A 72,089-nucleotide genomic window follows, 5' to 3' on the forward strand; every position below is an offset into this window, starting at 1 on the left:
AATATTTTTAAAAAAGTTATTTAGAAAAAACCAATTCTTTTAATATACATAAAAATAGATAATTTTACAAAGATGATAAAAAAAACTATTTCATCTAAAAGATTGTTTATTTATAATAAAATTCTCAAAAAATTTCCTCAAATGCAAAGAAAATTTAAAATTCTTATCAAATGTTCAAAAATCTTTTTCAAAAGATTTTTTTTTGCTTAAATTTTGGGCATGATATAAAAATTACTAATAAATTGTAACAAAAATAATATTACAATAGCAGCATAACATTTTTTTTATTAAAAAAAACATAAAATAAATAAATCTATTTTCATAATAAAATATAAATTATGTTTAAAAAAAATTTTAAAACAAAAAAATATTTATTTATATTCTTTTAAGATATTTAAATAAATTTTTAGCTCAAAGTTAGACTCGAGCCAACTCCTGAGCCGGCTTGAGCCAAATTTTGAGCCGGCTTGAGCCTAAGCCAATTTTTCGACTCCGACACTCGACTTTTTAGCAACACTACAATCTCAAGTGCTCAAAATTTTTTTTAAATTAAACTGTTTTTAGCCTTCATTATTCAAAATTAGCTTTTTTAGCTAACATTATTCTAAATTACCTTCATTTTTATTTAGCTAACTTACCCTTTATTTTTAGTTGTATAAAAAAAATTCAAAATTTTGATAGAATTCTTCAAATTTTTCAGGAGACTCGAATCCCTGCCCCCCCCTCGCCTCCTCCCCCATCCCACTGACGCTAATGGTTGTTACCATCCCACAAAAGTAGGTTCAACGATTAAGCTACCCTTATAAATGATGTATGTGGTGCTAATAAAAAAGCGCTGTTGCATAATTAAAAATAAGAATAAATTTAACTCAAAAAATGCAATAAGAAATTTTATTGTTTCCTCTGTAAAACATAAAATAAAAAGGCAGTATATAAATTATAACAGAAGCTTATTAGAATAAAGTAACAATCAGAGATGATCAATTATGCATATGATAATATTAATCATATTCACCATTATTTGCATTTCCTTGTTTTATCTATTAATTTTATATGCAAAACGAATGTCTCTAAGGGAGTGGAATTGTAATGAATAAATATTTATTTGTTTATTGGATGCTGCATATTGATTTCAAATGATGGATCTTAATTTTTTAGGCAATTAGTATTAAAAATTTGGAAATATATATTTTAATGAATAAATATTTATTTGTTTATTATATGCTGTATATTGTGTTCAAATGATGGATCGTGAAAGATATAGGATTACTTCATTTTCGAGGTAATTAGTATTGAAAATTTGCAGAGAGATTGAATGAAACACGACTAGAAAGTTAATATGTAAATGGAAAGTGATGATTAACCATAAAATCTACATCACCTCAAGAACTATTCAATAATGATTGACATTTCCTCGATATAACTTACGACTCTTCAAAATTACATAAAATTCTTTTTAGACTCCAACCATTAGTATAATCAAAGTGGGATATGTCTTTTTATTAGAAGACTATGCGCCAATATAAGCATCGTAAGAATTACTGCATTCTACAAACTAGCCTTTGTTGCTAAAGAATGTTATTTCATTATAATCCATTCCCTTAAAATCTAAATTCTAGTAAAGAGGATAAGGTAATCTGCAAGCTGTATTTTAAAATCAATAACATCAGGCCTGACGTTTTAATTTCTGCAGGAATTAATTTAATTTATAATTTATTGAGACTCACAATTTTTTGATAGTTAGCAGTAGAGTATTAATAATTAAGTTATTCATTTCAAAATATATGAAGGGATTATCATTTCAATCAAAAATTTGTAATTAATTTAGTGCGAACATCGCCTGCGAAGGCGCTGAATTTTTTAGTGGGGTTAATGTAGGGTTTAAAGGTGGAGGGGGGGGGGGGTTATGCTTCCAATGAATAATCTTCAATGTAGGTACTACTTATGTGTGACGTTTTACTTTGCAGTTCCTTTTATAATATTTTAGGTGCCATCACGCTCATTGTGAAATAATCCATAAGTTTATGCCTTCATCTGAATAGAGCCAAATCCAAACTATTCTTTCCTTCTCCCAAACACTCTTTCCACAACTTCTAATTAAAATAACTACGATCCAGGACCTAATACATTTAACTTCTTCTACCGAAGGCTTTTATTCAGCAGTGGTTTCCCTTATGGCCAAACTAATGCCCAATTTTACTAATATTCTGGCCAAGAGTCTTTTTTTCAAAAAAAGATACCAATTTAATCTTTTCAGAGAGAAATTGGTTGTTGGCCTCGCTACCCAGAAAGATCGAAGGCATCCTCTTCCGCTTTCCCTGATCGCCCTTTCAAGCTTCAATTTCTCCCGATTATTTTATTCTTAGAAAATTCTAATATTAATTAAATTTCCAGATTGAATATTAGAATTGGTTATCAAATCATGAACATTGAACATCTGACTTAGTCTGCTGGTAAAACTGATTTTAAACTACTAAAAGATTCTCAATTTTGAAAAAAGCCATGGCTCAATGCCTTTCCCAGTAGTAGCTTGATCTTTCGTTCTTGGACAGAGAATGCCATCCTCCTAAGGTAGTAAATATCTATTAAAAATATTTAAGTCTATGGCTAGTGATAATAAATCCTCTACCAAAGCTACCTTAGCATCGTGGCTAGGATTAGGGACGCTGGGCTTCCAATTTGAATTTCTTCTGGTACTCTAATAGGCATGTATGCAAATTTTGTGCTGAAATATGTACATTATTTGTAAATATTCTATATAGTGCATAGAATATTAGAGTATACTTTATTTCAAAATATATATTTAATGGCCCTGAACTAAGTGAGTAATATATTAATGACAGGTTTTATTTCTATGGCTATAATTTTTCTTAATTCCTGAATTATTGATATATTATAAAATATAAAAGTCATAATTTATCTATTTAAAGGAATACAATTGTCCTTCATTTGTGCAAAGAATATTCCTGGCATCATTTTACAAGACTACATTAAAAACGAAGTTCGATATAGAGTTCAACTTAAATACAAAATCACGCAAACAGAAACGAAGATATTAAATTTTTAAAAAATGTTACCCTATAATAAATGCTATAAACTAAGTAGGAAGATGTCTTGTTTAATTCTTTATATTTACTATTTAAATTATCATAGTATAAAAAATATCCAGTTATAATTGAATTTAAAAGATTTTATGATAAGCCAGTCAAAAATGACGGGGAATGAGATTTTTATTCATTTTTTTACTATGTTTATTAGGAAGCATATAATTATTAAAAAGTTTATCCAGCCCAGTCAACCCTTAATAATTTGTTAAAGATAATATCATGTCAGGTGCAAGCTAATGTAAATTTTGAGGTTCCAAGCCCAGTCGTATCCAATATAATTTTGAAAATTTTTTCCCACCTCGGTTTTAAAACTCAAAATTACAATAATTTCTAGGGTACTTTAGTTAAATTCGTATTGTCCAAATGTAAATGAGGAGGAAAAGAGTCAAAATTTTAAAAGGTCAGTTAGAACATATTTATTTATTAAATTGTGATTATTTAGAGGGAAAACATATATATGATTTTAAACGATAATAATAATAAAATATAAATGTCTAATCCTTATTTTTGACAATCATGAAGTTTTGAATCAATATTTTCAACGAATGAAATATGTAGAAATATTTATCATTTAAATCTGATATAGTATTTATAATTTTATCATGATATATAGCATTATGGCTACAACGTCAACGCTAACGCTATTCCCCAATAGCGAGTATATTTGTCTTCTTGTTAATCCTTCGGGAATGGCTATAAAATAGTTAATTTAAAATAATTATTTAAAATGCAGGCGAAATTTTAATGTATTGTTATATTTATATACTATATTATAACTCAAAAGTTTCCTAAGATATAACTTTAGTTTTTGACGATTTACGATAAAGAAACCCTAGAGATGTACCGATATCTCTTATCGGATAGGGACGATATTTCATTTCTTTCAAAATATCGGCTATCGGCAAATATTATAAAATTTTCCGATCCGATAAAATGGCGTCTTAATTTTTAAATTTTTTTTAGATAATTATATATTATAAAAAAATTTTAAAAGGTGATATCTAAAAAAAATATTTATTTTTATTAATAAAATTGTAATCTATTTTTATGTTATTTTACTAATATGATAATAATTAATTAATAAACATACGGTCATATTGTTATTTTTTTCGCATTCTGTTTATAAAAGTCCTCATTATGTAGCAACATCTGCCACAAGTATTTCATCAAAATCTGATTTTAGTGAATGTTGGTGATATTGACAGTTCTTATCGAAGTAGACCCTCTTATAAACTAAAAATTTTGGTATTTCTGAAAAGAAATCCTTATACTAATTTTTTTATTTATTCCAAATTTCATAATATGTTTGTTTATTACTTATTATGCAAATAGATTAATGTTATTATATAAATAAGTGATATATCAAAATAAAAAATATTTTACATACTTTTAGATTCATGAATATAAATGATAACTGATCATTGTAATATATATTTTGACTTATGTTATGATAAAGTAATTATAGATGTTATACTATTAAAGTACATGAGTAAATGTATTGTGCATTAAAAATTAAAAAACTTAGTATGTTTACAGAATAGAATCAGATATAATATCGGATCGGTAATCGGCCGCTATCAATTTAATATCGTCGACTCCAAAAAGTGGTATCGGTACACCTCTATATCATGCTATTACATATAACATATTAATAATACCTATAGTGAATATTTATTAAATGAGTATCAATACAAATCAGCTGGTGGGATGCCATTTTTTTCTCATATGAGCAATTTCCATCAATAGGAAACTAAAATGGCGTGTCATTAGCTTATTTATTCAACAACCGCTTTAAAATGCTTTTTTTAAAATGAATAAATGGTGTATCTTAAGTATTGTTATAGCATAAGATTTAATTAGCAACTGTGATGCGTATTTCTTCGATCCTAGGATGATTAGATATATGGGTATAAGATACAAAATAAACAGATCCCCACCCACCCACCCCATCTAACCAATTAATAAATAAAATAATTATACTAAAATCAGATGGAAATCCCATCAATCGCGCAATCTCCATGGGCTTAAAATATCTGATACGATAATCGACCCCATATATGTCCATCTTATCTTTACCATTTTTCAAATTTTCTTTAATCTAATATTTAACAAAAAAAACAGTGCCTATATATTATAGTTTATAGAGAAGGCATATAAAAATCTGTCCCGCCTTATATTTTCATAACTGGATTATCCTAAGTTTTCGTTTTATTTCAAAAATATTTATTTTATATCTAACGGCAAATAATATAAACTTATTTTTGTTTCTTAACTTAAAAATAAGTTTATATTATAGTTTTATTTTATCGTTGTAATTTACATTTTTTTTTATTATTTGTCACTTAAGTTAAATTCAATTTTTATTTTGCTTAACTTAATAATTGATTATTTTTTTTCGTAGATATATAAAGAACATTTTGTTAAACTTAAAAGAACTATGTATTGTATATTATGAATATTTTATCATGTATTATATCTATCATTTACTTCCTATGATTATTGATTACTATTATGTCCTATGATTCGCTAATAAATAAAATACAGAAAACTATTTTAGACCACAACTTTGATATTAATTCAGCATGGTGGCAGCTAAGACATGTTTTAACATCAGCTTACCACCAACAATCTAATGTTTAATGTTCTCTCGGTGGTTATAGATTTTACCGGGGTGATGATAGGATATTTGCTGTACGTCCACTACTATTAGCTAATATTTTTGATAGAACGGACCTGCGTAATCAACATGTAATCTTTGGAAAGGTTTAGATGTTGGAGCCTATAAATGTTGTATGGTTTTCGGGTTATCTGGCCACATATTGCATAATTTGCAGTTTTTAATATTTAAATTTATTTTAGCGTTCATGTAAGGCCACCATATGTAATCCCTTGCCAGTGCTTTAGTTTTACCTGCTCCCAAGTGTACAGAAATTAAATCCTGTGGCATGGTTTTTCTCATGTGGTTTGGAACTCCTATTTTATAAGCTTTGTGGAGAAATTATTTACTATACTAGTATCTATCTCGATATCTTCTAATTTACTACCTATGTTTATTAATTTATCTATTGTTCTCACTATGGAATGGTTTTGGAATAAGATGAGACTATAATCTTTTCGATCGATTTATCAAAATTACATTCGCTTTTTAATTTACAAATCCTTGCCACCCAGTCGGCAAACTTTCCCCCCTTAGCTTGTGTAGTATTAGAGAATTCAATAATTTTTTTAATCCTAATTTTAAATGGAAATAAAAGCTTGAGCTTATTTATAAAAAATGTCTGGAGACTTAAAGTCCACATCTGTTAAATGGCCCTAACCTTTTAATACTTTAAGGTAAATGCTAAGCTTACTAGTTTCGAATAAATCCTTAACCTTAGCAATATAAGAGTACAGATATATTTCGGAAAAGACAAGGAGGCCTCTGTCTAGTCCTTAGGTGAACTGATGGTTATTTCAGTGCCACCTTTAGTGGACTTGGACATCAAAAAAAATTTTTATAAAAAAAATTATTTTTTATTATATTTTATTATTTGATCTAATCTTTTTATTAATTTTTATTTTATAAATATTTTTTTACTATCCGATATTAAATATCGAATCGGATAGGCACTGATATCTCGAGTTTTCCAAAAATATCGGATCGGGCAGATACCTGTAAAAACCGATCCGATCTTTTTACTTTTCTTTTTTTGTTATTTTATGTATATTTATTTTACATTAATAATATTTTCTAAATAATTTTTTAAACAATGCAAATGCACACCACCACCTCTTAAATTTTATTTATTATTTAAAATAGATTTATAGTATTTTAAAAGTATTTTTATAAAAATAAAAAAATTATTTCTTTTAAATCTTTTTAAATAATGCCAATTTTATATTTATACTTTATTTTTTTTAAATATGTTATCTGAACCAATTTCCTATTTCAATTGAAAAATTTTTTTTTACCTTACTAAATATAAAATATAAAATTTATAATATATTTTATAATATTTATTATAATTGCACCAAAAAATAGGAGTTCATGCTTTATCCTTTTCCCCCCTTAACCATGAGATTGACATTAACCTAAAAAATGGTTTCTAATTTTAAAATAAAATCAATTATTTTTATATTCCTTCAGATCATATTTTTTTTCCAATTAATTAGCACAAGTCTGGGTGGTGTCCTTCATGAATCTTTGAAAATCAATGGATGTATTTTTCACAATAGGGGTAGCTGCTGAGAGCTTCTATATTCGGCAAAAAATCGGAATAGAAGTGTCGGGATAATGTAATTTCTATAAACAACATGGGTGCATGGCATTAGACGATTTGTATATATATATATATATATATATTATATTTTTTAGTGCATAAACAATTAACTATAGACTTTATATATATTTTATTAATGTTTTGATTTTTGTGAATAAACTATTTTTTTTAAAAAAAATATATTTTGATTTATAATTTAGTAAGTGAAATTTATAAACTAAAAATATTCATTTTAAATCATTGATTTCAAAAATCGGGCTGATTTAAATCTCGATTTAAAACTATTTGATTTATATCTGTGTTGTACCTATGAAAAAGGGTTCCTGTCCTGCTTTGAATATTTTTTAAAAACCCATCCTGAAAATAAAATACGGGACAGATGGTTACATTCCTCGATAGTTTGTATTTTCATGTATTTTTTTTAAAAAAATCATAATGTAATAATTTACATCATTTTGGGATGTATTGTCAATAATCAGAAATGAGCCTGAATATTTGAAGAGTCTACCATAGCTTCAAAATAAATATATAAAAAATAATATAAAAATATTCTTTTAATATCGTGATAAGAAAATGTTTTATATATTACCATACATCTTTGATATCCGCCTATTACCCGCCCATATTTTATTTTCTTGCCAATATTATAAAATAAATATATACCAATTTAACATAAATATCAATAATTAAAATATATGATTCGAAGTGCGATGTGTAAATTATCGCCTCATTATTCAAAAAGTTCGCCCGGCTATTTTATTCATATATTTAAGATAAGTTTTAAACCTGGACTGGAAGCGGATTCCAAAAAATTGGCATTATGATCTTAGAAGAATTATTATTGACCTGTGCCATTTAACACAATGCTCAAATGTGAAGAGCATTACTTTAAAAAAAATATGTTTAAATACAGGAATAAATTATTTATTAGTTTATAATGTTTCACTCAAGTAATTCATACCATTACCTTATTATGTAAACTCTACCTTTCTTGTAAACTGATGATAGGTGTTTTCTGAGTCTATATTGGTTATCTTGATAAATTCGCATGGTTATATCCAGGTTAACTTCAGTAAGGACTAACTTTCAATTATAACAAAATCAATAGGAAATTGGGCTATAAATTCTCGCAGTCTTTCGCCTTAATAATATCCCTGGTATAGCTAAACCGAATCTTTCTATTTTTAATAAATGCTATCGTTGTATTTGTTGCTAAAAATTGTAAGTTACGATTGGCATTGAAATCACCATCTGTAATCTAAATAGTTCTTTTCTCTCATTTTAATGACCTTATTTCGGCCAATCAATTATTATGACCAGGGTCGGATGATGGTAGATAAATAAAATTTCCAAAAGGAAAATAAATAAAGATTTTCCTCCCCCCCCCACCGCTTCGGCCAACCCTTCCAAAACAACTACAATTAACTACCTATCGACTTCCTCTCTACTGTAAAATCTTCGAATATTTTTCACAAATTATATGTTAGCGGCTAAAAAAAAGTAGGTTATAGATGATATATCATAGGCATTAAGATTAAGGCTGACAGAATGCACAGCCATTAGTTGACATAGCACAAAATAATTTAGCTCAATGAAGAAATTTGCAAGACTGGTTTAAAATACAACATAACTTATTTTAAAACCTTTAATAATGCATATTAATGATTTTTTCTTCAGAAAATTAATTACGGGCCAGGATAAAAAATAAGAAAGAAGAATTAAAACCAGAATGAGCTAAAAAAATCAAGCCAAATAATTATAAAATATTTTTTGATTGGCCAAAAAAAAAATGCGTGATACAACTTTTCCTTAGCTGATACCAAGACCATTATTAACCTGGTATTGGCCAGTACCAGGATGTATAAATAATATTGTAGTATATTTAAGAAACAAAGAGGATAATTTAGGGCTGCATGTAATTTACTTTTTTGGCCAATATCAATCCAATATTTGTTGATAAGACTTCAAATTCCAATACCAATTTTACATTGATTTATAATTTTTGTCTTAATTATATTCTTATCTTACTTATTAAAAATTTGAATATAGCGTTTGATATAAATATATCTGATGAACTCAATATTTATAATAACAAGTTTATTGAATTAATCAGAGATAACATACACAATAAATGTTTTATAAATAATTTGTTTAATCAATTATCCAGGCTAGTTTGTAAATCCCTTTCTTTATATAATTATTTACTTCCACTCAGCCATACATGGGGGATATTTTTTTATTAAGTTTAATCATTTCTACTAAGAAGCCTGCCCCTATTAAGCTAATAAGTTTTTTGAATCCCTCGAAAACCAATAGGGATATGATTCTACCTTAAGTATAGTGCAAATGGCGAAACTAGAAAAAATACTTCTAGTTTGATGCAATAAACCGTTAATATTCGTATCATTATTTAATCATTATCATTTAGTGTGAGCGAGTAAGTGAGTGGATTATATCATAAATAACTTGTTTAATTTTTTGTTAATATTATATTACTTTAGTTAGACGTCCTTTAAAATACAAATAAATAAATATATTGTATTTTATTTTTAAATATTAAATCAAAATATTGGCTTGAAATTCAAAATAATATATCACAATTTTAATGCCCTAGCTGGACTATTAAAATTTTATATAAATTCAGAGATTTAAAATAATGCCATATATAAATAAATTGGCATGTTCAGCTCGAATTTTTTTTATCTAATTATCTGAACTGCATATTTTTTATGCATGACCTAATCTGCCGAGTCCAATAACGACTTTCCTGGGCCATCCCAGTATTTTTAAACATTAATTAGCTGGATACTAATTATATAATTGTTTTCGGGAAAATCCTGATTTGTAAAATCTCCTTTTTTTTGAATAAAAATAAGTAAAAATGCTCAAAGATTGAACAGAAATGTTTAGTGATGTTTTTCCTATAAAAGTCAAATTTAATTCCTGATACTTGAGGTAAACTTCTTTCAAAATTATGTAGAGATCTCGATTTTAGAATTGATAAATATTTCTTTCCTGATCTCATATATATCTACAATCATAGCTCTCCTTACAACTTTTGGTCGAAAATTGATTTTTTCGTTTGTCCCAAAAATATTCACCGGCTTGATAGACAATAACATGGTCCTATACAAAGTTGCTTTTAGCTTGGATCATAAAGTAATCATTTATAATTTGAGCATAGATCCCAAGTTGTGGCATAAAAGGGAAAAAAACTGTAAAATATATTTGAAATACCTGAATGAACATGTTATTAAGGAAAATTTTTCTAAACAAATTTTTTCCTGAATGTTATATTACCTTTTAGCATCCTATTCCTATCAAGGTTTCATCATAAAGTATGTGTTATCATCAAAATATGATTAAAATAAACTTGTATTTTTATTATGATCATAACTTTTGTCTTATTTTTGAGAATACCCAGATGCGATAAGTTGGTTATTGTTTTTTTAATATATTGGACAAAATTTTTATGCTAGTAAAAAAAATGGGATATACTTATTTTAGATTCAACTTAATTTGATCATATAATTTCTGTTACGATTCCTTATTTGAATTGTGATCTATTGTCGAAGACTTGTGGTAGAGACTTTAATAAACTTAATGGAACCTGGTATTAATAAAAAAGAATATATAAAAAATTAAATAATTTTGTTAATAAATCTTACAACTCCTGTTTTTCACTAAACCAAATTTTAAATTGAATTTTGCACAACCACTAAGTTTCTTCAAATTATAAAACCAGATTACTGACTTTTATTTTAAAATTTTTTCATTTGTATACATTTTTTTAATATGCAAAAAAAATTACTAGTATATTAAAAATTCATAAAAAATAATAAAAATTACAAGTATTCATAAAAATAATAAAAATTACAAATATATTTAAGTTCATAAAAATAATAAATTCCTAGACTGCATATTCAAATTAATACTTAACAATCGTCGATAACATATTCACAACTAACTAATTATATAAAAATAAAATTTATGCAAATGATTTACGCGAATATAACACCCCCACCCTTAAGACTAACCTTCCACTGCATCTTTCGTTGGTTCCCCATTCTCCCGCACCAAAAACGCTGTACTGTTACTTGAGGTCTCTACTGCTATTGGACAACATTCTAGAGGGTTTTTCTTCACCCAATATGGTTCAATTCTTCGTTCGAATCGTTGTCTCTTGGGTACTTTCTGCAGGAGTCCCTCATATCTCTGTTGCGCTTCCGTTCTCGAAGCTTCTATCCATCTGTTAGATTCTACTGATCCATCCACCTCTCTAATTTCCATCTTTATAATCTTATTTCCTAAGCGGAAGTATGACGCCATCTACAAAAATTACTATAAAAATATATACATATTCCATAATCTTCTAATGATCTACAATACATTGTATTCTATCCACATGATAATTCTTTTAACCGTTTTAACCCTTATAAATTATGATTCTCATGATTAGGTCTATCATCAAGAGGGAAGGGTATAGTAAGTAAGAATATAGGAAGAAAAAAAGTAGAAGTAGAAATTGAAGGGAAAGAAGGAACCTTTACTAGACACCTGAAACAAGCAAGACTTAGAAGCTTAGGGCAAGAAAGATTGGATATAATTAGAAGAAATAAATTGATGATAGACATAATTATGAGAATCATATTTTCAGATAGAATAAAATTGATGATAGACATAGTTATGAGAATCATAATTTATAAAGAGATAAATTGATGATAGACATTATTATAATCATATTGATGATAGACATAATTATGAAAATCATAATTTATAAAGAGATAAATTGATGATAGACATAATGATGATAATCATAATTTATAAAGAGATAAATTGATGATAGACATAATTATGAGAATCATATTGATGATAGACATGATTAGAATCATAATTTATAAAGAGATAAATTGATGATAGACCTAATATGAGGATCATATTTTCGGATGAAATGGAATTGATAATAGACACTATAGGAGAATCATAATTTATAAAGGCATAAATTGATAATAGACTTAATTAGGAGAATCATAATTCTTGATGAAATAAAATTGATGATAGACCTAATCATAAGAATCATAATTTATAAGGGTTAAAACGGTTAAAAGAATTATCATGTAGACAGAATACAATGTATTGTAGATCATTAGAAGATTATGGAATATGTATATATTTTTATAGTAATTTTTGTAGAAGGCGTCATACTTCCGCTTATAATAAGATTATAAAGATGGAAATTAGAGAGGTGGATGGATCTAGAATCTAACAGATGGATGGAAGCTACGAGAACGGAAGCGCAACAGAGATATAAACTACTCCTGCAGGAAGTACCCAAGAGACAACGATTCGAACGAAGAATTGAACCATATTAGGTGAAGAAAAACCGTCTAGAATGTTGGTCGTGCGGAGGGATGCATAAGTTGAGGTTATGTCCAATAGCAGTAGAGACCTCAAGTAACAATACAGCGTTTTCGGTGCGGGAGAATGGGGAACTAACGAAAGATGCAGTGGAAGGTTAGACTTAAGGGTGGGGGTGTTATATTCGCGTAAATCATTTGAATATAAATTATATTTTTATATAATTAGTTAGTTGTGAATATGTTATCGACGATTGTTAAGTATTAATTTGAATATGCAGTCTAGGAATTTAATTTTTTTATGAACTTTAATATACTTGTAATTTTTATTATTTTTATGAATACTTGTAATTTTTATTATTTTTAATGTACTTGTAATTTTTTTTGCATATTAAAAAAATGTATATAAATGAAAAAAATTTAAAATAAAAGTCAGTTATCTGGTTTTATAATTTGAAGAAACTTAGTGGTTGTGCAAAATTCAAGATATAAAATTTGGTTTAGTGAAAAACAGGAGTTGTAAGACTTATTAACAAAATTATTTAATTATTTATATATTCTTTCAACCTCCGAAAGTAACCCTAATAGGTTGTGTGATATTTACCAAAACGGGTATCATTCGTAATTGTCCAATCATATCTCTCTTAACCAATTACCTAGTTCCCTTGTCCTCATCCCCAAAATGCCCAGACCATCAACTATTGACGATCCCAACCTCGCCGCATGGTTCGTGAAGCCTGCTTATTTGGCCCCGAACTTAACAAGTATATACTTTTTGAATCCCGGAAAAAAAACCCCGGAAAAACCCCCTGGAAAAAAAAACCCTTAATTTTTTTTCGGAATCAGGAAATAAATCTCGTTCTTTACATTTAGATATTATTACTTCGAATATTTTTTCGTAAGTATATTGTGTTTTTTTGGTGTTTAATAGCTGTTAATGATTGTGGCATTCGCTTATAAAATTATTTATCAATATTAATTATTACTAGGTTATACTAAAAATATTAAGTGAAAATTGAGAAGGAAAAATTGAGAAAAGATCAGAAAAATAAAGATTTACAATGACTTAAAGCAATGAGAAGAAAAATATAAATTGGGAAGAAAAGTATAAATTGAGAAAAAAATTTAAGAAAAATTGACAAGAAAAAAATTATAACGATTTTCTTTGTTTTTGAATTTTTTTTATTGGGCTCATCATTAATATTAGTGATAATAATGATTAATTCAAATAGTTATTATACAACAATAATTGTTACAAAAAAAAATATATATAAAGAAAAATTTAACCTTATATAAATTCAAAAACCTATTAAATACAATATTGAATCAGTTTTAGAAAACATCAACCAATCTGATTTTTTTTAGAGTGGATATAGGCACTGATCCAAAATCGATATTAATATCTTAATATAATTGATTAATCAATCATAATTGATTAATCAATCATAATTAATTAATTAATTATAATTAACTAATAAAAGTATTAAAAAATAAGGAAAAAATTAACAGCCATTTTTTTCTAATAGTGCTTTCAAAATGAAGCATTTGTGCTTTACTTTAAATTTCTAATAATGCATTTCAAGTGGTAACATGCAAATTGTAAACTCTTTTTTTTTTGGTTTAAAAAAAAAGTAAAATAGTGTTTTAATTCTTCTATACTAATTTTTTTACATATTTTTAAAAAAAACAAGGAAATATTTTTAAAAACAAACAGTATTTAGTAAATACTATCATGCATCTCTGCCAAAAATAAAGGGTCAGCTGTTATCAATGAAGAGTGGTAATATATTAATAGTTGATAAAATAACATATATTTACCCTTTAGTAAAACAGCAGCTATGATTATCAGATGGATACACAAGGTCTATCACATTGATGTATTTAGCTAAAGTCTCTGCTTCCAAATTATAAGTTTCATCAATATTCAATGATATATTATTCAAGGTATTATCTCTTATTTTGTTTGTTGACTTTCTTTGGGATTTATCTAAGTTTAAATAATAGGCCAAACTACTGGGAACTTTATAGATGACTAGACCATTTCCATAATTCAAACTACCACTAAAGTTATCTGGAAATTTGTTAAGTAATTGTTCCAATATCATATTTGGAAATTCTTTAAAAATAGTACACTAAAGCTAGTAAATATAATATGACTTTAAAAAAATACTGGTTTGTTAATGCCCTCTTGGTCCTCTTTAGGTTCAAATGTATTTGAAAATTTAAAGGGATAATTCCTGGCTATCAAATAGTACCTTAATCTAGAATTAGGGATACCAAATTGTTTAGGCGATAATAAATATTCCTAATTTGATATGAAAAAGATTACTAAATATTGTTAACATTAACTTGATAATGATAATTAAGTGAATTCAACATTGAAATTAACTTTTGATGGGTTTTAGATTGCTCAAAGCCTTTAACATTTTCTAAAAGAATATATTTTGGAATAATTTTTAATCTAAATAATAATTGGATTTATAATTATAATAATTACTGTGGAATGATATCTATTATAAAATGCAATGATTTGCACCTTAAATCTGCATCATCCTTGTAATTACCTAATCTATTTATTGAATGAGAATATTTTATTAAATTACATCAATCATCACCTAGTAAAAGGCTGACATGGGGGACTTAAAGTAAGGGTATCAAAATCTAGCTTATTAAGCTGATCTACAGTAAAGGTCTATAAAGATATATTATATTACATAAGAAACTATATATAACTATACCTCAATGAGTTTTGATTTAATATTTGTTTGATTAAAATTTGCACTATAAGTCATATTTGCTTTGGAATTAATATCAATTGCAAAAACTATTTCATATTTCAATTGAGCTTCTGCAATAATATAATGAGAATTTTGTTACATTAAATTACTATTAAATGCGAAATGAACCCCGCCAATTCCGCTATAGAGCTCTAAAACTTTACTACACATCTGTTTAGTTTTTTAAATTCTATAAAAATAGTAAATTTTTGATAAAATTAAGCAATTGATACCTATCACTTTTCTATTCTAGTGATCTATCAAAGTTGACAGAAATACGATATTTCACATGTACGAGATGTGAATAGATATTTAACAAAAATATATACGAAACATATACATTATTCACTATCAAATAATTGTAGAAATATTTTTATTCCCTTTTGGATTCATTCATCCTTCATCATCTTAGCCGATGGTTACTTTATTCTAGCAAACATCAACGTGCAGTCGCAAATCTTGAGTAATTAAATAGCGCTTAACATTAAACGGTCCTCAAGTATCCGTTATTACTTGCACAGCCACAGGTTTGTCATATTTAATTCAGCACCAATCATTTCATCAATTATTGCGGAAAGTACGCGTGGTGAAAAACGTTAAACGGTAATTAAAAAATTCGTTATCACTTGAACCAGCATAAAGTCAATGTAAAACCATGGGCCTCACCAATGGACTGTTATTTTAACTTGAATTGACTAGATAACTACCTGGATATCTGATGGACAATGTCGAATACAATCTTGACCAATCTTTTATCTGGACGCTTATCCTAAGACATTTTTGATGGACCGCATCGAATCAATTTTTAATCGATTAAAAGGTGGTAACTATAGTTGCTAATTTATAGCTCCACTTTATCCTCATTTTCTCAATTTGACATCTATGGTGACTATGGTTACTAACTAGCCCATAGCCCTATGGCAACTTTATAGTTATGTGTAAAGATATATTATTATATTACAAATGGGCGTCGCTAGGCTTCACAATTCCAGGGGACTTAACTAAAAAAATCTTCTGGGGGCATGGGGGCAAAGCCCCTTTGGCTGGGTTTTATTTTAATATATTATTCTTTAATACAAAATCTATTTATTACAGTATAAGATATTTTCAATTGCTGATATAAAAAATTTTGCGTCTAAAGAATTACAAGTTATAAAAAAGGTTAATTAATTCATACATATGCTTCAATTGATAATGGTTTTAAAAAACAAATTAATATAATATAATTCTTAGCAACTTACATTGACAAAAGGTCATGAAACTCTGTTATTAGACAATGTTTTATAGAATGGACTAGTAAGGAAAAATATATAGGCCTAACCAAATCAATAATTCTAGAAGAATAGAATATAAACAACCGATCCAAAACTATAGTGTGGCTAGAGCTTCCTCTTAGATTACATGATGGAAACTTAAGTAATAAAGAAGATTATTGTGATATATTAAATTTCTAAAAGATTATCTTCTATTTTTAATGATATACTAGTAGAAAGTTCGTCAAAAATGACGGGGAATGATAATTTTATTCGTTTACGATGTTACCTTTTATTTAAAAACCTTATCCAATTTATATTTTTAACCCACCCCCCCCCCTTCCCTTCAGGCAAAGTTCAACCAATATCATTAATTCAACCCATTATGACTAAGAGTGGGAAAAATTTTTTAGTCAAAATATTTTTAAATGAGCTTTTACCCCATATCAAAATTTTTTGTAAAAATATTACGGATTAGGATTACATAAGACCAACATTTAACATTTAAATATTTCAAGCCAGGTCCAAGCTTACAATATTTGGAAAAAATTTTCAAGCACCCAAGACCTTATAATTTTAAAAAAATTTCTCAAGCCTAGCTCAACCCATAATAATTTTAAAAAATTTTTCCTACCCCGATCCATAATAATTTGTAAAAGATATTTTCAAGTCAGGTGCAAGCCAATATTAATTTTGTTGAATATTTTCTAAACCTTCCCAAGCCCTGAGAAAAATTTCTAACTAATGCAGGGGAAATCTCCGATTTACCAGTTAGTCTACAAGTTAACTCACAGTTATATATGCAAAAAAACAGGTGTTTCGTAATAAGGGAAACTGGGAAAGTCTGGACGAACCATCTATTAGAGAATCATGACAAAATCAGGTCTGCCCTAATATTATTATAAGAAATATCAATCTTGGTCTGCCCTAATATTATTATAAGAAATATCAATCTTACTTCGTTTTATTGGAGGTAACCCCAAAAATTAAGTTATGGAGAAAAATATGCAATGAAATTATGTCCACTGCAACAATTCTAACAAAATTTATTTTTTATAATGCTTAATGATTTATGTTTGTATCATTATTTGTTATCCATGAAATAAAAATAAATGATTCTTATACTTTTTTGTACTATGATCAATGATATATATAACTATAGATTGACGATTCATTCATTCAATGCATTATAAAAGTGTCCACACATTGTAATCAGCTGTAGCGCCATTTTGTAGTTTGGTTATCCATTATTTGTCAGCAAGAAATATTAATATATAGAAAACAAGTCTACTACGATAATTTAGTTTTAAAGGTTTCGATTTATGATATAATATTTTATAGTATCTTTTATTCTTAAATTTTCATAAGACTTTTTTTATGAATGTGGACTAGGTGATTATATTTAAAAAATGAATCTAAGACTAACCCACCTTTTAATTTTTTAAAATATAGTTTAACTTAATTCTGCACGGATTTATAAATCTTATGTTAATGCATCTTAGGATACATGCAAAACAGATCTTTTAATATCACTATCATTTATTATTTTATTTAGATAATGGGAGTGTGCTGTGTTCATAATTGTAATAAAACAAATAAAATGGAATCTAATACACATATTTCTTATCATAAGTATATATATTATTTTTTATATGCAACATATTTATTACATAAAGCATTAATAAGCTACAAACATTGAAAAAAAATCCTTATTTAGTAAAAATATAAAGTTTTCTCATTTTTACTGCTAGGACAAATAATGCTTCTTCCTCTTGAGTTTATAAGATTTCTATTTTGAACTTTGCCTAAATATTTTTCTGGATAAAATATTAAGTTAGCCATTTTTAAAATACATATTTACTATGATACAGTTTCATTTTTAAATATTTGTAAGAAATATTTAAACCATATATATATTAATAGAGGCTCTGCCAATCAACAAATTTTCACTGATTCAATACTATATTACTAATAACTGATCTGATATTAATATTGATTGTTATATACTATCTATCTTTGTATCAATGTCATAAATATATCTTATATTTTACTCATTATTATTCACCTATTTTTAAATATAGATTTCCATTAAAATCCAAAGAATTATTGGAAAATACAAAATTTACACAAATTGCAGGAGTGCGAAGGTTTACGTGCTGCAAATAAATTGCGCAAAGCACATATTGCTTTCCAAAAACAAAAAATGAAAGTTTGATAATAAATATATAATTATTAAATATTTTTTAAGGTAAAACTTGCTGTTCAAGTTTTTAGTGCATCTGTTGCAAATAGCCTTCTTTTTGCCCAGCATCAGGAGATTCCTGGATTTGAAAATTGTGATGGTACAATTAATTTTATATTGATGATAGATCAGTAAAATAAAAATTATGGTATAAATTTATGAATAACTTATAGAATGTTTGATTATCTTAATACAAGAAATTGTCTTGGTAAAGGATATAAAGCCCCTTTATATAATAATACAATTGCAGATTATGAAAATCATTTTGACAAGTGCATTAAAACTTTAAAATCACTCAAGTTAACAAATGGAACTTATGTCTATAAGTCTAATAAAAAAACATGTGTAGAAGGGTTAATTCTTTCTATGAAAAGCATCCTGGAAATGGGGAAGGAATTATTAACTGGGGAAACCCCAAAAATGAAGTATTATATTTAATTTATAACAAGAGTTATTCATAAAGCTATAATATAACAATTTTTTAAGGTTCTTTTTAACATATAAAACCTCTCAAGACCACCTAGAATTATATTTTTGTAGTATTTGTAGCAGAGGTGGATTTAATGATAATCCATCAGCATATCAGGTTCGATCTGCTGTTCGCATTTCCTTAATGGCAAAATTGGATGCTACAATTACAGGAAATTGCATTTCCTTAGATAATACTCAATTAATATGTTCAAATTTTCAAAATAATCATGACGATGATTTTAATTCTATCAAAACTATTTCAAATCCAATAATACCCCAGGCATTATCTTATTATTTTAGCCAAACAAATCCTCATATCCCAAAATTATCATTATATTTAGATAATGTAACAACTTATATTTCGGGATATATAGTACAACAACTTATTAAAGAAAAAAAGGTACGATGTGATGTTTGCATTAATGCAATGGTCAGTGATTCATATATTGATAATAATATAAATAATATGCTCATAAATTTTAAAAATAATGGGGGGTTAGTGATTCCTTCATCTAGTATGTCTATATTATGCCGAATTTGTGAAAGTTCATTTAGAACTTATCAAAATGATATTAAACGTAAAAATATTATTAAAAAAATGGAAGTGTTGGTTTTTTCCACAATAATTGGTACAAATATTTTTATTGATCTTACTGAACATATTAATGAACATGAGATTGGTTACAGCCATTTTCAAATTCTTGTAAAATTAATTGTTCAAAGGTAATCATTTATTAGTTTTATACTATTTTTTTAAAGATATTTAAATATTAGATTTTTTCATTTTGCTGACTTGAGAAACCAGGAATTGAGAACTGGTATGAGGCAAAATCTTACAAAAGCAATACAATTTAATAATCAATAAGTCATGTAAATTAATATTTATATCTTCTTTTATTTTTTAAAAATTATATTGTATAAAGAACAGGCCTTATATAAGACATATTATAAAAATTATGATATTATATATAATCTATGCTAATGTAAATATATTTTATTTTTTATAGGTGATGATAGAATCAAAAAGGATGAATGTTTATAATCAAAGATAATATGAATGTGAATCATCACATTGTTAAAAATACATTTTGTTTTTTAAAGTGTACTCTATATTTTTATATATTTATTGTATAAACCTTATTTAAATGATTTATATAATAATTTAAACTCATGCAAAAAATGTTATTATTACACTATGTTTTTATTGAAAAAAAAATAAAAGATGTTTTCATTTGTCATTTATAATTAAGATGAAATAATTAAAACAAAAAAAATTATAAATGATTATTACAATAAAAATTAAGTAAGATGAGCTCTCAACCCATCTTTTAAGATAGTTTAACTTATTTCATCTAGAACACATAATCCAAAATAATTTTTAATTGACAGGATATTTTTTTATAAAATCTTATTTTCTTAACATAATTAATTAATCCTCATCTACTTTTAGAGTATTGTAGATTTTATTTAATTATATCTATACAGATCTCTTTTTTTGTATAAATTTTGATTATTATTTTAAGGTATAAATTACTTACCTAAAATTAAAAGTACCAGCAACTACAATAAATATAAGTACATCATTTTTATTTATTAATAAGATATGAATCATAAAATATTATTATATTTAATAATAAGGATTCCATAAATGAACAATAAGTGGATAATAAGATTTTTAATGAAACATCAAGTGAATTTGATAAAATTATAAAAACTAATTTTATTAAAAAAATTAACAAATATATATAAAAATATAAATGATTTTGATATTTGCAATTAATATGTATAAAATAAATTAGATATTCTAATAAATGATTGGGGGTTAAATAATTGAGGAATGTTTAAAAATAAATTTATTTTTATAATAATATTAATCAAATAGATAAATTAACTTAAAACTATGATTGAAAGATGTATTTTCTTGACTGAGTCAAAGGAATCTGTGTGATAAGTTTTTTTGGCAATTATATATAGGCAGTGGACCTTATTTGGTTGAATATTTGAGGGTGTATTAGATATAAGTATGGAATATTTTGTATGGGTATAATTTTGATGATTTTTGTTTCAGTGATGTTGTAGCAATCTATGTTTCTGAATAATTTCTGGGTGAAAGTAATTTAATGATATTATGTACTACTATTGGATTAAATGTTGAGTTTTTTTATTTTAGAGAATACCCATGTAATTTAATTGAAGATCAGTTGAGGTTAGGAAAATAAATTGTTGTCTATTATATTGTGTTATTGTTGTTTTTCAGATAAATTTAGCGTATGTCTTGCATTTCCGAAATTATTTATCAAAGAATTTTATAAAAGCTATCTATATCTATATGTTAAGTAAAAAAAATGCTATCTATTTAAATTACAAAAATGTCATTCAATACTAATGAAACTTATATGCAATTTATTTATATATTTTTTAATAAATTTGTTGTTCCGCCATATAAATCTAGGCTGATTTTTTGTTAAAAAAATGATGTCTACATTTTGTAGATAACTGAAAACTATTTTTTGAATCAAAATATATTTCTTTATAAAAATATTACTGTACATATGACTAACATTTAATATTAAAAATCCCTAGCTAGGTTCAAGCCCATAATATTTGAAAAAATTTCCAAGCATTCAAGACCTTAATAATTGTAAAAAAATTTTTTCAAACCCAGCTCAATCCTTAATAATTTTGAAAACCAAGCCAATATTAATTTTGAGGAATATTTTCTAAATCCAGTCCAACCCATAATAATTTTAAAAATATTTCCCAAGTCCGGAGAAATTACTCTAGTTAATGAAGGGGAAATCTCCGATTTACCAATTAGTCTACGGGTTAACTCCTAGTATACATATAAAAAACACGTGAATTCATAATAAGGGAAACTTGGAAAGCCTGGGCAAACCACTTATCAGAGAATCATTACAAAAACAGGTCTGCCTAAATATTATTATAAGAAGTAACAAATCTTACTTCGTTTTATTGGAGATAACTCCAAAAATTAAATTATGGAGAGAAATTGTGTTCACTGCAACAATTCTAACAATTTATTTTTTATAGTTCTTAAATGTTTGCATCATTATTTGTTATCCATGAAATAAAAATAAATAATTCTTTTACTTTTTTGTATTATGATTAAGTTAATTATTATATTTTGATTTTATAAATTAATAAAAATCTTTTAAAAAAAATAAATCTTGAAATTTAAATGACGATTGATCTATTTAAAAATAAATTAAATAAGAAAATTAACTTTGAATATTGTAATATAATTGATATAATGAAAATAGTATATATAATATTACTAATTAGTATATTGAAAAAGGGAAGGAAGGGGGGTAGGAGACATCGTTGTGCTAAATCCCTAACACATTGAAAAAAATGAAAATAGCTACCCTTTGTAAATGATATTTATAACATATAGCTTTATGATTAATGTATAAATATTCACAGAGTATAAAAGGTTATTATTATATTTTGATTTTATAATTAATAAAATGTTTTTTTTAAAAAACAAATAAATCTTGAAATATTTATTAGAGTATAAAAGGTTATTTTTATATTTTGATTTTAATAATATAATAATTTTTTTTAAAAACTAAATCTTGAAATTTATATATTTAAAAATAAAATTAATTTTGAATAATAAAAATATTATGTATCATTTTATATTTTACATTTATAATTATTTTCACTAATAGCAGCTTCTTGAGTAATAATAGTTTTGACTGTTGATATTTTATTGAATAAATGTATTTGTTTGAATGGTAGCTTTATAAAATATTAATGATAATATGAATAATTTGAAATAAGGTATATTTAATGCATTACTTTGACATCCAATACTTGCATAAGTTGTAAAATTTTGAGATAAATTAAAAGAATATTTAAGGTTTTATTTTGGCATCCTACAGTTGCATAGTTAACAGAATTATAGGCTCATCTGTTTGTATAGATATTGAAGAAAAAAAAAGTCAACAAATAAAGCGATAACATGATGTAGAGATGACATGGTCACGATGACGTAGTGAGGACAGAAATTATAATATAGATAAACTACTACACAATTGACTTACAATCATATGCTCTCAGCAGCTGTATAATCATAAATTACATAGACACACAAATAATAGATTCTGGGTGATTTGCAGTCATAGCCATGAAACTCACGATGTTAAATTATATCAGAATTTTTATGTTAGATAAATTGATAAAACAAAAACCAATGTTATATATATCATTGACAAAAACACTAAAAATCTTTAGAAGAAATTATGCAAATATATTGAAGCCTAGAGTATTTTACACGGCAAGGATGCCATATTAGAAATGAAACATTTTGCAAATTAAAATAAGAACTAGAGTGATATGATGAAAGCAATTAAGATTTTATATATTATTGTCTCACCAGTCACCACCTATAGTTAGTATATTATAACTTATAATAATGGTAGTTTGTAATAATATCAAAAATATACTCGTATTAAAAGTTTAACTCAAAATTGTTATTCAAAGAAGAAAAAATTAGCTTTCCTGAAAACAGGCAAAGAAAGGAAGATATCTAATATATTACATTACATCCATTGCTGGATGAATAATAAGATATTTTATTTTTAATAATATATTTTAATAAATAGATGGTGTTAAAGAATTAAATGCCAATTCTTACTTATATTTATTACCAAAAGAATATATTAGTAAAATTTATTATTATATTAACTATGATATATTATATAACTGTCAAATGCGTTTGTAAAAGTGGCATTTTACCTAATATTTTATAAACCACTAAATAGAGGATTATAAACTTTATGTCTACTTTCTTTTATAAAGACTCTTATACTTATTTGGACCTTGAAAATATTTTTAAGAAGAGGCATAGTAATTAAATTTAAAAATGATTAATATAGTTGATTAGCGATTTTGAACTCGGTTAATTACAATATTAAATTTGTTAATTTTTAATTAATAAATGATTACATTTATTTAATTAGGGTTATATAATAATTTAAATAATAAAAGTCAATTAAGCTTCAACTGTTAATGCTAAATATATATTTAGTTAATGATATTTATATTCTATTTTTAATACAGAATTTGATTGAAAAGCAGACATAGTGAAAATATAATTTATATGTATTAATCTAATCTAATAATTAAAATAGTATACATTTAATAAAAATTTAGATAGTCTTATTAATTTTTAATTAATAAAATTAAATCTATATATTACTTAATAGAATTATAAAAGAAATCGCTCAGTGGACAATCAAAAAAAAATTATTTTTAGTTCAAGGGGATATTAAAGAGTCATTAAAAAAATATTTTTTTCTTCAGGAGGCTATTCAAATTTTTTAGAGGAGAGCCCCAGCTAGCCCTCCCCTAGTGACGCCACTGATATTACATAAAACCTATCTCCATTTAAGTGTCGCTTTTATTATTGGTGTCCAATGATTTTACACTCTTTCATAATTTTTATTTTTTACCAATTAAGATTGCACAATCGCCCCACAAAACAAAAGTTAATTGGTTCATTTATTTATCATCAATGAGTCCATTAATATTGTAATATCATATAATACAAATAAATATATGTATACAATACAAAACATTTATATAAAATCAGAACAAATAATGCACAAAATAATAGAACAACAGTTATTAAAAAGATAAAAAAGTTTTTTTAACTTAATTAAATAAGTGATATTAACTTTTGTTAAAAATCGGTATCTTTTAAGTTTATGATAAATAATTAAAATTGCATTTCAGTAAATAATTTTGCAATTAAAACAAGAAACCACTTTAAAAGTATAAATAAGAAGTTGAAGCAAGGGGATGAATATTTTAAGGGCAAGAATTAAAATAAACAAATGTGTTATTAAAATTCAAATAAAATAATGGAGTATGAATAATAGAACGTTGTTAGTAGTGTTGTTAAACGGCTCGTTTTGAGCCTATTTTAAAAACGGCGAACTCAATATTTTATTAAGAATAATATTTTGGAAGCCTGAAGCTTTTGTCTTTATGAGGAACAAAGTGATATCTATTAGGTAAATCTCGATGGGCAATATTTTTCTGGCTAAAATAATGAGTTAACCATTTTAAAAATCGGCTCAAAATGAGCAGTTTAATAACACTAGTCGTTAGCTTACAAATTTTATATCAGAAAATTTACCAAAATTTTATTTAACATATAATAAATACTCTTAGTATTAGGAAAAATTATCGTGTAAAATATCGATTGTATGCATGTACCGATAAATTACTGAGATACTAATCAGATCGAATAAACTATTGTACAGCACCATAATGAAGACTAAATTGTGTTTTTTTTTGTTGGCATATAAAATTCCTGAAACAATCGAATCACTATTTCTTGCCTAACTCGCTCGTGTTATCGGTCATCAACATCCATCCACAAATATTTATCTAAAAAATCAAACATTGTATGAGTTCAGATAATAAACTAATTTAATATTCTATAAATTAATGGTTTTATCTATTCGACAAAAAGAAGAATTGTAAGATATACCTTTTTTATATATCGTAAATATAAAACATTTAGAAATTTATCTATAGCAGAATACCTAAATTCCAATGGGTTTTTTAACACACTTGCCGAATTTTGTAAAGAGGCTCAAGTATAATTTTGGATCCTAAATTTAAAATTTTTTTTTATTAGATTAATGATGGGGAGTCTAATAAAAAATTTAATGGGTTATTAGAAAAGAAATGGTCATCTGTTGTCAGATTACAGAAGAAAGTTATGGATTTAGAGTTAAAATTAAATGAAGCAGAAAAGGAATATATAATAGGTGCACCAACAAGAGATAAAAGAAGTCCATTAGAATGGATTCCTAGGCCACCAGAAAAATATGTATTATCAGGCCATAGGGCACCTGTGACTAAAGTACAGTTATACTATTTGACAATCTTCAAAAGGATACATTTTTTAAAATATGCAGGTTCTGTTTCATCCACTATATAGCTACATTGTCTCATCCAGTGAGGATGCTACAATTAAAATATGGGACTTTGAAAGTGGGGAATTTGAAAAATCCCTTAAAGGACATACTGATTCTGTTCAAGATATTGCATTTGACAGTTTAGGAAAGCTCCTAGGTAAAATTTATTGTTATATATAATTGATAATTATGAAGAAAAAATTAATATCTATGAAAATATGTTTACTAAAGTGGCTGGGCAGAAATTAAGGAGTCAGAAAAATAGTATAATATTAATTCTTTATGATAAATTTTTTTTGTCTATAATATCTTTTTCCATACTCCAGAGTTGTATCCTCTAAACCTTTAAATAATAATTTTAATTTGGAAAGTATTTTTTTATAGCTATAATATTTTAACTGAAGTTAAGTTTACAAATATGATTATAAATTTGGTTAAGTAAAATATGAATTAATTTAATTTTGAAAAGTATTTTTTATTACTAAATTAATCTTTAATATTTTAACTGAAGTTAAATTTAAATGTATGATTATGGTTGTCATATATGAATTATTATTTATAATGACCTATATTATTATCAAGAGATTGGCAAATCCCAGCCCAAGTTGGCCCCATAAAAATATTTTGTGCAAGTTGCCTGGCTCATAATTTTTTTGTAAAATTTCTCCAACCTGGCCTATTTCAGGCCTGGCCCTTTAAAATTTTGCTAAAAGTCCAACCCAGCCTGTTAAAAGATTTTTGTACAAATTTTTTGGCCATTACACTTTTAATTTCTATATCTAATTTCTCCCCTATATCAATTAAAACTTATATCTCTCCTCTATGGCTACTTATTTTACAACCATTTTATAAATCAATTGTTAACTTGTTTAATTTTTTGTAAATTATTATATTTATAGAATCAATATTTAGTTAGACAGGTTATAAAATATAAAGAAATAAGAATAATGTAATTTATTTTAAACAGTATAATCAAAATACTAGATTTAATATTAATTATTAGTTTGAAATATATATCAAGATTTTAATGCCCAGGGTAGCCTATTAAAATTTTACATAAAATCAGATTTGTGAAGACCTGCCCTATTTTTTATGTATATCTAGCCCAGCCAAAAAAATTTATGTATGAATTGCCTGGCTCATTATATTTAGCCACCATTTTAGTCCAAGATGCATCTATACCACTCTTTAGCATACCAAAAAAATATATCATAATTCCCCCAATATTTTTTATTATTAAATATCATAAAATTATCTTTATGAAACTTATATTTATTTTCTTATATATGGTTGGCCTTCATAATAAAGTATAAATCTCAACAAAATTTAAAAGTAAAAATAAATATGGAGAAAAAATTAACAAACTTTGGAAAATGTTAAATCAATTCATGGCTCAATGTACGACAATTTATTTTTTCAATCTTTGAGGGATATTAATAAAAAATTTAAACAGTTAAAAATTAAATTTATGATAATGAAAACGTTGCAAGAAAAATATTTATGGGTTAATAACATTTATATTTTCTCCACAAAATACTTTTTTTCACCCCTAGTTAATTATCATTGGGTATTGACCATTGGTATTGAGCCAGTATCATGATCAGTATTAGTGTATCTTTTATTATTTGATTTCTTTTTTTTTATTTATAACTTTTTCAAATTTAAATAAATTATTTTATTCAAAATCGTTTGGTGAGTTGGTGATTGTTTGTGTGGGCCTTCTTTATAAAAAAAATTATTAAAAATTACAATTCATTTCAACAAGTATATGAAATTTTATATTTAAAATAAAGATAATAAGACCCAAAAGCTGTCCCACTTTCTTTACCCCTTCTAAAACGAATATTTAAAATTTGACTATTTTATCATTTTAAAATAAAAAAAATTAAGATTAGATTGCAAGAGTGGGTGATAATTTTTATACAGTGCTAAACAACGTTTAGGTTTGCACCGAACCAGGATGGCTTGGTCTTTAGAATATTAATGGCTTTTACTCTTAGGTTTAGGTTTTGTGAACCAAAAGAAAAATTACATATTTTTTTTATTATATAATTATATTATCTTTTAAATAATTATCAAATTTAATATAAGCAATTCAATCAATATCCGTTCCTTGTGAACGATTATTTCCCAAATATGTGACTTAGTGGCAAAGAAGTAAAATAAATTATCAAGAAACAATTTCTTAAGTTACGTTAATGCGTAAAAATGGAATTTATAAATAAAAAAAATTCCCATTTATTAAAACCAAGATATCATTAGGGGTTATAAGCTTAGTCTTTTTAATTTTAGGGTGATAAAAAGCATAAATTTTTTGTTTATTTAAAATAATGGTAATTAATTTTTGAGCAATTATAAATTCACTTAAAAATAAATTTTTTAAATAATATTAGGGATACTCAAAAATGAAGAATTTATGTGGGGTGCTAATATTTATTCTAGGGGAAATGATTGTTAATTTTGTTGTGTTTATTATCATATTTAATTAATTTTAATATTTGCAAAATAAATAAAAAATTTCGATTTTTGTAATAATGACTTTGTTTTATTTTAGTTATTAGAACCCATAGTAAAAAACCGGGTCCAAATTACCGTTCAGATTTTTATTTATATCATGATTATCGGTCGGGTTCGATAATTTAATCTTCACCCTAATCTTTCAGAGATACAAAAAATGATCCTTTCTTACCGAAAATCGAATTACCGATCTACCATGCTTCACTTGATATCGTCCATTTCATATATCTTAACCCTCCGAGTCACAGCTGCCATTTTTACCAAGCGATACGTATTTTTTTTATGAATATCATTTTTCTTGCAAGTGGGTAAGTTACTTTTTTTAGAAAACAGTATTTAATTCGGATCGCATTAAAACAAATGTATCTTTGATTCCTGTATATTTATTCGTTTATATGATTGTTTCCAAATTTATTTTTCATATAAAATTAAAAGAACAGGTCATGATTGTTTCCAAATTTATTTTTCATATAAAATTAAAATAGCAGGTCGGGCTAGATGAATTTTTTGAAAATTCGGACCTGGTAAGATAAGATCTCTTCTCTTGCAAATCTCTGATAATAATATTTAAAACAAGAATAGTAAATTGTTAAAAGATAGTTATAAACGTAAACAGAGCCCTCTATGCCCTTCTAAGCCAGTGATGTTTAGACCCTCCCCCCTTGCCTATAACAGAAAAGGATATTCTATTATTCAATATATACTGATTGACTAATAGGGCATCCTCTAAAACTTCAATGACGCATGCGCGTTGTAGCTTCATGTTATAGGGCCCTGGAAGATAAACAATCATTATTATTTAAAAAAAATTAAAGATGTCTTTTGCAACATCCTCTTTCCTTAAAAAAACTTGTTTTAAATGATGTAGCTGAAGCTAGTTACTTCTTTTCGCAATCATTATCTCGACAATTAAGTTATTGGAATTTTAATTAATTAAAATTTGCGAAATCCTGGGAGCAGTGGCGTAAAGAGGGGAAAGGGAGTCTAGGCCAACCGCCCCTTCCCCAAGCAAAATATGATTAAGTAAAATTCTGTCTTCATAATATTTTATATTGATATCTAGTAGGAAAAAATAGCTTTTATTTCTTTAAAATTAATAAAACCCTCATCCTTAATTTTCTATTTCTATAAAATCATCTAAAATTTTTTATTTATATATTTAAAAAAGTGCGTGAAAACATATGCGAAATAAAAAGACTATAATGGTCACATTTAATTATTTAATAAAATTTACACATTAAAAAAAATTGGGAAACGGGACGCTTCCTGAAGACGCTACGATTCGTGATCGACTCGTGACCTTCTTAGTATTAAGTATTAGTATTACTTTACTAATTAATCGTATAACCTTAGCGCTTGAAGGTAATGAATCATTTATTGTAATGGTTTTCAATTTCACCATTAGTTATGCAAAATCACTCGATTCGAACCAATTTATAAAAATGACTAACTCAATATTTTAATTGGAAAAATATTAGCTAGGCCTCGACAATACGCTAATTGATGTCCAAACCTTTTAGCCATCTTTGAGCAAAATCTCTAGGCTTGCGTAATTTATTTTTAAATAAAATATTGAGTTAGCCGTTTTTAAAAATCGGCTCAAATGGAGCTATTTGCAACACTCTTTCACCATAACCAATTCATTGTTATCACATTTTTAAAAGATGCCACAAATCTTTTTTGATTATTTTTTTTATGCTACCGCTACTAAATTATAAAAGTATCCACGCTACACCAGTATTAATAATATTAATTTTTTAAAAAATATATTTCAGAATTCAATCTAATGATAAGCCATTTCAGATATAAAAAAAATTTATTTTTAATTAAAATTACTTTTATTACCTCTATATTATTTGTTCTATCATGAATCTTGATGCCAATTTTGGTAATTTTGCTAATAACTTTTTATTTGTTGACTTACCATCATTAATTTATAACCTATTATTAGTAATTTAAAATCATACAAATACAATAATAAAATCTTAGAGATAAGATATAATAATAATTATACAAATAAAGATCCTAAAAAAATGGAGCCCAAGCCTCCAATCCCTCCCCTTCCACTTATGAAAATGTCTTCCACAACGTTTTCTCAAGAATCCTGAACCCGAAATCTCATAAAATTAAATATTCCTCAGAAATTTAATTGATGGATAATATTTAAATGCCTCACTTGACCTAAGCGTTCATTTAACGATTTCGCACATTTGCGATATCTTTTAATATTGGTTGATGATTATTTAATGAAATGTTTCACCGATTATATAATTTATTTGAATAAAATATTAATAAAAATAGAGTGAAACTTCTATAATATATCCCCTCGAAGATTATGGTTTCCCTGTTCAATATATACAATTTGATGGAAAGATTTTTTTTTATTAAAAGTTTGACCGGTTTAAACCAAATTATAGGAACCAATCTAGATAAGATTAAATATGCTTTACTATATCATTTCATTTTATAACAACCCCCCCCCCCCACTTTTCCCCTTAACGATAGCGTCATGTTCGGCCGATATGAGTATTAAGATTTGGGATTTTCAATCATTCGAATGTGTTAGGACGCTCCAAGGGCATGATCATAACGTATCGTCGATTACGTTTACTCCTAATGGTGACTACTTGTTATCGGCTTCTAGGGACAAAACCGTTAAAATATGGGAAGTTAATACGGGGTAAGATTACCATCATTATTATTATATATTAGAGAGTAAAATATAGTGTTGTTATTAACGGCGATTTGAACTGATTTTTAAAAACGGATAACTCAATATAAAATATTACGCAAGGCAAAATATTTAAAAATCAGCTCAATTCGAGCCGTTTAACAACACTAGTAAAATATATAATAAACAGAGATGTATCGATTCCAAATATCAGTATCGGTTCATTACTCCTATTTCTATTTTTAGTTAATGCTAAACCAATTTGGCACTAAAAAATATATTTCCTTGCAAAATACAATCGATAACTTTTTATAATTTATCATAAATAGTACCTTTTTTAAACATTTTTTATTTTATTAAATTAAAGTCTTTTTTTAAAAAAAAATCCTTTCTCATGCTTTCTTGTTTATATTTTTCGTTCCTATTATAATCATTTATATTGTCTGATTTAATCTTTTCTAAAAAAAGATAGAAATAAAGAAAGTTACTTTTTTTGGTAAATATTATATATAAGTATTGGTTCCGAGAAATGGCATTTAATTCTTATCTAGACTGACGATTCATTCATTATGCACTTTGAAAGGTCGTTGAATACAAATCAGCTGGTGGCGCACCATTTTGGTTTCCCAAATAATTTTTTTTATATTATTATTGATTTTAAAAAAATGTTTTCATAAAATTTTAAGATAATTTATATGGGAAACTAAAATGGAGTACCACCAGCTGTGTATTGATATCCATTTTAAATGAAAGAATCTTCAGCCTAGATATCATATATCATTGGTTTCAGGTATTGGTATCAAAAAAGATGGCATTGGTGCATCTCTAATAATAATAATATATTTATTTTTTATAGATACTGCCTTACGACTTTATACGGTCATAGAGAATGGGTCAGGTGCGTCAAAGTTAGCACGGATGGGTCGCATTTTGCTACTTGTTCCAACGATCAAGTATTTTTTTACCTATAAATTAAATATTCTTCTTCTCCAGTTAATGATTGTTTTCTAAACTCTAATTCCCCTTCTCCATTTTTGGCGGTTCTTAGCATCGCTATTTGCGAGATCCATTTTCCTCATATTGTCCCTTGCAATTTTTATCCATGTCATTTTTGGGCCTTCCTCGTGGTCTTGATTTCCTTACTTCCAGCCCGTTCTTCTTTCACTCTAATTTTAAGGTCTGTAAATAATTCTACAAAAGTTATTACAATGAATCATTTAAAAATATGCTTCCCTTTTAAAATCTCATTTTATAGAAAAGTTTGGTCAATTTATATTTCATTTAGGAAATTTTTTATAAAATTCTGGAGAAGTGAAAATTATCACCAATTCACAATTTTCATTAAATAATACATAATATGTCGATTTTTAATTCACATCAAAATGTTAATGTGATTTTTCTTTAATTCAATATATAACACAGACTATACGCATTTGGACATTTGGATCAAAAGAATGTAAGGCAGAACTGAAAGACCACGACCACGTGGTTGAATGTATAATATGGGCCCCTTTAAATTCGTACAAATATATTCAAGAAGCTATTTCCAATTCAAATTTGGAGCCAATCAAAGTTGCTGTTTTTTAAAATCATATTTTGAAAATAATACCTAAAGTAAATAAATTGATAATGTTTCAAAATAAACGAAACCGAAATAATCGTGTTTCGTTTCTAGTCTTATTAAACTGCCAGATTTTTAAAAAAGCTAACCCAAAAAAAAATATTATGGAGATCTTGTTAATAGATGGCAGAAAGATTTAGACAGCTATAAACGAAATCTCGAAGCTTGCATAATATTATTTTGGCTAAAATCTTAATTTCAAAATGGGCGAAATCGAGCCGTTTAACAACACTCTCCATTCCCCTCTTATTTTATTATATGGTCTATAACGCTAAAAATAACTTAGCCCCTCATTTAAATGTTGTAAAAACTTCGATTTAATTTTTTTTTTTTTTAAAAAGTCTAAATAAATATTTGTGCCAAAAAATATTACCAAAGTCTCACGATTTCGTTAAAGAAGCCTAAACCCTTTCTGCCATCGTTTGGCTAAATATTGAGGTTTAGTTAATCTTTTTTTCATGGGTTAAAATCTTAATTTGGTTGTTTTTTAAAAATCAGCTTGATTTTAAGATATAAAAAACGATTTTTTTATCTTCTTCTTTCTATCGTGCATCTTATTTGTAGTTTTATTTAGTTTGTTTAACAGCCGAGTGTCGAACCGAGTGTCGAACGGCCTTATTTGGAACATTTTATTATAAAAATTCGGCTCGATTTGACTCGAAATTTAATTAGGATTATGAATTATTATTCGAGTCGAATCTAAATCTATAGACTTACAATTAACACACATCTATGTTTTACCAGATTGGTAATAAGTGCCAATTAGAATAGCTTCCTAACATCATTCTTAGAATGTTTACTAGTATTCCAATATTCTAAATATAAAAATGTGGCATCTATATCTAGATACACAATTATAAAAGTATCTGTACTTATATCTAGATACTATGTGGTATCTGTGTTTAGATACTTTTTAAGATACATTTGGATATACTTTTATTTATCGCTTTTTTATATTAAAATAAAAATTTTTCGATGCAAAATTCATTTTATTTCATATGGGCATATAATTTAAATAAATATATATTAAAAAATATTAAAACTAATATAATAAAAAATATATATAATATTAAAATTAATATAAAAATAGTATATAAATATTCATTAAATATTTTTTTAACTTAAATCTATAGATATCAGTTCAATATTGTGAAGGATATTTTTATCATGTAAAGGAATACGACGCCCATTAATAATAAAAAATACTACCATTATTGACGCCTAAAATTATTTTTAGCAAATTAATTTATTTAGAATTTTTAAAAATAATTTTATAAATATTCCCCTGACTTTTAATAAATAGTTTAATGTATAAAAATTTTTTTTTTAAAAAATGCTCGTTTTAAATGAGAATTTATTCGGAAGAACGATAAAAATAGGAGTATTGACATTTTTTTATTATTATATTGTATGGTAATTGAATGAGAGCAAATATAAAAATATTGTATATTTTGTGCTCTCATAATAAGACCTGTATATAAGTATGATAAAGAATGTATCTATATCTAGATAGGTTTTTAGATAATGTATCTGTATTTTAATCTATTTATAAATTATCTTCTACTCTACTCTACAGTACTGTATTCTATTTATTATAAAAGTATAACTAATTAGTTCACTTATTATTATTATTACATTTTTATTTATATATTGTATATACGAAACATAGAATTCTCACGATACAACTAAGAACCAATATTTACAAAATACGACTCTGAATATACTAATCTCGGGATCAAGGGATAAAAGCATAAAAATTTGGGACACGCATTCTGCATATTGCCTTTTTACATTAGTATAATTAAACTTATATAAATTAATTTAATTTGCAATGCGATATTATACTGAATTTATTGATTATCACGTGAGACTGGGGCTAATCGTGCCATTTTTTTAAAAATCTATTTTACCTTTCGAAGGACAATATATCAATCGTATCCTATAAATATATTTATAAGGCAAACCTATCCGATACTTTTTAAATCTGAGTAACTACTATACCTAAACATTACAAGTAAGGTAACTACTATACTATGTAAATACTTGCATTTTAGACAAAGTAACTATTTACTTTGAAGAGTAACTTTAGCAACACTAGTCATTATGAGATATATATATGACTTGAAACGATATCATCACAGCTAGCCAAGTGTCTAAATAAATAAACATGATCCATTTATATTTTATTTTAATGCATGTGCTAATATGTATAATATCGAAAATTTCATTCCAATTTCTACTCATTGATTATCTATAAAGATATATTTGTATATTTTGGTGACTATTCATATTTCTGTAAAGGTGCCTTTTAGGAGTCACGTGTTAGTTACTTCTCATTTTGTTTTACAAGTAACGTCGTTGCTAATTCTTTGCAAAATAAATGACAATAAGCCTTACATTTTTTTACCCCTACATCTTTCTAAAAATAATTGCTTGGCGCACTCATTTTCCTTAAAATTTGTTTATATTTTTTTAGCATGGCCACGATAACTGGATTCGGGGATTAGTCGTTCACCCTGGCGGTAAATACCTTTTGAGCGCCTCCGACGACAAAACGGTGAGAATTTGGGATATCGTCAACAAAAGATGCCTAAAAATGTTGGTAGCTCATTCTCATTTTTGTACATCAATAGGTAAATAATGACTAAATAAATATTAGACACCTATAGACCTTCATTTATAGCAACTAAAATTTGTTATATTTTTTGAAGGTAGGCTAGAATAATTAAATCAAAAAAAAATCCCGAGCGAAAAGTTATTTCTTCGAAACCTGTGCATCTGCTAAATACTATATATTAATGTTGTTTAACATCTCTTTTTAAGCCGATTTTTAAAAACGGCTAACTCAATATTTTATCCCGAAACATATTACGCAGACTTGAAGATTTTTCTCATAGATGGCACATAACGAAATCTCGTAGGCAATATTTTTTAGCCAAGCCGTTTTTAAAAATCGGCTCAAATGAGTCCAACACTACTATAAATTATTATTCCTGATTTTATTCGTTTTAAAAATGATTTAGTTTTTAACCAGGGATCCAAGCCCACTCGATATAGGATCAAACATTAATATAATAAAATTTCTTCACTTGAAAGTCCATAATCCTAAGTAGTTGTGCTTTAAGGATGAGACCTAACAAATTGAACACCGTCTAAAAAAAATTAATTTAAGTTGATTAAAAATTTAATTAGATTCACCTAAATTAATAAAAAGATATTTTATGATCTCTTAATACGCTGGATTTCCAAAATATATTATGACAATATGTAAAATGATTGGTTTTACATAGAGGATAACTAAACAACTTTGTTCGATAAAATTACATGTAGAAAAGAAAAGAACTTAATTTATGAAAATATAATTAGTTTTTAAAAAATTTGCAGTTTACCTGAGTATTTGTAAAAATGAATTATATTGATCCTATTAGCAGTTTACTCAAACCATTCCTATGTTTTAAAATCAAAAGAATTTAAAATTTCCCAAAGTCTAAAAATGAATTAACTTGCCAAAGGAAATACACCTAATAATTATTAAACTGCCCCTTTTTTAAAATACTACCCAAGTTTGTAAAAAAAACTAGAAAAATAATTAATAACTTGTCAAAAATTTGAGATAAATACCAAATGATTATATTGACCATTTGAAATAAATACTGCCCAAAATTTACTACTCATTTCTTATTTAAAAACTTGCTTGAATATTTTGGCCAATTTTATCGAGGCATATTTTTCTTGCAAAAGGTTAGAATCGGGTTTTGAACAAATCGATATTATTATTTTTAAAAGCCTAACCTGGAACATGTACTTTTATTTTTACCTGAACCGATATTCGCTACGGTTCTGGTAACCATTTTTTTAAAAACAATAACCACTTGTTTTGTTAAAAAAAAACTCCAAACATTTTACATTTTATAGTAAGCTTTCTTTTTTTTCTTAATCGAAGATTATACTCTTTTTATTTTACAATTTAAATTTATTAAAATTTTGTATTTTTTAAAAATTTTTATTAAATTGAAGATTTTCATAAAACAGCCCCATTTGTTGTAACTGGAAGCGTTGATCAGACCATCAAAATTTGGGAATGCCGTTAAAAGAAGAATATATTGTTTTTTTATATAGTAAATATACACATCCTATACTAAGTATATCTCAAAGTTATTTATTATATTAAATTTAAGTTATGTTACATACCGAGCAAAACATAAGTACTTAAATTGTATTTAATATTTATTATATATTTGTAAACTGATATAAAAAAATATATATTATATCTATAAATACACGTAAAATTTATAGGCGCTTTCAATACCGAAACACTATCATTACCATGTGATACTTAAGCATATTTTGATCATTTCAACTATACATGTGCTTTTATGTGTTAAATAAATTTAATATAAAATGATTGTCATATATTGTTACAAGGATATACCTACCCTCTTACACATTTTTTCATACATTATTGGAAATAAGGTCTCAGCTGCGGAAAATAAAATTTTTTTTACCGCTTATATCTTGTAAATTAATATAATATTATGTAACCTAAAATAAGTGAAAGTCAAAGTTAAATTTTTATGATACTTTAAACAATCTGTCCTTATATATGATGTTGTAATCTATAGTATTAAATTCATTTTCCTCAATACTTTGTCAGAAATAATAAAATTTTACTCATTTGCTGCCATGATTTTAGAAAACAATATTCACAACGAAAAGTTCGAAAATGAAGAAATTATGATTCTTAAGATAAATTACGTTGCTTAAACAAATAAAACAGTTACAAAAGCTGGCCTTTACACTTTCAAAATGGGACAAAAGTCTTATCTTATGTAACATGATACTATTTTCGACTTTTTCCCTAACCCTGATTCGAATCGAACTATATTTTGATTAGGTTCGACCCCTCTCCCTCTTATATTTTACCATTTAGGTTAGATTAGTGGACTTCTATCCGATATGATTTAAAAATTGAGCGATTTTTAAAACTTAATGAGATCAAGTTTTTTTTATAAAATATTAAATTTTATTTTCAATTCTATTCATGATAATCAAAGAATTATTGATTTTAAGAAAAACTGACACGAACATATTTAAAAACTAGATGAGCTACTAAATCCTGTCGGATCGCATTCTACTATGAATCCAGTTTTTTTAACCTAAAATTTAAAAAAATGATAGCCTAGTAGGTCTAGGGACCCATTGGTAGAATTGGTATAAAGTGATAAAATTATTAATTTTAATTATACTAGATTTGATAAGTGGTAAATATAATCAATCAATGCAACATTCTCCTATATCTAATTATATTCTCTTTTTAAATTGCCTAAGCCTTCTGTTATTGCTAAAGGAAATCATATCCATATGATACCACTTATTTTTTTCTTAAATTATATTTTATTATTTATATAGATAAAAATATATACTTTAATTATAATAAAAAAAATTTCAATACCTTTTTTCCTCACATGAAATGGTAACTTGATTACAGAATGTCTTTTAAAATATATTACTATTAATATATAATATAAATTTTATAATATAGTTAAAACCAATTTAAATTTGATTTAAAGAAAATATGCTTTCTCCTAGGTGGGCTTAATACTTAATAACCGTCTATTTACACGTCTTTTAACTATCGTCTAAATAGCCAAAAAAGATTTTTAAAAAAACGAAACAATAAAGAAATTGGAATAAAATACGAAAAATCACAATGCCACCAAATACTTAAAATAAACTTAGGGTTCAAATATTTTTTAGCCTATACTAAAAAGCAATTAAGTATCCAAATTAAGCCGACCTAGGACGCAAAAACGTGCAAAGTCAAAGGTTTTATAAATATAAAAATTAAGGTGCCGGGCTAAAAATTTTAAGTCGGTGGTCGTCCATAAAGCGGGTTCGGCCCGCTGTTTGCAATTAGATAGAAAAATTTCTGATCTGACCTAACAAATTATATATAAAAAATCAGGCAGACTATCGCGAATCTCTGACTTTCCTTAAAATTTTAATATACAACTCGGTCATTTAAATGGTATATATTTTGAATTCCAAGTTATTTAATTACCAAATAAATTATAATATGTTAATTTTTTTGTATATTAAGAGGTGTCTAACTGAAATATTAAATTCAAATAATATAGAAATTTACAAAAAATAAAACGAATTATTTACGAAATGATCCAATAACAAATGCACAATACTACAGATACCAAACACAATTTATAAGTATGTTATTGTAGAAATAGAAATCGGGAAAAAATTAGTGATATAATATATAAAAAATGTGATGACCTGTAAATTCTTATAAAAAAATTTCAGCCGTGGCGGACTTTAAGTAAAATTTTAACGGGACGGGCAATTTGTGCAAAAATTTATAACAGGCTGAAATGGATCGGGTATTGTAGACCTCAAATAATATCTAAATGACATAATGTTATAATAAATGTAAATTAGTATTTTTATGTATAAGATTGAACCCTCTATAGCACCCATTCTTTTCGGGTCCTACCTAGTGTTGTTAAACGGCTCGTTTTGAGCCGATTTTTATAAACGGCTAAATCAATATTTCATCCAGAATAATATTACGCAAGCATGAAGATTTTGTTTGTAGAAGGAACAAAGGTTTGGACATCTATTAGCGAAATAATGAGGCTTAGCATTAGCGAAATCATGAGACTTAGCAAATATTTATCCGGCTAAAATATCGAGTTAGCCGTTTTTATAAATCGGCTTAAAACGAGCCATTTAACATCACTAGTCCTACCAGATTCGAATAACCGATCCGAGTCTATTTTCCCCCAAAGATCCGAGTAATTCCATGCGACATTTTATTCTTAGAAATAAGATTCTGAGGGCAGATTAAAATTTATTTTTATTGGCTGAAGTATAATTAACAATTTTATGGTCATTTCTTGAAAAATAATAAAATTATAAATATTTTAAAAAATCATTTAATTTTTGTCGAGATTCGAATTATACCCACTTAAATTTTAATCCGAATATTTCCGAAAAAACGTTTTGCTTGGATTACGACACTCTTGTTGGATTTAAATTACCTTGCATTCACAGTTAGCGCGCTGCGAAGTTTACGAAATATGCTGTATTTTTGTATTCTTCGCGAATTCGCTCTAACTGTGAATGAGGGGTTAGGGATGGGTCCATGCTGAGGTTCTAGTGTGATTGTAACGCCAGTTACAATTAAAATATGTCAAAAAAATTAAAGATCTCAGGAGACCCCAATGAAGGATTTTACCTTTGTCGGCAGATTTCCAGCAATTTATTATGCATTTACTCTTCTCTGGGGTGATATGTATCCTTTTTTAAATATTTTTTTCTCTTAGTTCTTTTTATGTTTTTTTTCATAGATTATATGCACATATTTTTTTCAATTTAATTTTTAATATATTCTTATTTGTTTTTTGACATATATTTTTAATTCAAAAAATTTTATTAAAAAATAATAATAAATTTAAAAACAAAAAATAATTGAATCTTTTTCCAAAACTATTCGTTCTCTTAAAAATCAAAATTTAGTTGCCATCTCGAATAGTGCACTTGCTTTAAAAATAAAAGACAGACTATTATTTGATTTTTAATTTTTCAATGTAGAAATGGTCTCAGTTTTTTTAAATTTTATTTGTCTAGGTTTGGTCAGACACTCACTCCAAGTCAATTTAGAATTATTTAGCTAGATAGGATCACTTTGCTAAACCTGTCATGACTTCCCCCTAAAAATTAAATGAAATATAATATAACGATTAATATTTTAAAACATTTTTTTATATATATACAAATTAAATAAGTTTAAAAAAAATGAGCATAATACCGAAGTTATAATTACACCAAAAAAGGTTAAAGTTAACCTTGAATTACAAGGTTTTTTTTTTCTTATTTAAATATTTAAAAAAAGGATAAAAATTTCAAAGTTACCCTAAAAAAACAAACGAATATCTCTATGAAATTGGATATTTTTTCCAAGGTTTAACTGAAACTTTATAAATACCAACTTCGATCACTATCAACGATTTTAAAAAATTTATCTGTTACTTTTCATATTTTTCCCTGCCTTTTAAATAAAACTTACATTTTAGAAAATATTTTTTTAAATTAAGTAAAAAAAAATGCATAAATTCAAACCAACATTCCTGTCTACTTGCTTTCTCATATTGATATCAAAATTTTTCATAAATCACGTTGGTAAGTTCTCAAATTTATTTTTTCTTCTTTATTAAGCTTTTCTTTTTTGGAAGTTATCCATCAGACTTGACATTGAATTCTATATATTTTAGGAAAAAAATCTTAATAAATACAATAAGATTATTAACTGTTATTATCATATAGAAACCTATATATGTCCGTGTGTGAGAAGTATTCCCATGGATTGCATTGTTAGAAACTTAACTTTCATATATACGCAAAGAGGTATTATAACAAAATAAAAATATAACTCTTATACATTATACCTCTCATGATTCATCTCTTTTTTAATTTATGGACGCTCTAGAGAATAATAATATTAAAAAAGGCCATTTCAAGAGAATACGGTTTTTTCAAAGCGATTTTTGGGTTATGTCACCAGCAATTATATTTTTATTTCCAAACAAAGGTTAACAATTTAATATGATATTTTAAAAATAAATAAATCCAGTTCCCCTTTAAAAATCGTAAATAGAAAATAAACTGGTTTGATTTTAATAAAGATAGAATTGGCGACTAAAATAGGGTTCCGAATTAAAATATTATATTATATTTAAAAAAATTAATTCGACAAGTTAATGTCCTTTGTTTGGAAATAAATGTAAAATTGTTAGTATAGCATTAACCATAAACCGCGTTGAAAAAAAAAGTTCTGCCTGGAAATGGCCTAATGAATATTTTTAAAATTACTTATAATTTGGCTCAAGTGTCACTCTTTTTCAACAATGATTGAGTGCATCTATTTGTTCAGTCAGCCATAAACTCCTCTATACTAAATTTAAGAAAATGGTTGTTAAAGTCATTATATCTCATTCTATAAATATCTTAATTATTAAAATTCACCAAATAATTTTTTTTAAATAAAATAAAATATAAAATTTCCAGCATCGGGAGTGATAAATGGTCCCTGTTTTCAAGATGAACTTGTAACTTATACTCCATTTCACTGTTTCGCTACTTATCTAATTACTCAAGGATTAGCATCCCTTCGGCTCTTCCTTACTTTAGCGCTAGTAAAGAAAATACATATTCTTAGCTAATATATTTTTTATCATTATACTATACCGATAATTTTATTTTTTTATTATTATTATATTTATGATGACTGAAAATTGGCCTTCTGGAAATTTGGCCTCCAAAATCCTCCCCCCCCCCTATTTGCCACTCTTTTTCATAAATATTTAAGAAAAATAAGAACAATTGAATTACCGTGACAAAAATTTTGCAGATGATATTAAAGCCTGCATTAACATACTTCTTTTTAATTGACATTGTGTCATTTTTTCTATCAAGTTAGAATTAAAAAAAGATTTATTTTCTCTAAAAAGAAGTCAGTATAGTATGTCTCTGAAAAAGGAGTAACTGTAGCATTTGAAAGATTGCAAAAGAATAAAATTATTAACTAAACTATAAATAGTTATATATAAAAGTAATTATGTGTCAAAATTATGCCATCCAGTAAATAATAAATTTAAAACTAGGGTTGTGCATCTGACTGGTCAAATACGATTCGGTCAAATGACCGACATTTGACCGGTCAAATATAGTCCAGTACGGTCAAATATGATCAAATTCAAATAAATGTTTTTTACGCCAATATTAACTTTAATTTGTATATATATATAATATTTTAATGAATCTATGTAATATTAAATTTCATAATATTTTTTTGATTCATTCCATAGTTAATGTTTCGCTCTCTGAGGCAGAGTCTTGTTCCGATTCATATTCAATATCATTATTTTCCTTAATACTTTTAATCAATCTTAAGTTATGATACACTTTGCCAATTTTCCTGTTGTAGATGTCTTCAATCGATTTCTGTTTTTCGTATGAATATTGCCCCAAACCGACCTATTTCTTCCTGAAGAAGAAGTCGAACTAAGAAATGTTAGTAAAATATTAGCCTCTTCTATTAATGTGCAAGGGGGCAAAATGCATTCCACCAACTTGAGGCCGAAATTTGATTGTTTTTTATGGGAAGTCATTTCAACTTAATATTAAATATGCCGCTTTTACTTCTAAAATTTATTATATCACTTAAAATTTGATTATTACCACCTTATAAAATCGTATCAGGTAAATTCATCGAAACTTTTATAGCGAAACACTTGTTCGCCAAACTTTTATGGCCAATGTCGTTTACCGCGAAAGAATTTTATAGCGAAGTTAGTATCGCGAAGCCAATTCCGCTAATTTAAAACATTTATAGCGAAGACAATATCGCGGATTTATATCCGCGAAACCTTAATCTCTAATTCATTAGAGCGAATAAATCTTAGTGAAACTTTTATCGCGAACCCTTTACAGCGAATTTTTTACCGTGAATGTTTTTGCGCGAGTTCATTATCGCGAAACAATAAATATATTGCGAATACATTTATATAAAGGAAAACAACATATTGAATATTAATTTACTCAGAAAAGTTCCTTGAATCACAAATGCGAAATGTTTTATGGATCTTTTGTTACCTATTGTATATTAAGTGAGCATGTAACCTTTATCGGATATGATGAAAAATAAATTAACCAATACCTTTGTGGGCTCTTTTCAGACATAGTTGTAAGTATAAAGGGGATATTTAGTTAAGGTTTTTACCCCAATAAATTCCCCCCCCCCCAACATAAATATTTAAAATGTGCTTTGAATTTGAACCAATATTTTGAAATGCTTAGAAATTTTTCCAATCAAGGTAATAAGAATTTTTTCTGATTTTCTCAGATTATTTTTAAAAATCATACAAGATTTTGATAAGTAAATTTTTTTAAATTTTCTCATAATTATTTTATTATTAAGACACAGAATAATGATTAATTTGAAAACGCAAAAACATGCTTATACACTTAAATAAAATAAATAGTAAATATTTCTGAGCAATATATATAATATTTTATAAGAAATTCAATTCTAAGAAAATTAAAATTTTTACTTAGCAAAAATCATATTTTGGGAATTCAGTAAAAATTATTTTTAGTAGTTTTAATTTTGAGTAATTAAGGAAAAAATAATAATATATACTGTAGCACTAACTTATATGTATTGTAGTTAAACATTACATATTGGCCTAAACTATGGAATTAATGTGTGAAAAGTTTGGCGAACTACATGCTTAAGGTTGCAATATTAGATTCAGTTTCATATTAAATTTTGAACTAATATTTTTCAGAAAAGATTAAAAAATATCTAAGATCGTAAAACCATAATATTCAAAATATTTTGAATTAGAGAAATCCCATATTTAACTTAGATGTAATTTATTTTTGAATCACCACAAAATTTGATAAAGGCAGTAACTCTTCGTTAATGATTGGCAAAAATGATTGATAAATTTTTATACATTAACTTCAGACAATAAATATTGGCGCAACGCATATATCAATTTCGCCAATAAGGATCGAGGTTTAGCCAAAACTCAATGATTAATATATTAGTAAAACCTGAGTTCCTTTTGCGTGTTATAAAACTTCGAAGAAACGCATAGAGCAGGATAGCAAAAAATTATTACAGTAAATTTTATAAATTAATAAAGACTAAAAGAAAATTAAAAACTCTCATTGAATCAATCTTGTACCTATTTTTTTTTAATAATGAGCCATAGAAGTGATAATTGTCATATAATCTTTATTTTTTAAATTTTTTTGACGCAAATGGATAAAAAATAAATTGTAAACATGTTAAATTGAAATTTTAGGGAAGATGAATTATGTAACAGTGAAAATTGTCATAATCGTTATTTTTAAACTTTTTTAAAAAATATAAATTGTAAACATGTTAAATTAAAATTTTTTGGAAAGATGAACCATAGAAAAGTGGCAATTGTCATAATCTTTAACTTTAAACTTTTTTGAAGCAAATGGGTAAACATTTTAATAAGATTTCAGTGAAGATGTACCATAGAAAAGTGACAATTGTCAAAATCATTATAAACTTTTAAATTTTTTTGAAGCAAATGAATAAAAATATAAAGTGCAAACATGTTAAATTGAAATTTTAATGAAGATGTACCATACATAGTAAAGTGACAATTGTCAGAATCTTTATTTTTAAGCTATTTTGGGGAAACGAGCAAGTTTTTAGCCCACGCCCGTCTATCTAAGGGGCGGGAAAGTAAAATAATTTTAAAACGGACGACCGGGCGGGTTAATTAATTATCAAACTCTTCACATATTAAATAAGTTATAAACAGCAAAATAAAGTTTAATAAAAATATAATTTATCGATTTTAAAATCAAGACAAATTTTATGAACTTTCAATCAAGTCTGAAATAACGTTTGTTTTCTCTCATATAAATATAATTAGGTAAAGATCATACTTTACATATAACATGCGAGTAACCAGAGAGAGTAGAACTCCCCCCCCCTCACCGTAGTAAAAATTTTTCAAAAAATATAAAAGATTTTCATAATATGTTAATTGCAAAATAATCCAATATCCAGTTCAAAAAGATTTATTCTATTTTAAATTTTAGCAAATTCATAAAATTATAAAGTAAAAGTAAAAAAAAATTTAAAAAATAAAAAAGTTAACAACTTAACCAAATAAATTAAAGAATTGTAAAATCTAAAAATGTGCCAATTTTCTTCAAAATTAACATTCTCGATCTTTCTAATTTCATTATATTCAAATAAATAATTCTCTTATAAAAAAACATACAATTTAGAATCATAATTAGGCAAATCAAATTATAAATCAACTAGAAACTATTTAAATAAAAAGAGATAAATAACATTCACTCACAACACTCCTTCCCTTAATTCGACCAACCATCATTCAAACAGCCAAATTTCCTATCAATTTCTATTTTAACGATCTTGTATCTCCATCAAATATAATCTTCTTTTATTTCATATCCAATGTCTTGTTTTAATCATATCTTGAGTTAATCCTTTATGTCTTAGAAGTTCTAACGACGGCTTTCCTTTGTCGAGTATTCTTAGCTTCTAACGACTGTTTATATCAGATTACAGCTTCATTTCCTTTACAAATTTTGCTTCTTCTATTAACAGGTTGATTTTCTTTCCTAGCTTCTTTTGCTTGTCAACCTTAAGTAAATGATATGAACTTCATCATTCACGATTAATTCTAGTCCTTTTTCTAACTTTTGTTTCTATATACCAAAATGAATTTCTTGACAATTTGTATTAGCTTCTGTTGCCTGTTTCTAACGATCTTTTGTAAATGAATAGCGCTTCATCTCTGTAAACAATTGAAGATTTATACGATTAAATAAAAGGATTTACGATTTCTAATAATCTATTAATTCTAGTCTTTTTTCCAACTTTTGTTTCTTCTAGTATCACCATGAAATTCTTGACAATTCATCCTATTCTGTTGCTTGTTTCTAACGATCTCTTGTAACGATAACTACGATCTTATACTTTCATGTCTTATGCGACAGTTTGTTTTTGCCATGATAGATCCTATTGTTTCTTTATCCTAACTTGATCTTAGTCTTTTGTCTTAATGTCCAAGTCCTTTTATCAGTTTCTGCCTAAAATATCCCGCCTAACTTCTTTTATAATTTCTGAAATATTTTATCAATTTTTTCTCCTAAATTAATTCATATATGTATAATATACCTTTAACATTATTTTCTTACACTCGTTGAAAAAATTCAAATATATTTCTCTTTTATTCATTAATTTCATTCATTCTCATTATTGAAAAACAACTGTAATATATCTTTTTTTCACAATATCATTTTTTTAACCTCAAATTCTTCTTTTTTTAAGCTTTTTAAATTTTCATACCCTTTTTTAATGAATCTTAGAACTCTTGTTACACACATATTAATTAAAAATCAAAACCATTTTTTCCTTTTCTCTTAACAAGTATTTCTATAAATATCAGCATTAGTGTTGATATTGCCTAAGCATCGAGATTTCACTAATGGATGTCTAGACCTTTGTGCCACATATGAGGAGAATCTTTAGGCTTGAGTATTATTTTTCTGGATAAAATATTGAGTTAGCCGTTTGTAAAAATCAGTTCAAATCGAGCCGTTTACAACTAGATAAAATGAAGAATCTCTCATTTGTGCAAGTATAGTGATCAAAATATATAATAATCTAAACGGATAAATTAATATCCTGCCAACAAAATAGCAAAGGTTGGCAGAAAGAAAAGATTATATAATATTTTTTACTAATTTATTAATTTTAGACGTTTTCTAAAAAATAACTAAATTGAGGTATTTACATAATAACACTAAAAAAATGTGAATGAGATAAATTAAAATTTTTTTAAATAATATTCTTATACTGCTCCCTAAAATCGAATATTGAGCATGAGTGTAAGTCAAATTATGTCAAATCAAATTTATAAATCTGCGTTATTTATCTCAACAATCATATATCTATGAAATTCTTCAACAAGATTTGAATTTTTGCACATGCTAATACAATACTTTATATGATTTCTGATCTCAAATAAATTAATATCATTTTTTTTAAAGATACCGCATCAGGCCATTCTTATATTTTTTTATTAAATATGGCTTATCCATTCATTCTTGTCATTAAAAATAAGTTCTTCATTTTTATTATTGTGGATTGATAGTGCTTTGTTACTCAATTTATTTTAAGCAGCTCCCTAATAAATACCACTACTATCTTTTTTTATGAAGAAAATATGAATATCCGTAGAAGATATATTTAATTTATTTTTATTAATTTCTGTAGATTCAATATTTTAATTTTAGGATATTAAAAAAAGAGTTTTAAAAAAAATTGGGGTCAATTTTCCAGTCGATTTTCCTGAGTCAGTTTTAAATATGCCATTTTTCCGTGGCCAGAGATATTTAAAGGACCATATTTCTGATTATTATTTATGAGTCACATGATTTTAATAATCACCATCATTGATAGATCTTAATAATACATGTTTATAATTTTAAACGGTATAGGCACTTTTTATAATTTTGTCCGTTTTTTAATTTTTTTAAATATTTTACCAGATATTATATGTTGTATTTTTTAAACTAATTTTAGTCAAATACTATATATCACTCATAATAAATCATTGCTAAATTAGATATATCGAACGATAAATCAGCAAAAATATGATTATCATCCTGACCTTTTATGTTATTTTTACAATTTTGGATAGCTAATAGTTACCAAGAAAAACATCAAATTTTTGGTTTAAAACTCACTCAGGTGTTGAGATATTATAAGCGCCCAAAGTGTTAAATTTTTATTTAGAAGTAATTAAGCCAGCATATACATTATATATTCTTGTAACGTAAATATTATAATAATATTAGCACTAGCAATATAACTTCCACACATGTGTGAGTTTAAGATCTTAAATTTTATATTTTTCTTAGTTGCCATAGGTGCTCTTATTACATATATTTTAAAAAATCTGAAATGAGTTAAAACTCTTGTTGATATGCCGCACCTTCCTCTAAGTCATACACATATTATTACTTGATAAATTTAAATTTTTAATGAGTAAATTATAATATGCAATATATTAATAATAAAAATACATTTTCAAATATAAGTTCACGTATTAAGGCTTAATAATGCGGGTGTAGGAGCTGGAGATCCAGTGATTTTAACGGCAAATGTTCCCCTCAATATTGGTAACACGACCATTATAAGAAGCTTGTTACGGCACCACACAATGGAGTTCATACTGTTGAAAGAATTCAATTTTTAGAAGCGACCGATCCTGATATCAACTTTTGCTTATTGGTAAAAAAATACAAATATCAATAATATTCCCAGATATATTTAAGGAGATCAGGGCAAATCTTAAGCATTTAGTAACTCTCATAAAATCTGTAAATATCAACAAAAAACATTTGCTAATATTTTAAACGATAGCTGATTAACTAGGGATAGATAATACAGGGTATATATATGAGACTCCCACTTAGTAAAATATAATATAAAATATATTTCAATAATAAAATCTAGAATCATTTCTAAAAAAAAATTTGAGTATTAAAAATTTTTAAATGTAAATAAAAAATTTTTTTCTCTCTCTCTCTTTAGCTTACATCTTTTCTGGTTGTAAACTCCTTCAATATCTCTCTTCACTTTATGTTATTCATACTATCTCTTTTATCTAATTTATACTTCTTCATATTGGCTCTAACTTTATGGCTAGTGTTGCGTAATCGGCTAAAAACTACGCCTAAGCCTAATAAGGCTAAGCCTAAAAATCGGCTAAAACTAAAAATCGGCTAAGCCTAATTTGGTTAAGCCTAAAAATCGGCTAAGCCTATATAAATCTGCTAAAATTAAATTAGTCAAAATTCTGCATCGATGCTTAGTATTAATTATTATTTATTTATTTTAGTAAAATAATTTATTTTATTTATATTTAATGTAAATATTTTATTATTATCAACAAATAAACATGATATGATTTAATATTTTTTATTTATATTATTATATTTTGAAATGAAAATAAATTTATTTATTTGATGTTATTTTAATAAAAAAAATAATATGCTGCTATATTGTAAAATTGTAATATTCTTTTTAATATAATTTATTAGTGATTTTCACAATCTTCTTTATAAATACATCTTTTATTGAGGAATTATATTGTAAATTTTATTAGATAAATAAACAATCTTTTAGGTGAAATCTTTTATAATTTTTTTATCATTTTTTTAAAATTATCTATTTTTTATTAAATGAGGTGGATTTTATGAAACTTTTTTGATGATTTTATATGATCTTTTTAAGGATAATATTTTAATGTGACAATTGTCATAATCGTTATTTTATAAGTTTTTTGAATTTTTTTGAAGAAAATAGGTTAAAATAAGTATTAATAACATGTGTAAATATAAATTTAGTGAAGATGTACTAAAGAAAAGTGACAATTGTCATAATCGCTATTTTTAAAGTTTTTTGATTTTTTTTGACGACAATATGTTAAAATAAGTATTAATAACATGTTTAAATAAAAATTTAGTGAAGATGTACCATAGAAAATTGACAATTGTCATAATAGTTATTTTTAAAGTTTTTTGTATTTTTTTGAAGAAAATATGTTAAAATAATAAGTATTAAAAACATGGTTAAATAAAAATTTAGTGAAGATGTACCATAGAAAAGTGACAATTGTCATAATCGTTATTTTATAAGTTTTTTGAATTTTTTTTGAAGAAAATATGTTAAAATAAGTATTAATAACATGTGTAAATATAAATTTAGTGAAGATGTACCATAGAAAATTGACAATTGTCATAATAGTTATTTTTAAAGTTTTTTGTATTTTTTTGAAGAAAATATGTTAAAATAAGTATTAAAAACATGTTTAAATAAAAATTTAGTGAAGATGTACCATAGAAAAGTGACAATTATCATAATCGTTATTTTATAAGTTTTTGGAATTTTTTTGAAGAAAATTTGTTAAAATAAGTATTAATAACATGTGTAAATATAAATTTAGTGAAGATGTACCATAGAAAAGTGACAATTGTCATAATCGTTATTTTATACGTTTTTTGAATTTTTTTGAAGAAAATTTGTTAAAATAAGTATTAAAAACATGTTTAAATAAAAATTTAGTGAAGATGTACCATAGAAAAGTGACAATTGTCATAATCGTTATTTTATACGTTTTTTGAATTTTTTTGAAGAAAATAGGTTAAAATAAGTATTAATAACATGTGTAAATATAAATTTAATGAAGATGTACCAATGAAAAGTGACATTTGTCATAATCGTTATTTTATAAGCTTTTTGAATTTTTTTGAAAAAAATATGTTAAAATAAGTAGTAAAAACATGTTTAAAATAAAAATTTAGTGAAGATGTACCATAGAAAAGTGACAATTATCATAATCGTTATTTTATAAGTTTTTGGAATTTTTTTGAAGAAAATTTGTAAAAATAAGTATTAATAACATGTGTAAATATAAATTTAGTGAAGATGTACCATAGAAAAGTGACAATTGTCATAATCGTTATTTTATAAGTTATTTGAATTTTTTTGAAGAAAATATGTTAAAATAAGTATTGATAACATGTTTAAATAAAATTTAGTGAAGATGTACCATAGAAAATTGACATTGTCATAATGGTTATTTTTAAAGTTTTTTGAATTTTTTGACGAAAATATGTTAAAATAAGTATTAATAACATGTGTAAATATAAATTTAGTGAAGACAATGAAAAGTGACAATTGTCATAATCGTTATTTTTAAAGTTTTTTGAATTTTTTTGAATTTTTTGACGAAAATATGTTAAAATAAGTATTAATAACATGTGTAAATATAAATTTAGTGAAGATATACTCTAGATAAGCGACAATTGTCATAATCATTATTTTTTAAATTTTTTGATTTTTGTTGACGGAATAAATAACATGTTTAAATAAAAATTTAGTAAAGATGTACTATAGAAAAGTGACAATTGTCATAATCGTTATTTTTAAAATATCTTTGATGTAAATGGGTAAAAATATAGATTGTAAAATTAAAATTGCCTGAGTATATGCCATAGAAACACATATGGTAATAATAGATTCTTCCCCAAAAACAGGAGCAAATTGGCATTTTATTACATTTGTTCATTGGGTCAGAAATTAATATGCAAAATTTATATCATAATATCTAATCCTAAGTTAGAAATTATTATTTTTTTTACCAATTTTCATCAGACAATCTTGTTTAAAATTTGGGTAAACTTTTTTTTCTATTTTAAAATCAATATCGATGCAAGTTAACTATTTTCGTCAAAAAAAATCAAAAAACTTTAAAAATAACGATTATGACAATTGTCGCTTACCTAGAGTACATCTTCACTAAATTTTTATTTAAACATGTTATCAATACTTATTTTAAAATATCTGTCAATAAAATTCAAAAAATTTTAAAAATAACGATTATGACAATTGTCCCTTTTCATTGGTACATCTTCACTAAATTTATATTTACACATGTTATTAATACTTATTTTAACATATTTTCGTCAAAAAAATTCAAAAAACTTTAAAGATAACGATTATGACAATTGTCACTTTTTTATGGTACATCTTCACTAAATTTTTATTTAAACATGTTTTTAATATTTATTTTAACATATTTTCTTCAAAAATATTCAAAAAACTTTAAAAGAACAATTGTGACAAATGTCACTTTTCATTGGTACATCTTCACTAAATTTATATTTACACATGTTATTAATACTTATTTTGACATATTTTCGTCAAAAAAATTCAAAAAACTTTAAAATTAACCATTATGACAATTGTCACTTTTCATTGGTACATCTTCACTAAATTTATATTTACACATGTTATTAATTCTTATTTTAACATATTTTCGTCAAAAAAATTCGAAAAACTTTAAAAATAACGATTATGACAATTGTCACTTTTCTATGGTACATCTTCACTAAATTTATATTTACACATGTTATTAATACTTATTTTTCGTCAAAAAAATTCAAAAAACTTTAAAATTAACCATTATGACAATTGTCACTTTTCATTGGTACATCTTCACTAAATTTATATTTACACATGTTATTAATTCTTATTTTAACATATTTTCGTCAAAAAAATTCGAAAAACTTTAAAAATAACGATTATGACAATTGTCACTTTTCTATGGTACATCTTCACTAAATTTATATTTACACATGTTATTAATACTTATTTTAACATTATTTTCGTCAAAAAAAAACAAAAAACTTTAAAATTAACCATTATGACAATTGTCACTTTTCATTGGTACATCTTCACTAAATTTATATTTACACATGTTATTAATTCTTATTTTAACATATTTTCGTCAAAAAAATTCGAAAAACTTTAAAAATAACGATTATGACAATTGTCACTTTTCATTGGTACATCTTCACTAAATTTGTATTTACACATGTTATTAATACTTATTTTAACATACTTTCTTCAAAAAAATTCAAAAAACTTATAAAAGAACGATTATGACAATTATCACATTAAAATATTATCCTTAAAAAGATCATATAAAATAACATCAAAAAAGTTTCATAAAATCCACCTCATTTAATAATAAATAGATAATTTTAAAAAAATGATATAAGATTTCACCTAAAAGATTGTTTAATTATCTAATAAAATTTACAATATAATTCCTCAATAAAAGATGTATTTACAAAGAAGATTGTGAAAATCACTAATAAATTATATTTAAAGATTATTACATTTTTACAATATAGCAGCATATTATTTTTTTTATTAAAAAAACATCAAATAAATAAATTTATTTTCATTTCAAAATATAATAATATAAATAAAAAATATTAAATCATATCATGTTTATTTGTTGATAATAATAAAATATTTACATTAAATATAAATAAAATAAATTATTTTACTAAAATAAATAAATAATAATTAATGCTAAGCATTGATGCAGAATTTTGAATAATTTATTTTAGCCAATTTTTAGGCTTAGCCCATTTTTAGGCTTAGCCAATTTTTAGGCTTAGCCGATTTTTAGGCTATACCTAATTAGGCTTAGCCGATTTTTCCACCTAAAATCTCGGCTAAGCCGTTTTTAGTCGGCTAAAATTAGCCGATTACGCAACACTATTTATGGCCCCATTGAAGTTTTGGCCTTCCTCTTTTACGTTTACCCATCCCTTCCAAACTCTCAACCTTATTTCCTATGTAGTTCATACTTCTCATTGTATGCCCATACTCTCTAACTGTTTACCAATATCTTAGTCTTAATGGGCATTACCTTTAAATTTCCTAGTATTCTTGTACTGCGCACCCTATCCTTTCTTGTTACCTCAGCAATCATCCTCAGCATTCTCATCTCCATAGTTTGTAGACTTCTCTCGTCTGATTCTTTGGTTGGCCATGTTTCCGAACTATATAGAATAGTTGGTTGTACTATGGAACTCTAAATTTTTCCCTTCAATTTGTGTGGGATTCTTTTGTCAAAGAGCACTCCAGATAAAGATCTCCACTTTAACCACATTGATTAATTTTACTCTTTATTTCTTTCTCTATTGTGCCGTTTGTTTGTATAGTGGAGCCCAAATATTTGCAGCATTTGCAGCTTTCAATTGCCGATATCTGCCATTCATTTATATCAATGCTCTCTTTTTCATCTCCTCCTATCACCATATACTCCGTCTTTTCTCTATTTCATTTTAGTCCATGCTTTTCTAGGATATTTATCCAGCTTACTAATCATAAAAATTTATTTTGTATAAATATTTATTTTGTATAATATTTATTTTGTATAAATTTTTATTTTGTATAAATTTTTATTTTGTATAAATTTATTTTGTATAAAAATTTACTTTGTAAAAAAATTTATTTTGTATAATTTGGTATAAAAATAAAATATATGCAAAGTTCAACCCCCAAAAGTTCTCCATTGCGATAGAAGATATAGATAAACTAATGTAATATAATTATGTGCTCGTGAATTTAATAGAAAAATGTTTAAATGGCAAATATATTATTGAAAATCAAAGACAGAAAATGCCAAAATAAATTTTGTTCCTTTTTAAGTGTATTCTGGATACCCATAGTTGATATTGAATTGTATTAAACGATAGAATAAGTATAACAAAATACTATTTAAATTATTCAAAATTTCTTTATTTCTTATAATAATCTTTTCCTTTAAAACTTTGACAATTTTTTTTAATTCAATTAATCTTTACAAAATAAAAACTAAAATTATATAATTATTATTTCTTCTTTTTTTATAAATTTAACAAAAAATTTTCAATGAATTAATTTTACAAAAATATATATTTTCAAAAAAATATATTATTATAATAATTATTATTATTTTTTTACATTAAATAATAATAATTTTTTTCCTCCAATCAGATGTCTACAATCCATCTGATTGACATTTGAGGCTTATATATATACATTTTTTTAACATACTAAGACAGTTCCTAAGAGAGTTTGAAATGCTCTTCAAAATAAAAAATCTTTATTGATTTATCTCTGAAGAATTTGTATTGTAAAATGAAGTTTAAATCTTGAGGATTATACTATGCTATCTCCATATTTTGCAACTTTACAGGATAACGTTTTTAAAAAATGGTCTTCCTATTTTCAAAGCGGTAAGCTAGAAATTTGATTTTTTTTATTAAAAGGAAAAAATTCGTAAATGTTTTATATGTCTTGGAGTTAAATAAAAATTATAAAAATCAAATATTAAATCCAAAATTCATGTTTTATTATTCAAAATATAAAATTCGCATTTTTTTGTTTTATGGATTTAGAGCTATTTATAAAATGACTTAATAACATATCATCTTTATGATTAGTTTTATAAAATATGGTCATAGGGTGCCCTTGACACTATAAAGTCTGTATAGATGTATTTGGAATCTTTAGGTTAAAAGATTTGGAAGTTCTTTGATATTCCAAAAAATCTTCAGGATTATTTAGGTGGTATACTTTAAATGGATTTGATCTATTCAAATTGGGAAAATACGCAATAAGCTCAGGGGCTGTAAACCTCAGTTTTAATAAGGACACATATATAATAAAATTTTATTAGATATAATAAAACAAATTAACCTTTTTGATCTAACTATATAACTTGTAGTATTAATTAATAATTTAAATTTTTATTAGGTTTAATATTAATCACAAGTACTATTTTATTTTGAAAATTTTTATTTGGAAAAATTTTACAGGAATTTTTGACGATTTTCTCAAAAAATATTTTAGGGATTTTTTTCCGGGGATGTTTTTTCCTATATTGTTAATTTTATAAAAATAATTTAATATTTTATAGGATTTAAAAAATGGGGAATTTTTTTCCGAGGAAATTTTTTTCGGGGAATTATTTTCTATGGGAATTTTTTTTCCGGGGAATTATTTTCCAAGGGAATTTTTTTTCCGGAGAATTATTTACCTGGGAATTATTTTCCTAGATTCTTCCCGTTCATGTAGACGCTGTAGTAAGGCGGCATTTAAAGGAAGTGGGTAAGAAGTAGGAGAAATTTATTGGGAAGGGCGGGTATACATTAAATTTTTAGATAAAACAAGGCAAATATATTGCTGTATAAATTAATTCTTTAATTATAAGCTTATTTAATACAATGATATTACTAATAATCGACCAAACCTATATATAACACGCAATCATAGAAATTATTTTCCAAATATGACTTTTTGCCATCCTTTAAAATGTAATTTAAAATGGTTATAGTTATACATTCTCAGCAAACTCACATTCATGCCAAACAATAATAATAATGCATTCATTGTAAATGAGAAGTTTTAATTGAATTCATATTCTATAAAATAACTCTTTTATATTCACAATATTTTCATAGTAGTAGAGCAAAATAATTTAAGTTATTCTTTTTAAAATTTATGAAAGGAGTACCATTAATTAAAAAGGTGTAATTAATAATGCAGAAATATCTATATGTTTTATAAAATTTAAAACTAAAAAAATTTGGCAATGGTTTATTCCGATTCCAGCATGACCCATGTTTCTAGCCTTTAATTAGGTTTTACTATTAAATTTATTTATAATTTGTGCCTGATTTGCTAAATTTAATTAGCATGTAGATAGATAAGATTAATTTTTTGAATAAATCGACCTGTGAAATAAAGACCTAGGGCAAATAGAATATCTAATCTTTTATATAATTTAAACGTTTCAGTAAATATCTTTTAGGAAAATAGGCATAGGTTTTTGAGAAGGGGGGGGGAGTTGCATCCAGTGAAAATCCTCTCATGTAGACGCTGTTTATAGGAAATGTTATTAAATTCCATAATTTGATATTTTTGAAATCATGGTTTATATCTGGAAAAAGATAATTATAAATTTCAATCGCAGATTCATGAAACTTTTGGGAAGGTGTTTTACAATAGGACTTTTTGATAAACTTACCATTTTGCTAAGTATGATTAAAGATTTTCACATAGCATTTGAGATAATAAGCAATGAAGACCTTTTTATAAAGATAAATAGTTTTAGTTTATCTGATAATTTTACATATAGGCAGGGGCGTACGCAGCGGGGGGAGCAGGGGGACACCTTCCTCAAGACAAAAAATGCAGATGCCGGGGATATTTTTCAAAAATATTATTGTTTATATTTATTCCTATCTCATATTAAATATTTAATTATATTTTATATTTATTTATCACATTCATCTACTAAGTTATTTTATCAATTAATTTCGATTTCAAGTTTTCCGGCGTGATATTTACTTATTATTTTTAAATTTCTAGTGGCGTAATATTTATCTACCATTTTCAATTTCTAGTCAAATAACAATTATTTCTGAAACTTCTTGTCCAACAGGGAGAAAGAAATTGCAAGCTTGTACAACGAGATAGAGTCTTCGCCATCATGCAGTAACAGCTTTTATGAAGTTATAATAGCCGATTATTTGCTATTACTGAAATATCACAAGGGCCTGAAAGAAATATTTCCTCAGAAGCAAGAAAATTATTGGATTCAATGCTTATTCCAAATTTTTTTTCTCATTAGAATATATTATTTAAATATACAACTATATGTAATACTTTTCAAAAACATGACATAGATTTGATTAAGAAGATGAGAATATCGGAGAGCATCTTATTAGAACTCAAGGAAATTAGGGCTAATGTTGAAGAAGAATTTCATATTTTATATGTTATTGTTGAGTCAAAAGCAGAGCTATAGTGTTTAATATTTGTCTCCCTCGACTTGTAGCAAGGAGGCAAGCTCATCGTTAAAACATTAATATAAGATCAGTAGAAGAGTATATCTTAGATACAGATACATTTATAACCCAAATAAATGAATTTTTAATTCATCATGCAGCACTTACCAATCTGCTAATATTACTTCCACAAAAGCCTACTCAACCTTTTTCAGATGGTGATAGAAAAAAAATTAATTGTTAGATTTTTATCATGATGATTTTAAAGTATCTTATGATACCTTACTATCTGAATAACTATGTTTAAGCTTAACTATGGGTGATATAGTCCCAAAAAATGCTAGATGCTTTGCATTTCAAACACATTTAAATTATATTCCCAATGTTTTAAAAGGTTTATATATATTAGCAACTCTTCCCATTAGTAAGCTAATAAGAAAACATTCTCTTTTTTAAGAAGAATAACATAGCCCTGCAGAGGTACCATTTGCAGGGCACGGACAGGATTTTTTTAAAAAAATTTTTACATCCCGGTTTGGGTTTTTTTTTAAAAAATTTCAGGCCCTCCCCGGCTTTTTCAAAATAAAATTTTCAGGCCCGGCTGATATTTTTATAAAATAAATTATATTTCTTTTTAATTTTTATAGCTAATAATAACGATTTTAAATATAGGCTGTTTTAAAATATTCAAGCCGGCCCGGATATTTTTTAAAAAATTTTCATTATATTTTATAATTCACATTTATTTTATAGTTTTTCTATACCGCCAGTTATATCCGTTTAATATTTTCTAATTCACATTTATTTTATAATTTTTTATATGACGGTTTATACATAATTTTTTTTTAATTCACATTAATTTAAAATTGTGTATTAGAAATAGTTATTAGTTCTAATAAATTTATTTGAACTAAAAAACAATAATATTTCTTAAAAATTTTATTAACCCCCCACCCCCAGACCAAATTCCTGCGTACGCGCTTGTATACTGGACAAAGATCTTAGAAGGTCATAAGATATGTAAGTAATATAAATGGGTGAGCCCCCTTTGATCGTAAAATTTGACCAAATTAATCGGATTTTTATGCAGGTAATTATTCTTATGCATTTATTTAACAGATAGTTCCAAATATTATTTTAACAATATTTAAGAATATTAATCAGAAAAATGGAGAATTTAAGATCAAATGACTATACCATCATGGTTAGGCAAATCATATATATAAATATGTTTGTTTAAAGGAAACTAATAAATTTATTTACACAGCTTATGAGCATAACAAATTATTTTTGGTAGCATTAAATTTTCAGATTTTAGACTTGATGATCAAAATGAATCCCGGAAAATAATTCCCCGGAAAAAAATTCCCGGAAAATAAATCCCCGGAAAAAAAATCCCCGGAAATTAATTCCCCGGAAAAAAATCCCTAGGAAAATAATTCCCCGGAAAAAAATTCCCCAGGAAAATAATTCCCAGGTAAATAATTCTCCGGAAAAAAAAATCCCCGGAAAAAAAATCCCCGGAATAAAATTCCCCTGGAAAATAATTCCCCGGAAAAAATTTCCCCACTATACATTGAATTGCTAATGCATTGCTAAACTGCATTGCTAAAAGGCAATCAATCATTATCAATTATAATAATGATAATTTTTTAAACTTTTTTTAAAATATATTTAAATCATTTTTTTATTATAAATGAAGAATACTGATTAAATGATAGTATATAATTTTATTTTTATTTAATATTATTAATAAGAAATTTATTTTTCTAGCTTATTAAAACAAATATACATTTTATTCAATTTTAAAAATTAACAAATATATATCCGTAAGAGGGCGTTATATGTTTTAATATGTATCATTTTAGGAAACCGGAATGATGATTGGATAGCATTTTTTTTATATTTGGGTATATATATACATATGAAAAACCTAAAAATTAAAAATTTTTTTTAGGTTTCTTTGATGTTTAATGAGTAGGTTTAGAATAGTAAAACAATGGAAATTTTTTAAAGTAAATATTGCTGGCGTTATTTATCAAAATCTCTTCATTTTTGTTTTATACGTGTATTACAGGGGCATAAAACTAATGTCACACTGTCTAAAACTATACGAAAAAATAATAGAAAAAAGATTAAGAGATATAATCGAAATAGGAGAGACACAGTTTGGCTTTATGCCTGGAAGATCAACAACCGATGCTATCCATGCAATTAGGCAAATGAGTGAAAAATACAGGGAAAAGAACAAAAAGCTACACATGGTCTTTCTCGATCTAGAAAAGGCCTTCGATAGAATCCCAAGAAAACTTATCTGGTGGGCGCTACGCCACAAAAAAGTTCCCGAAAAATATATAAGAATAATAGAGGATATGTATATGGGACATACAACAATGGTCCGTAGCACAACAGGTACTTCAGCAGGCTTCACAATAGCCGAAGGAGTTCATCAAGGGTCGGCTCTCAGCCCACTTCTCTTCATTACAGTAATAGATGTATTAGCACAGTCTATACCTCAAACAGTCCCGTGGAATATGATATTTGCAGATGATATTGTGATACTTGCCGAATCCAAGGATGAAATGAAAGAAAGGTTAGTGAATTGGATAAATATCCTAGAAACGCACGGATTAAAAGTAAATAGAGAAAAGACGGAGTATATGGTGATAGGAGGAGATGAAACGGAGAGTATTGATATAAATGATTGGCAGATATCCGCAATTGAAAGCTGCAAATATTTGGGCTCCACTATACAAACAAACGGCACAATAGAAAAAGAGATAAAGAATAAGATTAATCAAGGGTGGTTAAAGTGGAGATCTTTATCTGGAGTGCTATTTGACAAAAGAATCCCACACAAATTAAAGGGAAAAATTTACAGTTCCATAGTACAACCAACTATTCTATATAGTTCGGAAACATGGCCAACCAAAGAATCAGACGAGAGAAGTCTACAAACTATGGAGATGAGAATGCTGAGGATGATTGCTGGGGTAACAAGAAAGGATAAGGTGCGCAGTACAAGAATACTAAATAGTTTAAAGGTAGTGCCCATTAAGACTAAGTTAATGGTAAACAGACTTAGGTGGTATGGGCACACAATGAGAAGGCCTATGAACTACATAGGAAATAAAGTTGAAAGATTGGAAGTGATGGGCAAACGTAAAAGAGGAAGGCCAAAACTTCAATGGGGCCATAAAGTTAGAGCCAATATAAAGAAGTATAAAATAGATAAAAGAGATTGTACGAATAACATAAAGTGGAGAGAGATGTTGAAGGAGCTTACCACCAGAAAAGGTGAAAGCTAAAGAGAAAAAAAAAAAAAAAAAAAATTTACGGGCTAAGCATTATTCTAAAAAATATTTTGAAAATAATTTGATTTGACCGATTGCCGAGCTCAAAACCGATCACTCACTAAATATTCGATTGACCAAATTTATTAGGAATATAATTTGAAAAATGTTGATTTTCGTTTTATATATCTATAAATACGTATAAAACATAATCCTAATAATTCTTCAGAATTAATTTTATCAAAATTTTTAAATATTTTATTTGAGAATTATTATTTCGTTGATTTATTTATAGGGAATTTTTTCTCCTAATTTTGTAATTTTAATTATCTTAAAAACGGAGATTTTTTTTCCGGGGAATTATTTTTCTAGATTCTTTTTTAATATAGCTTACATTTAATATATTTATTGTAGCTTTCGTTCTCTTCGCTACACTGCACAAGGTACGATTCCCAAACAATTTATTTTAAATGAAATAGTTACATTTCTCATATTTAAATAAATATATTATGCTAAGCTAACCTATCTCATATTTTACTTTTAATAAACCTTTTATCGGTCCGTTGTCTCACCCCCTCCTTCATTATTATATAGGATTTAACTTGTAATATACAATAAATTTATTGAATTTAAAACAAATTAAACAATAACATAAAATTTATCGAATTTAAAAACATTTAATGGTAAATCTAAATATATTTCCGCGAATATGAAGTTGATGATTTATTTTCAAAAAAGATACTCCAGCAGTAGTCCGCCAACATATTTATACGATTCTTGCCGGGAATTTAAATTGAAAACTTAAGACCCCCCAAAACGAAATTCTTTGCCATTTTTCTCAAAAAGCAATCGATAAAAAATTATAAAAATTAATAAATTTATAAGGAAATATAAATCTAACACTATCACCAATTTTCAGGGATTTTCATTTGATACTTTTTAAAATATATCCGTATTACCATTTTTGAGATTTCGAAAAGTTGCCTTTATACGATAATATTTTTAAAACTTGACGTGAAGGGAAAACTTAGAAAACGAATTCGAACTCAATGTCAAATTCTGCACCAAAACTTGTTTTTATTTATTTTTTCTCCCATTTTTCTTGTCACACAGTACAATTAATAAAAATTGATAAAGACATAAATATTAAATAAAACCTATACAATAATTTTAATCTATATTTTTTCAACTTTTAGGTAGAGATATCAACATCCAAGGATGTTTTTATCATCTAACTCAATCAACTCATAGAAAGATTCAGGAATTGGGGTTAGAATCATCATATCGGAATGATCCAATATGCTTATTTGCAGCTATGATCGATGGATTAGCATTCTTACCTATACACGATGTCAAACGAGGTATGGAGTATTTAAAAACCATTGTATCGGATGAAAACAAAGAATTATTGTTTTATTTTGATAAAAATATGTGAATGGAGAATTGAGACATGGGAAAAACTCTCAAAGGCAAGTAGAGCCATTGTTCCCACCAGAAACATGGAATGTGTTCAATGTTACGATTGCTGGGGAAAATCGAACAAACAATGTATGTGAAGGATGGAATAACCGATTTAAGCATATTGTAGGCAACAAAAAACCGAAGATATGGGAACTACTCGAAAAAATAAGGATGGAAATAGCGGTTGATATGGGAAAAATCGGCCAATGGAATATTGGGACATACACTCCCAAAAAAATCGTATTTATGCAACGAAACAAACTATTTTAAAAAATTTATGCATTGATTATTTAGAAGAGAGAATTGCCCAATTTTCTCTCTTCAATTGGAGAACATATACGTTCTAGAATTGTTTCTTTTGAATAATATAATTTATTATTCTATATATCATTTAATAAAATTATAATTATTTCTTTTCTGTAACTTTTGAAAAAAATTCATAAGCAAAATAATAATTGTTAGATTAGAAAAATATAATACTTACTGCTGATAATCACCTCTGGATGTATTTTGATTAAAGTGGTCAGCATTTTTCATTACTTTTGGCAGTATTTAATTAAAATTGGGCAGTAAAAAATATAATTTTGCAAGTTTTATAGTGATTTTGTATTCAGTCAGTTAAATTCTTAAAGTAGGTAAATACTTCAGTAAAATAATATTTATCAAATAGAGGGTATCAGATTGAATTGCTAATTTCCTATTTAGCCACAAAATTTATAAAATTATATTATTTAATAGCTTATCCTTGTAAAAACAAAAAGGGGCGCTATTTAAGAGTCAGTAAACTGTGAAAAGCCTTTTATCATATTTCTAAAAAAATGATTAAAATTTGTGTAAAAATAATTTTTCAATAAATACCTAAAAGTTGATGAAAGTGTGTAAAGGTGAACTAGATTTATTTAACTTTCGTTTTATTATTTAAAATCTCAAATCCTCGAAGAAATTTGACTTTAAAAAACATTTCTATTTAATTAAATACTGCAGAGCAGATCCGGGTCACGGGATTTTTTTTCCGGGGAATTATTTTCCTAGATTCAAATTTACTAGTAATATAATTTGAAAATTGTTCATTTTTGTTTTATATATCTATAAATACATATAAAACATAATCCCAAAAAATATTTTAAAAATATCGTGGTTTGGCGGATAACCGACTCGTATATGTTTTACTCGTAATTATAGATTATAAAACAAAAAATGAACATTTTTCGAATCATATTACTAGTAAATTTTATCAATCGAATATTTAGTAAGTGGGGTTTTGAGCTCGGCAATCGGTCAAATCAAATTATTTTCAAAATATTTTTTAGGATAATGCATAGCACGTAAATATACACGTATAAAACAAAAATTAAGAGATTTTGTTATATAACGCCAGCAATTCAGTATTTAGTCATGGGGTGAGCTACGAGTCGGTTATCCGCCAAACCACGATATTTTTAATATTTTTTAGGATTATGTTTTATACGTATTTATAGATACATAAAACAAAAATCAACATTTTTCAATTTATCTTAATAGCAAATTTGATCAATCAAATATTTAATAAGTGGTCGGTTTTGAACTCGGCAATCGGTCAAATCAAATTATTTTCAAAATATTTTTTAGAATAATGTTTAGCACGTAAATATACACGTATAAAACAAAAATGAAGAGATTTTGATAAATAACGCCAGCAATATTTACTTTAAAAAAAAAAAAGTGCTATCCAATCATCATTCCGGTTTCCTAAAATGATACATATTCAAACATATAACGCCCTCTTACGGATATATATTTGTTAATTTTTAAAATTGAATAAAATGTATATTTGTTTTAATAAGCTAGAAAAATAAATTTCTTATTAATAATATTAAATAAAAATAAAATATTATACTATATCATTTAATCAGTATTAAAATATACGTAATAAATTTTTGATTGATTTATAATTGATAATGATTGATTGCCTTTTAGCAATGCAGTTTAGCAATGCATTAGCAATTCAATGTATAGTGGGGAAATTTTTTCCGGGGAATTATTTTCCAGGGGAATTTTATTCCGGGGATTTTTTTTCCGGAGAATTATTTACCTGGGAATTATTTTCTGGGGAATTTTTTTCCGGGGAATTATTTTCCTGGGGATTTTTTTCCGGGGAATTAATTTCCGGGGATTTATTTTCCGCTTACCGATCAAAATATATTGAGTCGCGAACATGCATGTCCTTTCACTCGATGTGCCCATATTCAAATATCCCTGTGCTTTTTTCCTTTTCCCTCGAGTTTCTAAAAATAAACTTTATATTCTCTAATTTGTTTTAAGTTAACTGCTCGAGACAATCTACATGGTGTTCGAATTCCTTATTCAATAGGGATTAATCCATAAGTATTTTTTTATTTTTATAAATATTTTTTTATAATAATTTTTTTTATATATTTAATAATCGTTAGGGTTTAATTTATATGAAATTTCATTTTTAAATGTACAAAAACATTTATTATTTTTTGTAATCGCTTTATACTTTTTATTTATAATATATAAAAGCCATCTCTTGATTCCACTTGATATAAAATGTCGATGAAAAGTTCAAAAACTGAAAATAACATCGCTAGCAACGCAATTTCTTATTTACATATGCTAATAATTAATAATTAATTAATGTATCAAAAAATTTTTACATTTATCATGTTTTCATCCTTTAACGATTATACTGGGGAATTTTGTTATATTATATTTAATATTATTCTAAATCAAATTTAATCATATTATATTATGCATTATTATATTTCAACTTTGAATTATGCAAAATAAAAATTATTGTAATTATACATAATTTAAAATAATTTTTTGGGAAATATTGTTAAAGTATGGAACCCCGCAAATTTGTTTTAGCATTCTACAAACTAATTGGCAGTGGCGCAAGCAAGAGTAGTTAAAACTCTGGAAAATGTGATTAGGTAAAATTTTTATTTTCTAATACAAGTTTAATTCGATATCTGGAAGATAATTTGCTTTCATCTATTTTAAATTAGTAAATCTCCCTCCAATTTTCTAATTCCAGAGAAAAATCTAAAAGAAACTTTTTATTTAAAAACGTGCGTGGAAAAAATCTTAAAAATATACGAATAACAATATTTTGTCACATAAATAATTTTTTTAATAAATTATATTTTTAATAATTAAAAACGGGACTCTACATCAGGGATGTGAACCCGAACCCGCACCCTGAACCCTCCTGGATTCTCGTATTTTGGCTGAACCCGAACTCGGACCCTTTTAATAGTGGAGGGCCCAAGGTTCTAGGTGTCATAAAAATTTTTAAAAATATAAATATTTTTTTAAAAAATAATGTAAATTTTTTTAAATTTTATAAACTTTTTTTGTGTAATCAACCCCAATAACCAAGGTAAATAAGAAGGAAGGTGCATCAAAATGATATAGGAGTATAGCATATTGGGGCGTATCACTCCTCGCTATAATAATTTGAAGTGTATATTACATCACCCCTCTTTTTATTTTATCTTCGCGTTTTTCTTTCAATTTTCTTCCTGGACTTACATTTTATTTAGAGATTGATATCATAATGTTTCAGTGTAATAATATTTTATTATGTAAATTAATATGCCATGTTATAGAAATACATTGATTATTTTGAAAGTGAATTATTTTGTAGTACAAGTAATAATATTTTAATTTAAATGTTAATGCACATTGGTCCTTAATTTGTATGATGCTAGAACGATTATTAAGTTTGAAAGATTTCTGTAATAATTTTATTATAGGAGCAAGTGAAATCATTTTATCGGAAGATGATTGGTGCCAAATAAATGACCTTACTAGTGTATTAGTTACTTTAAAGATAACAATATTAAGATTACAATCAGAACAATTATGTTTATTTGATTTTAAGGCATATGGATTAGATGCCGATTAGAAAAATTTACAGTTCTTTTTATACGAAATATTAGAAAACATGAAAATTCGAGAGCAACGATATTTGCAAAATAGTGTTGTATACGCTTCTATATGACACTCGATATCAAGTTTATTGAGTATTTAGCAAAAACAAATGGCTAAAGACCATTTTTAAGGATTTATGGCATAAGCAAAACTCCTTTATTTACAATATATTGAAGGCTACTACAATACTATTGGTCTTAGTGATAATAATAATAATGATAGCAACATTGATGATCTTGAAATTTTACTTTTAGAGAGAAAAAAGAATCCTATTAACATTAGATAGAAAGTAGGATCAAAAAACTATTGCATCTTTAATAGCAGTTAAGAGAATAAATAAGGATATAAATATTTTAAAATTCTGGAAAGAAACTTCAATATATCCAGAATTATATATCTTATCTAGAATCTTCATGGCTGTACCGGCGGCACAAGTAAAATAATTTTATAAAGATAACTATGTATTTTAGGTAAGGGTAGAACGTGAATTTTCATTTTTGAAATATATATTGTCTACTTTATGTGGAAATCTCAAGGATGATATTTTAGAAGATATTATGATTGTGCGAAAATAAAACATTTAAAATATAAATTATTTCATTTTTAAATTTTTTTGTAAATTATGAATATGTAAAGAAGTATAATAATAAATGAATAAAAAGAAAATCTTATTTTGAGTCATTATTTTTATGTTCCCTGAACCCGGAATTCTATTCCTGTATCCGGACCTGGACCATTTTTTTTGTCGAAGGGTTCACATCCATGCTCTACATTCCAGATTTATTTTATATAATATATAGGGGAGACCGGGGACAGTTTGTCCATAAAATATTGAAGTGACAAAGCAATTTCTAAAATGTATTAGCGTAATTATATTCTTTACATATATCTCTACGGTAAAGAAAAAAATATTTAGTTTTTAATTAATGCTTAATTTAAAAAAATGAAAATTTAAGTTTTATGAAAACACCCGGGGTACCTATTATCCTTTCACGTTACGTGTCATAGCTGTTTTTTATTTTTTTATTTTTAGATTTTTCAAATTTTTTTATATAAAAGTGTTGATTCTAAGTAAATAAATAAAAATAAATTGTCAAAGGGTTCATCTATATCATATATATCACCAGGAATAGTGTTGTTAATTTGCTTGGTCGTAAAATATACGACCCAAATTTGTGCTAATACTTGCTATGAGCACGAACCCCGAGCACAGACCCGGGGTTTGTGCTCGGGGTTCAGACCCGGGATCTGTGCTCGGGGTTCAGACCCGGGGTAAGTGCTCGGGGTTCAGACCCGGGGTTTGTGCTCGGGGTTCAGACCCGGGGTTTGTGCTCGGGGTTCAGACCCGGGATCTGTGCTCGGGGTTCAGACCCGGGGTAAGTGCTCGGGGTTCAGACCCGGGATCTGTGCTCGGGGTTCAGACCCGGGATCTGTGCTCGGGGTTCAGACCCGGGGTAAGTGCTCGGGGTTGGATCTGTGCTCGGGGTTCAGACCCGGGGTTTGTGCTCGGGGTTCAGACCCAGGGTAAGTGCTCGGGGTTCAGACCCGGGATCTGTGCTCGGGGTTCAGACCCGGGGTTTGTGCTCGGGGTTCAGACCCGAGGATTTTTTAATTATTATATAGTCCTGCTCCTGCAAAAGCTAGTTAGCTTCGGGATAAAAAAATTTATCTCGGGTCATTTAATTATAATTCCATATATTTTATAATTCCCCATTATTGGTCTTAATAAATTAGTCAGAGACCTGCTGGTCCGGCTCAGCCCGACCTGAGTACACTGGCCCCTATTTTAATTTTTTTAAATTAACCCAGGCCGGGCCTGAAAATTTATTTTAAAAATAATCCGACGCGGACCGTATATTTTAAAACCAAATATTTTAAATCGCCATTATTAGCTATATAAATCTAATATAAGTATATTATTTTTAAAAAAATCTGGGCCTGGTCTGAAAATATATTTTTTAAAATAGAGTCAGGCCTGAAAATTTATTTTAAAAAGGCTGAGACGGGACGGGCCTTTTCGAAAAAAAATTTGAGAAAAAATCCAGGCCGGGCTGTGCAAATGGCACCTCTGCAGGTCTATGAAATTAGTGCCGGAAGTTTTTAAAAAGTAATGTTTCTGGCCAGCGGCCCAGAGGGCCTAATATCATATTATCTAGCTGTCATAAGTTTTTAAAACGTTTTTAATAAGCTTTGGCTTATACTTATTAAATTTAGAATATTTAAAACAATAAAATATTGCCTTTTTTCCTAATAATAAATTTCAGTATTGTAAACAAAACGATTGCCTAAATATATTTAAATATTGTTTATTTTCATTAAATAAAATCGCAAAAAAAAATTTTTTGTTTATTTATTTTAAAAAAATATGGGAAAATTTTTTTGGTTAGGGTACCTTTTCAGGGGCAATTATTTAGGTCCGTGAAGTTGGCCGAACAATTGGAAGCACTAACGATGAATTATATATCATTTTTTAGTGCTTCGTTAGTGCTTGTTAGTGCTTGTTAGTGCTTCAATCCGTTTAGTAGTCGAATTTAAGGAAAAAAAGTTATAAGCAAAAATAAAAATTTGTGCCAACTTCACGTTTAAAAGTCGATTGGAAGCACTAACGATGAAATATATATCATTCTTTAGTGCTTCGTAAGTAGAGGTTAGGCTTCAATCCGGATAGTAGCCGAATTTATAGGAAAAAAGTTATTCGCGAAAAAAATAAAAATAAACAAATATTGGCGTCGTGCCAAAACAAAAACTATAGGAGTACTAAACATCCGGTTTTCGCCATTATTTAGTGCTTAATTAGTGTATTTAAATTCCGTTATTAATTTACTTAACTGTCATATGGAAAAATTGTAAAATGCTAAAGAAATTTTTAGAGGTCAAATTTCGGCTGGAAAATTATGAAAGCACTAACGATGAAACTTATATTCTTTAGTGCTTCGTTAGTAGAGGTTAGTGCTTCAATCAGTTTTGTAGCCGAATTCAAGAATAAAAAGTTATTTGCGAAAAAAAGAAATAATGGCGACGTGCCAAAACAAAAACTATAATAGTACTAAACATCCGGTTTTTGCCATTATTTAGTGTTTAATTAGTATTTTTAAATTCTGTAATTTATTTTGTTAACCGTCATATGAAAATATTGTAACACGCAAAAGAAATTTTTAGAGGTCAAATTTCGGCTAGAAAATTATGAAAGCACTAACGATGAAACATATATCATTCTTTAGTGCTTCGTTAGTAGAGGTTAGTGCTTCAATCAGTTCCGTAGCCGAATTTAAGAATAAAAAGTTATTCACGAAAAAATCAAAAATAAACAAATAATGGCGACGTGCCAAAACAAAAACTATAGGAGTACTAAACATCCGGTTTTCGCCATTATTTAGTGCTTAATTAGTGTATTTAATATCCGTTTAATTTTGTTAACCGTTATATGAAAAAATTGTAAAACGCTAAAGAAAAAACCTTTATGGCATAGTTATAAATAATATTTAATTTTTTAATACATATAATGCAATATAATTTTATTTGAATTGTATATGATAATTTTCAATTCACTTAAAATATCAAATAAATAATATATATGTTTTTAGGATTGAAGAATGTTTTTATCTTGGGAGGAGCTTATCAAATCAAATGATTTTACACGACCCCTAAATAAATTATGGCATTTGTGACTGTTGCAGTTTTACTTTACAAAAAAATGCATTGACACATTTCGAGGCAATACATTTCGAGGCAATGTGATTTAACTGGACATTTAAATTGCACGAGATGTGGACGGAAAGGCCATTTAGTAACAAATTGTAGAAGTTTCGCAGATAATAGTTTAATATGTTTAAAATGTGGACTAAAAGGACATGTTCAGGAAACATGTAACAGATGACTATATAAAAGAGAGAATAAGTATATAAATTATAATAGTAATAGTATATCTGATTTTTATAATTTTAATTGTAAATTAGGAATAAATGATAATAATATAAATGATTTAGAATATTCGAATAAATATAAGATAAATGATAAAAAAAATTTCGAAACAGAAAACATATGCAAGATTGAATTGGAAAATATTATAAGGAAAAATAGATGTCCTAGGATTAAAATAAATATAGGTGAAATGGAAATTAGCTTTTTATTAGATACAGGAGCCGAGATTAGTTTAATGAGTGTAAAAGAATTTAATAAATATTTTTCAAAAGATAGATTCATCACAAAGAAAATAAAAGTGAGACAGATAGATGGGAGCATGATTAAAATTCTTGGTTTTTATATAATAAAATTGATAGATATAAAGAAGGAAATAAAGTTATGGATAACGACACTAAATATGGAACCAATTTTAGGTTGGAATGACATTAAGAAGATAGGACCTGATTATAAGTGGTGGTCTTTATTCAAAAATATACAAGAGAACAACAAAATAACTAAAGAGATAATAAGAAGTGAGGTTAAAGAGAAGACTGAGTTACCTTGTTTAAGAGTCAATCAAGAGATAGTTCTCGATGAACTTAAAAATCGAACACCAGAATTTTTGATTAAATATAGAAGCAACTTAGAAGAAAATAAGAAAACAAGAGATACAAAGACAATAGAGGTAAATTCAGTCGAAATTAAACAAGAAATTAATAATATGGTAGATCAGAATGTTGTTGAAGATATTTTTGACAAAGAAATAAAGATTATTTTGAATAGGTATAAGGAAGTCTTTAAAGAAGAATTAGGTACTCTGAAAAATTTTGAAGTAGATATACGATTAGAAGAAAATTATAGGCCTAAGTTTTGCGGCATAAGAAGATTACCGTTTTCTTGGATAGAAGAGATAGATAAAGAATTAGATAAATGGTTAAAAGACGGAATAATAAAACCAATAGTGCATAGTGAATGGGCAACACCGTTAGTGCCCATAAGGAAACCAGATAACAGTTTAAGATTGTGTATAGACTATAGAGTAACAGTTAATAAGTGCGTAATAAATGAAAAGTATCCACTACCTAGAATAGAACAACTGCTAGCGAATTTAAGAGGAGACACCCTGTTTTCAAAGATTGATTTTTCGAATGCGTATTTACAAATTAAGGTGAGTGAAAAGACAAGTAAGATACTAACGATTACAACTCATAGAGGTTTGTTTGCATTCTGTCGATTACCTTTTGGTTTGAAAATATCAGCGCCAATATTTGAAAGAACGATGACGGCGTTATTTCAAGGAATAAAAGGAATAATGTATTATTTAGATGATGTTTTGATATCTGGTAGAACAGAAGAAGAACACAATTCGAGATTAGTTAATGTGTTAAATATTATATTAAAAAATGGTTTAAAAGCTAATTTGAAGAAGAGCGTTTTTGGAGTAAAAGAAATAAAGTA

The 72,089-nt window shown here is 26.2% G+C and overlaps 2 protein-coding genes across 2 annotated transcripts; one reads left to right on the top strand and one right to left on the bottom strand.

Moving 5' to 3' along the window:
* Positions 1-3,614: 3,614 nt before the first annotated feature.
* Positions 3,615-15,719, bottom strand: LOC135926448 (tRNA (cytosine(38)-C(5))-methyltransferase-like). The gene is made up of 10 exons (XM_065462333.1): positions 15,611-15,719; positions 15,462-15,571; positions 15,339-15,415; positions 15,221-15,292; positions 15,073-15,184; positions 14,894-15,028; positions 14,542-14,855; positions 7,816-7,879; positions 5,088-5,205; positions 3,615-3,800 (listed from the first exon to the last, which is right to left on the bottom strand). Exons 1-10 carry the CDS (start codon positions 15,669-15,671, stop codon positions 3,697-3,699), a joined length of 1,167 nt encoding a protein of 388 aa, XP_065318405.1. The 5' UTR covers positions 15,672-15,719; the 3' UTR covers positions 3,615-3,696.
* A 10,122-nt stretch (positions 15,720-25,841) lies between these two features.
* On the top strand, positions 25,842-37,647 carry LOC135925667 (lissencephaly-1 homolog). The gene is made up of 10 exons (XM_065461101.1): positions 25,842-25,978; positions 26,023-26,098; positions 26,140-26,367; positions 26,423-26,579; positions 31,445-31,619; positions 32,467-32,563; positions 33,033-33,182; positions 34,901-35,026; positions 35,708-35,864; positions 37,249-37,647. The coding sequence occupies exons 1-10, from the start codon at positions 25,947-25,949 to the stop codon at positions 37,320-37,322; spliced, it is 1,272 nt and encodes a 423-aa protein (XP_065317173.1). The 5' UTR covers positions 25,842-25,946; the 3' UTR covers positions 37,323-37,647.
* Positions 37,648-72,089: the final 34,442 nt, after the last annotated feature.

This window comes from Gordionus sp. m RMFG-2023, chromosome 3, assembly GCF_954871325.1.
Source record: "Gordionus sp. m RMFG-2023 chromosome 3, tfGorSpeb1-WG-v2, whole genome shotgun sequence".
In the NCBI taxonomy this organism is placed as follows: Eukaryota; Metazoa; Nematomorpha; class Gordioida; order Chordodea; family Parachordodidae; genus Gordionus; species Gordionus sp. m RMFG-2023.

Bases quoted from the DNA above. Each gene is read 5' to 3' on its own strand.
- LOC135926448 (XM_065462333.1), bottom strand. From the start codon at position 15,671: ATGTGTAGTAAAGTTTTAGAGCTCTATAGCGGAATTGGCGGGGTTCAT. The intron at 15,572-15,610 runs GTAATTTAATGT...ATATTATTGCAG, and splicing joins GGTTCATTTCGCATTTAATA to AAGCTCAATTGAAATATGAA. The intron at 15,185-15,220 runs GTAATTATTATA...ATTATTATTTAG, and splicing joins ATAATAGATATCATTCCACA to ATTAAAAATTATTCCAAAAT.
- LOC135925667 (XM_065461101.1), top strand. From the start codon at position 25,947: ATGGTTTTATCTATTCGACAAAAAGAAGAATT. The intron at 31,620-32,466 runs GTAAGATTACCA...TATTTTTTATAG, and splicing joins ATATGGGAAGTTAATACGGG to ATACTGCCTTACGACTTTAT. The intron at 35,865-37,248 runs GTAAATAATGAC...ATTAAATTGAAG, and splicing joins TCATTTTTGTACATCAATAG to ATTTTCATAAAACAGCCCCA.